At 47.0% G+C, this 70,728-nt stretch overlaps 2 protein-coding genes and 1 pseudogene across 2 annotated transcripts in view; all 3 read left to right on the plus strand.

The window, feature by feature from the left end:
* The first annotated feature begins 16,490 nt into the window (after positions 1–16,490).
* On the plus strand, positions 16,491–26,634 carry LOC116871387 (annotated as a pseudogene).
* A 2,306-nt stretch (positions 26,635–28,940) lies between these two features.
* On the plus strand, positions 28,941–33,408 carry RPL11 (ribosomal protein L11). The gene is made up of 6 exons (XM_032863724.1): positions 28,941–28,964; positions 29,738–29,888; positions 31,137–31,243; positions 31,644–31,775; positions 32,783–32,893; positions 33,330–33,408. The coding sequence occupies exons 1-6, from the start codon at positions 28,959–28,961 to the stop codon at positions 33,357–33,359; spliced, it is 537 nt and encodes a 178-aa protein (XP_032719615.1). The 5' UTR covers positions 28,941–28,958; the 3' UTR covers positions 33,360–33,408.
* Positions 33,409–66,362: 32,954 nt separating this feature from the next.
* Positions 66,363–70,728, plus strand: part of ELOA (elongin A) — a 14,259-nt gene continuing 9,893 nt past the window's right edge. The window contains exon 1 of the mRNA XM_032863725.1: positions 66,363–66,545. Within this exon, the coding sequence (XP_032719616.1) occupies positions 66,393–66,545 (153 nt within the window). The 5' untranslated portion in view covers positions 66,363–66,392. The remainder of the gene's footprint in view (positions 66,546–70,728) is intronic.

Below are 70,728 nucleotides of genomic sequence, written 5' to 3' on the forward strand. Positions count from 1 at the left end.
AGATGCAACAGTCATACATTCCACATTCATTTGTTGAGCATCTATTATGTGTCAGCTATTGTGCTAGGTTCTAAAATTCAAAAAGTTGGATCAAAATAAGATCGTCTCTGGAGAGATGAAAATAAATAACTTAAATACACAATTCCCCTAAGAGTAAAAGTATTGGTGAGGATGTTGTAATTGGAGAGTCTGTTGCCTTATCCATTGTAAATGGGCACAACCTTTGTGGATGGCTTGTCCTTCTGCTACTGAATCTCTGGTCTAGGAATTTACCTTCAGAATGTTACCACCCAAAGACACAAAGACACAGGGATTGTCACTGAACTTTTTTTTCCCCATGATCGTGAAAAATTGGAAACACCAATACCCCATCATAGGAGGTTGGTTATGAAAAGAATGATAGATTCATCTAACTGATACTAAGGGACCATTAAACATGATTCTGTGCAAGGATATTTAGTGAAACTTGGAAAGATATTTGCAATATATGATCATTATAAGTGAAAAACTTTAAAAAACCAGATTGCAGAACAACATGTAAAGTGTGACGTCATTCTTATATATACACATTTGTATCTGTTTAGATCACAAAGAAGTTCAGAAATAGGCCCCCCACATGTTTAAAATGTGGTGGTTTCAATTGCTGAATTGAGGTGATGGGTGTATGGGTGTTTACATGCTACTCTTTCAACCTTTCTGTCTGTTCAAAAAACAATCTTACAATATAAAGTTGAAAAAAATGTGATTATTTTTGAGTAGAGTAATTTGGGGAGGGTTTTAAAAAAAATTTCTTTGTACTTTATGTATTTAATTTAAATTCCTATAATGAGCCTCTACCACTTTTTTTTTTTTTTAAGTAGGCTCTATGCCCAGCACGAAGCCCATTGTGGGGCTTGAACCCACAACCCTGAGATCAAGGCCTGAGTTGAGATCAAGAGTCAGATGCCTAGCTGACAGAGCCAGGCACCCTAACAACCACTTTTACAAAAATAATTAAGTGATTTCAAAATAAAATAGAGCACTTGTTACACAAAATGTTTAAATCAGTTTTGTTGGGGCTCCTGGGTGGCTCAGTCATTAAGTGTCTGCCTTCGGCTCAGGTCATGGTCCTGGGGTCCTGGGAATAGAGTTCCGCATCGGACTCCCTGCTCAGTGGGGCACCTGCTTCTCCCTCTCCCTCTCACCCTACTCCTGTTCTCTCTCTCTCTCTCCCTCTCTCAAATAAAATAAATAAAATCTTAAAAAAAAAAAAAGAATAGTTGCCCTGATAGATTCTAAAAAAGGGCAGGGGGAGGAAGGCAATGCAGACACCTGGGAATAGAGAATTGGGTAAATTAATTGTGGTAGTCATACAAATACTGTGCTACTGTTTAAAAAGGTGTTACAGAAGAGGTATTTGTAGTACTTTGATAAGTTAAAAAACAGGCCATAAACAGTTTATACAGTATTAACCTGTTTTTGAAAAAAAAAAAAACCAGCATATAATTCCCGCCCCTAGAAAAAACTGGAAACATCCATGCCAAAATGTCAGCAGTGGTTTTCTTTGGGAAATGGCATTGCAGGTGGTTTCCCCCTTCCTTTTGCTTATTTATATGTCATAATCAGTTATGTCCGATAGAATGTTCCGCAGTGATGGAAATGATCTGTATCTGTTCTGTCTAGTAGGGCAGCGCCTAGCCACGTGTGGCTCCTGAGCACTTTCAATGTGGATAGTGTGTGAAGAGTGGAGTCTGAAGAGTGGAATTTTACATTTTACTTAATTGTGTTTATTTATTTATTTTTAAACAATTTCTTTTTTTTTAAGATTTTATTTATTTATTTGACAGAGGGAGAGAGATCACAAGTAGGCAGAGAGGCAGGCAGAGAGAAAGGGGGAAGCAGGCTCCCCGCTGAGCAGAGTGGGGCGGGGGGGGGGGGGCCCATGTGGGGCTCGATCCCAGGACCCTGAGATCATGACCTGAGCCGAAGACAGAGGCTTAACTGACTGAGCCACCCAGGTGCCCCAATCATGTTTAATATAAATGTGAATGGCCGTGTGTACAAAGTAGTTACTTACTGCATTGAGCATTGAGGTTCTGAATTGTTTACAGAGAACACACAGTGGCTTTGCAAAGAGGGGAAAAAAGAGCTTTTCTTTCTTTTTTCTTGTTTGTTTATTTATTCTGCTACTTGTAGAACTCCTTGGAGATCTCCATAAGAGGCGCGGAGTGTCAGGGCTTTGCAAACTGTGAAGTGCTGTACTCAGGAGTGCTGCCATCTGTGACTCTTCTTATCCAGCCCCTTTTTCGCCCTTCCCTCCTGGGCTCTGAGATGGAGCCCCGGCTAGAGACAGCATCTCCGGGTGGTCTCTGGAAACGGGGAGGGTGTCTTGGGATCTGTCCCCCACCCCCCCACCCCCACCCACACATTCATTCATTCAACAGTCATTGTGAGCCCTCCCTCTCCTGGCCAGGCACTGCTCTAGCACAGGGGATAGTGGGACAATGACACATCTATCTGCTCCTGTTGGAGATGGCGTGGGACAGGCCGTGAGATACGTGAGATAGAAAGTCACAGGGCTGGGACGTGGAGTCCTGCCTGGCTTTGTGCCCCGGCTCAGCCTCCTCGGGGCACAGCACTTAATCTCCCTAAGCCTTCACTTTCTCTTCTATAAAAGCCAGAAAAGAGGGACACTGCCCTGCGGAAGCACAGTGTTGAATAGAGCTGGGAAAGCGCTACAAAGGCTTGCAGAGATGTTCATCGCCAGAGAATGTGCTTTCCTGGGGAAACAACTGGGTAATGAGACCCAGTCCGATGCCTACCACAGATATTATTTTGGATTCTTTAAGCATAGTTAATGTATCAACCTTAGGGGCGCCTGGGTGGCTCATTTGGTTAAGTGTCTGCCTTTGGCTCAGGTTGTCATCCCAGGGTCCTGGGATCGAGTCTCGCATTGGGATCCCTTGCTCAGCAGGGAGCCTGCTTCTGCCTCTGCCTCCTGCTCCCCCTGCTCATGCTCTCTCTCTCTCTCTGACAAATAAATAAAATCTTAAAAAAAAAATAGGGGCGCCTGGGTTTCTCAGTGGGTTAAAGCCTCTGCCTTTGGCTTGGGTCATGATCTCAGGGTCCTGGGATCGAGCCCCGCATCGGGCTCTCTGCTCAGCTGGGACCCTGCCTCCCCTCTCTCTGTGCCTGCCTCTCAGTCTGTGTGTGATCTCTCTCTGTCAAATAAATAAATAAAATCTTAAAAAAAAAAAAAAAGATATCAACCTTAGGAAGACCAGAAGAAGATGTAGTCATCCACCCATGAGACGTCTGCTTCAGGTTAAGGGGGAATCGGGGTTCTGTCTGGAAATACAGACCTGGATTACCATCCTCCCCTTAGGATCTTGGCAAGAGAGCAGAGGGGACACACAGGCAAACTCCACTTGGCCGTCCCACTGGTATATGCTGGGTCACTAGGGACACAATGGAACAAGACAGCCTCTGCTCTCAGGAAGCTTCCAAAGGAAGCCAGGAGGCAGCTGTTCTTCAAATAGCCGCTCAAATATATAATTACAAACTGTGATAAGGGTTACGGGGAGGAAGCAGAGCGCTATGAAGACATGTCATGGGACATCTTGATTTAATGGGAGTAGGAGGGTCAGAGATGTCTCTGAGGAGAGCAGGCTCTGAAGGGGCTTCATAGGGGGTGATGGGGTGGGGGCAGAGGGCTTGGGTGGGAGGCAGATGAGCGCTCCTGAGGCCAGTGTGGCTGGAACCCGTAGGCAGAAGGAATGGGGTCTGCCACACTGCTGGGGCAGGGGCCCAGCCTGCTGGGTCCGCCAGACCAAGCTCGGACCGATGAACCGTGGCAGGGGAGGGGCGGGGAGCACAGTTGTTCATTCTGGGATGAATGCTGAAGGGGCAGGATGGAGGTAGGGAGGGCACAATGCTGCTGAGGTAAGGGGGTGGCAGCGGGAGGCAGAGACGGGGAGAGATTTGGGAGCTGTTTGGAGACTTGACATTGGATTTGCCCCGGAGACGTGGCAGGAGGGGTCCCAGTGTGGTGAGTTCTGTGAAGGAGGTCCGATTAAAACTGACTTGAGGGGTGCATCTGGGCGGGGCTGTGCAAGGGGCTGCAGCGCCCCCGGTGGAGACAAAGGGGAAAGACAGTCTCCGCGGTCAGTCTCCGCAAAGACCATCCTCTGTGTGCCTGGGGAGCTCCCAGAGAAATGAAACCGAGGTTTGTTGAGCCCTGGCTGTGTGCCAGGCCCTATTCCAAGGGCTGCACCTTCATCGCCTGATTTAATCCCCACAACAATCCTAGGACATCGGTGCTATTACAACTCCCATTTTACAGAGGAGGAAACTGAGGGTCAAAGAGGCATTGAGTCTGTGAGGCGAATCCCAGCCAGGCTGAGCCCGGTCCCGCCTTTTCGCGGTGGTGTCATACTGCTCTTGTGGTTTGCGGTGACAAGAGCCTGGAGGAGCTGGAAAAGGTGGGAGGGGTGGGGCGGAAGCTGGAGAGATGGTTTCCCCCAACACTGATGGATGGGCTGCCCTCGTCAGGTTAGGGGGTCTGGACTTGGCTATGGCAGAATGGGTAGCACATTCTTTGGGAGGAGGTGATGAGGTCAGATAGGCTTTTTTGGAGAACTCACTCTGGGACCAGGGAGAACAGATGGGGGGATGGAATTCCAGAGGGGATGAGACTGAGGCAGGGCATGGGGGCGCCCAGGGAAGGGGCCACGGCAACAGTGAGGGGCAGGCTCTGAGACGAGCAGCGGGGCTTCGGGCAGCAGGGATGGACTCCAGACAGACAGGGTGGCTGACCAGCAGGATTTGAGGGATGAAGATTCAAACTTGGGTGACAGGAAGATGCTGTGTATTTTATTCATGCATAGAGCAAACTTTTACCGAGCACCTACTAAGCGCCAGGTTCAGAGCAAAGTACTGAGAACCCAGAGAAAAAAGATGAAATTGGTAGGAAGCCAAGAAGGGAGGGGGGAAATGCAAGAAGAGAAGAAGGGAGGGGGGGAGACAATGATGAGTTTAGTTGGGGAGGTACTGAGTTGGAGGGGTGGGGGACAGCTATGGGACAACATCCAAGGGGCATTGGGTAAGGGGTCTGGGCCTCGGGAGAGAGGTGCATTTGAGATACAGGACTTAGAAAATCAAGTCTTGAGGACAACTTGTTAAATTTACTGAACATGATTGATCTGTACACTTAAAATGAGCTGATTTTTATGACATGAATTATATCCCAATTAAGTTCAAAAATGCGACTAGGAAAAAACCCTAACAAGTCTCAAAAAGTCATGAAAACAGGGAGGGGGTGAACATTCCAGAGGGAAGGCAGAGGGCAGGAGTGAAGGCCTGGGGACAGGATGGGGCGGGGGTGGGGTGAGGGGTGTAACATGGTGTGACTGAATTTGGGCAGCTGTGAAGGAAGTGCCTTGCTCACAGGCTACTGAGCACTGGCCCCCTGCAGGTGGTGCGGGAGCCTTTGCTTCCTAGACTGAATCAATCTTCCGGACAACCCCAGAAACATGATGCCATCCTCATTTTACAGTTGGGGAAACTAAGGTTCAGAGAGGTTAAGCAAGTTACCCAAAGTCACATTGCCTTCATTAAAGGAGTAGAATCAGTTCAGTCCAGGTCTGTTGGTTCCGAAGTTTGGGCTTTTAATTAACTCTGGACCAAGTTTTGCCACATAGAACAAATGCCCCATCCGAGAAGAGGCAGGTAGTGGGGCTGGATCCTGGGAGCCCACTGCCAAGAGACCTGGGGCCGAGACACAGGCGCTACAATGGCGCCATCTGCTGGTCCAGGTGTGGAGCTTGGCCGGCGATGGGCAGTGCTCATTCCCCAACTTGGCACAATTCTCTTTTTCTTCCCCTCTCAACATTGCTTCCTCCCACTAGGCCTTAGAGCTAGTAGACAGGGATTATTGTCTGGCCTCAATTTACCAATGAGGACACCAAAGCTTAGAGAGGAGAAGATGACTAGAGAAGTAGAGGAGGACCCAGGATTCAAGTCCATGTCCATGAGATGCTCTCCACATCCTATGGAGATTCCCATAGTGTCCCCGAGGGCATCCAGGGGCATCTAGGTCAAGTCCCACTCTTCCTGCTTTACTTATGGGAAGACAGCTTCAGGCAGTTGTCTGACCTATCAAGGTGTGTCTCTGTGTGGGGTGTGGTTTACAGAGGTTACTTCTGTATCGACAGGCAGTGTCCTGGGTTCTCAGGCTGGGCAGAAGCCCTGTCCCCTCTTTCCACTGGGGAACCTAAGCCAGGCAGTATCGCTCTTTGGAGAAATGACTGCCCTTTCTCCTTCCATAACCCCTCAGGTATTGTGAGTCTCAGGTTCAAGAAGGAGGGGGGGGAGGGGAAAAAAAAGAGGCCCAGGGAGAAGGGAGGACAATGAGCTGGGAGACAGAGAGGCAGGACCCCTGCAAAAGGGAGAGAGTGGGGCCAGAGCAAGGCCAAGATGAGTGATAAGGACAGACACGATCCTAAGCTGAGCCACCACCACTGAGGGACAGGCACTGAGGCACGTACTTCACAGGGCTAAAACCCTTAACCCTCTCAATGACTCCGACAGACAGGAAGGATTATTACCCTCATTTACAGTTGAGGAGCAATATGAGGGAGTTTGAATAATGTGCTCAAGGTCACATGCAAGTAGATATGAAACTGGCATCTAAACCCAGGAAGCAAGACTCCCAGGAGAGAGGGAATGATGGAAAGCAGAAAGAAAGGGGCGACAAGGTATTAGAACAGAGATCAGGCAGGGTGAGGGGCTGGAGCAAAGGGGTCCTGCTGCTGGGGGGGTGGGTCTTGTCCTTGAGTGTATGAAAAAAAAATATATATATATATGTCATGGGGAGGGAGAGGGTCTGAGAGTCTCTTGTTATGTCTTGGTAACAGCCATGGTGAATTGCTGGGCTGTGGCTGAGCAGACCAGTGTTGGTGAGGGGCCTTTCTTGTGCCCCACATTTCTGGGTTGACTCATAGTCATCCTTCCTGACTCGGCTGAGAAGTCACCTCCCCAGGGAAGCTGCCCAGGGGATGGTTCAGGCCTGCCTCTCTGTCCCTCAGTGGCTCTGGCTCAGCCAGGAATCAGGTAAGTCTGGCTTTCTGACCCCTTCTCCTGGATCTCCTGGGAGGTGGGCACTGAGCCCAGACCGAGGGGACAGGAAGGAAGAAGACAGGAAGCGTGTCCCCCCCACCTCCCCCAACTGCTGTCCCACGTGGCTGGGCTCCTCTTGTCTCACCCTCTCCTTCTCTAGGAGCCAAGAGGGTTAAGTAAACCATCCCAGGACAGCCAGGCCAGACCACCCCACCAGGCACCTGGCTAGGCACTGCCAATGGACACCCCTCTCAACACCATCACCCTCAGCATCCCTGGGAACAGGGCTAACAGAAATAGGAAACACCCCCACAGCCCCTCTACCCCCATCCGCAGGCCTCATCCAGAAGCAGGGCTTGGAAATAGTGACACAGGGGAAGAGGGCATGGGAGAGCCTCAGAAGGACTCTGCTACTTACCCGGCAGAGATATGTGAGGCTCAGCATCCTCATACAGAAAGGGGGTAATACTAGTAGCTATTCCAGAATTTTCCGTAAAAGTTACACAAAGTTCTGGAACGTAGTTGAGCGTCTAGGAAATGGTAGATGCCACCACTACCAATACAAAACAGTGAAGAGTACGCCTTCATATTTCATCCCTCGATAACATCTATACTGCATGTTTACTGAGCACTTACTATACACCAGATAGCGTTCGTAGCCCTTCACCTGCACCAAGTCATTTAAGCCCTACTACCCTCTTGTGCCTGTTTGAGAACAAAGATAGGGGGTCTCAGGCACGGTGGGGTGCACAGCTGGGAAGGGGTGGAGCTGGGGTTTGACTCAGACTGTCTGGCTCTGGAGTCGGTGTTCCTCGCCACTCTGCCACATACTTGTATTGTCGGGCTGTCAGCAGTTCTCATGTGACTCTGTCATTGGGAATGATCATCATTCTCATCTCGTTGCTATTTGTCCGGTTCAGCATTGGCTGATCACTCACTGGGGCCAGACCCTGCGGTGGGATAGAGAAGGAGGCAACAGAGAGCTCCCTGTCTGGTTCTGGCAGAGGATAGACACTTTAAGAAAACCCACCCTAGCAAGTGATTGGTTCTATGGTAGGGCCTCCATGAGGCACAGAAGAGGGAGAGATAAACCCTAGAATGCATGACCAAAAGCAGAAGGATCAGCTGAAAGAGAATGAATGTTTGCAAGCTGAGCAGAGTCTTGAAAGATGAATAGGAGTTTGACAGGCAAAGAGGGAGAAAGAGCATTCCAGAGGGAAGAAGCAGCAGGTGCTTCTCCCTCTGTCTGCCACTCCCCTTGCTTGCTCTCTCTCTCTCTGTCTCCCAAATAATTTTTTAAAACATCTTTTTAAAAAAGTTATTAATAACTTCAGGACAGTGACAACAAGACATTAAATAGGTACTGAGCCCTTCTGAGTATGAAATGGGGCAGGTCACATGCCCAGAAAGCTCACCCTACAACCACCCATTATCCACACTGGAAACCTGACTGCCGTCTTTGCCTCTTCTTCCCCCCTACCCCATACATTGAGTCCTGTGGATTCAAACTCATTAAATGGCTGCCCCTTCTTCACCCCAAATGCCGTGCCTCTGATCTAGGCAGCACTTCTCACCCCCGGACAACAGCTGATCCAGCTTCCCAGACTTGCCTGCTCTCGCCCATCCTCCCCTTTGCAGCCAGACAGAGCTTCCTACAGGCCAACCCGACCCTAGCACCTCCCAGCCACCTCCCAATGGCACCTGCAATGGATTGAACTGTGTTTCTCCCCAAATTCACAGGGTAAAGCCCTAAGCCCCAATGTGACTGTATTTGGAAATAGGGCCTTGAAGAGGTAATTGAGATTAAATGAGGTCACAGGGTGGGGTCCTGATCTGATTGGACTTGTGTCCTTATAGGAAGAGAAAACAGTGACCTGGCCCCGCCCTCTGCCCAGCACAGGCACAGAGGAAACAATGCGTGCAAGGACCCAGGACAAAGGTGGCCATCTACAGGCCAGGAAGAAACCATCACCAGAAACTGAATCTGTTGCCACCTTGACCTTGGGCTTTTGGCCTCCAGAACTCTAAGAAAATTAATTGCTGTTCTTTAAGCTATGGAACTGGTGGTATTTTGTTATAGCAGCCTGAGCGGACCAATATTGTTCCCCACTCCCTGAGCTCTGTCTCTGGTCCTTGTGGCCCTGTGTGGTTGGGACCTACCTCTCTGGGTATTGCCAGAACATCTTTCCTGTCTCTGGAAAGCTCTCTCTCCCTTGGCTCTTCCACACGTCTCCTGCCTGGGGACTGTCCTCTCCACCTCTTCAACTGGCCAACTCCAGTCCCCAGCCTGGAAATGAAACCTCCCTGACATTCCCCATGCCTGCACAATCAAGGTAGGGCCCCTCTTCCCTGCCCTCACAGCCCCTCCAGGCTCCCTCTCTTGTCTGTTGCACTTGTTACTCGGGTCACTGCATATTTTGGGCTTCTCTTACCTGTTGTTCAGGAGCTCCTTGAGGACAGGGGCCGTATTCCCCAGCAACTGCTGTTCCCACAGCTTCTTGTCCCTGGCAGCCCTTCCAGAATACTTGAGGCCAAAGAACAGGGCCAAAGGAGCAGGGCCGAGGGTGCCAGGAGAGAGTTCGGTTAACTTTGCATTCTCCCTCTTCCCGGGGAGAATTTCAACTGTGTCTTTTTGGACTGGGTCATTCATTTACTCACTCAACAAACAACCATTGCTCTCCCAGGTAGGGCGGGGCCCTGGGTGGGGTGCTGGATGCTGCAGAGTAGATGCCTGGGTCCCCACCAGGAGACACACAGACACAGATATCACACTATACTGAAAGAGGGTCTCCCTGGCAAGTCAGGAGAAAGAGGGGACTCTGATCAGACAATCCTGTAGTTGCATCCAGGCTTCGGTCTTCATTAGTCGGCGACCCTGGGCAATCCACATGCCCCACTTTTTTTACCTTGAAAATGACCCTGACATTCACCTGTATGGATGAGCCATTCTCAGACTTCCTGAGACTCCTGTACACTGTTAAGCATTATTGAAGCCCCTACAGATCTTTTCCTTATGTGTGTTATTTCTTTCAGTATTTACCATACTGGAAATGAGAACTAAGACATGCTAAAAACCTGAGTACAAACATACATTCCATTTCCCATCAGAGTAATGACATAATCTTGCCCCAGGACCTATGCTCAACCAGAAGAGTGAGAAACAAAATCCTAGATCCCAGCTCCAACTTTATGAAGAAGCAGAAACAACCTTAAAAAAAAAAATTAGAGGGGTGCCTGGGAGGGTGTCATTTGAGTGTCTAACTCTTGATTTCAGCTCAGGTCACGGTCTCAGAGGCCTGAGATGGAGCCCTGAGTAGGCCTCTGAGCTCAGCATGGAGTCTGCCTGTCCCTCTCCCTCTGCTCCTCCTCCCACTTGTGCTCTTTCTCCCTCTCTCTCTCAAATAAATAAGTCAAATCTTTAAAAAATATTGTTTTAGGGGCACCTGGCTGGCTCAGTCAGTAGAGCCCGCGTCTCTCTTTTTTAAAAAATTTTGTTTTACTTAAATTTATTTTACTTAAATGTAAATTTTACTTTACTTAAATTAACATATAGTATATTATTAGTTTCAGAGGTAGAATTCAGTGACTCATCAGGTGTATATAACAGCCAGTGCTCATTACCGCACATGCCCTCCTTAGTGCCAGTCACCCAGTTACCTCACCACCCCCACACCCCTCCATCAACCCTTGAGCCTGTGAATCTTGACCTTAGGGTTGTAACTCAAGCCCCACAGCAGGCAAAGAGACTATTTAATTTTTTTTTTTTTTTAATCAGCATTACAGGGGCGCCTGGGTGGCTCAGTGGGTTAAAGCCTCTGCCTTCGGCTCATATCATGATCCCAGGGTCCTGGGAGGGAGCCCCGCATCGGGCTCCCTGCTCAGTGGGGAGCTTGCCTCCCTTCCTCTCTCTCTGCCTGCCTCTCTGCCTGCCTCTCTGCCTGCTTGTGATCTCTGTCTGTCAAATAAATAAATAAGATCTTTAAAAAAAAAAAAAGAAGAATGCATGTTCTAAGGTTTTAGATTCAGATTTTCAAAATGCCCTGTAGAAAGTATATGTTGACTGAAACTCCCAGCAACGAAGTATGAAAGTGGCCATTTTTCCATGTCTTCTCCAACAATGTTCTTTTTTTTTTTTTTTGTAGTGTTTGTTGTTGTTGTTTTTGCTCAAAAACCTGAAAGGTAAAAAATGGTACATTGCTTCAATGTGCTTCTCTTTCATTCCTCAAAATGCTGAGTATTCTTTCTTGGTTTATCGGTTATTTGCCTATTTGTGCGTTGGTAGGGGCTCTTTTTACTGTTTAATAACAGATCTTTGAATATGAAGGTGATGGAAATGCAAAGTAAACATTTGGATTCCAGAAGGGGTCTGGGGACTGTTTTTCCCTCTCCTACTCCCTTTAATGCTTTCCACGGAGTTAAGAGAGGAATGATTTTTACTCATTCTGGAAAGGCTTTTTATAAGAGAAATCTTAAGATGGACAACAAAAGATACTGAGATTACAAGGGCTTTTTATTAGAGGATTTTCCTCTCCAATCTACCGTTCCCCACTCCGAGCTGTAGAAAGGTTGCTGTGTTCTTTGTAGCCAGAAAAACTGAGTCATACCTCATGTGATCTTTCTGGCTTGCTTTACTCTCTGGGCCAAGTGGGTCCCCACCCAGTAAACCTCCTCACTCACAAGCTGTGCTTCTGCAGAGAAGACCCCACTTATTGTCATCTCACCAAACCCTGATGTGCCATGTCTCTGCCACTCACCAGCTGTGTATCCTTGCATGAGTCCCCTAACCTCTCTGTGCCTCAACTCCCTCTGAAATGGGGAAAGCATTACCTCTCAAGCGTTTTTGTGAAGATTAGATAATCTCTATAAGGCATTGGCCACAGTATAGGTGCTCAAGAAGCATCTGTCACACTAATAACTGATGATTGTTTTCTTTTCAATTTGTTATTGGTGTCTATGTGTGAGGGGTGTCCTTGTTTAGCTTTCTCTTTCTTTCAGCTGAAAACTCACTCAACTTTTCAGAACAACAATAAACCAAGCCCTTTTGCCTTAACCCACATGGGTTTTAAGCCTTTGGTGACAAGCAATAGAAATTAACTAGAGCCTCGGCACCTGGGTGTCTCAGTCGTTGGGCGTCTGCCTTCAACATGGTCCTGGGATTGGGCCCGCACTGGGATCCCTGCTTGGCAGGGGGTCTGCTTCTCTCTCTCCCACTCTCCCTGCTTGTGTTTTTTCTCTCACTGTGTCTCTCTCTGTCAATTAATAAATAAAATATTGAAAAATAAGAAAAAAAAAGGAATTAACTAGAGCTTAACAGAAAAGAAGGAGGGGCACCTGGGTGGCTCAGTCATTAAGTGTCTACCTTCAGCTCAGGTCATGACCCCAGCGTCCTGGGATCAAGCCCCACACGAGGCTCCCCACTGATCAGTGAGCCTGCTTTTCCCTCTTTTCCCTCTGCTACTACCCCTGCTAGTGCTCTCTCTCTGTCAAATAAATAGAATTAAAAAAAAACACACAAAAAATCAGAAAAGAAGGAAGTGGGGAGAATTTCTTATAAAGACTCAGTGGTGTCTCAAGGATTCCAAGAGTTGAAATGGGGATTTTTCTCCCTGTTTCTCCCTGAAGGTCTGATGTGTTTCCCTCTCCTTGTCTCCCTGTCTTGCTCTAGACTGGCTTTCTCCCCCACTATAGCCATCACCAAATGCTTCTCTCCGTTACAGTCTCTACCGCATGTAGAGACCCACTAACTGACCCTAGATGCTCAAACCAGGATCTGGTTAGAAAGATTTTGATTGGCCCAGATTTGGCCACATCCAATCAGATGCTGTCCCTTAAGAAATACATAGTAAGTAACTGCCAGAGGGCCAATGAGTTCACCAAAGTTCCTCTTTATAGCAGAGCCAGCTGAGAAGCTTAAGCTTTGAGAGGGATTAGGGGAGAGGTGACCAGAAATTGAATCCAGAGCTCCCAGAATTGTCCCCAGAAGGTCAGACCTTAAAAGACCTTCATGCATTACCTTGTTTAACCTCTGCCCACATTTTATAGAGAAGGAATGAGGCCCAGAGGTATGTGTTTTTCTGAGGCAGTCCAGCCAATCAGTGACTGAGCTGGAACCAGAGCTCCTGGCACTATGGCCCCATCTCTAGGTTTCAGAAGACCAGACTTGATTTCTCCAAGAGCAGTGCTGTCTGGTAGAAATTTCTGTGATGACAGAAATGTTTCATGTCCATGCTGTTCAAAATGGCCGCTCTTGAGTGCTTCACCTGTGGACATTGAAATTGAGGAACTGAATTTTAAGTTTTATTTAATTTTAATTAATTTAGATTTAAACCACCACATGTGGGTAGTGACTCCTGTATTGGAGAGGATAGTCCTACAACCTGAAGTCTTCTGATCTCTCAGGAAAGGAGTAGACATCAAATCCCCACTAGTTGAAGAATCAAAAGATAACAACAGAGAATTCATGCGAGAAGATACATGGAGAAAACTATTACTTCGTAAAAGTATTTAGTAATTATGGAAATCTAAAACGAAATTGCCTTAAGCTCTCTCCTTTTTGCCTGTCAAATTGGTGAAAATAATTAACAGCTGTAAATTATACCATTTAATCTCCCAACAACCTTGTGAAATAATAATTTTGAGTGTTCTCAGAATGCCTGGGCCAATCATGCCTCCGTCCTTTATGACCTGTGTGTTCCCAAATAAACAACTTAGCCTTCATTTCCTTGTCTGTTATTAATATGACTATCTACATGAGAGGGTGTTTTCTAGGGGCAAATGGAAAATGCATGCAGAGGGCTCAGCACAGTACCTGGCACGCGATACGTGCTCAGTACATGTGAGCAGGGATTGTTATCTCCATTTTACATGTGGCTCAGGGAGGGCAACCAGCTTGCTCCAAATTGCCCACCTGTTAAGGGTTGAGGCCAGGATTCACACTGAGGGGTTTCTGTCTCCAAAGCCTTCCTCTGGGCTGTCTCTTTACATGGCTCAGGATCCATTAGCACTCTCCCTTCTGCCCCCCACTCACCCCTTCCTTATTCCCCTGCCTCTAGAACTCTGGTGACTCTGTGGGGTCTCTAGATTTTGGTTGTCCCTCAGACCCAGCTCCCGAGCGCCCCTCCATGCATTGGGAACCTCCTGGACTATACACACTGGGGAGGGGGCGGCTGCTGCAGACCTGCTGGTGTGGGGAGGAAGCTCCCTCCTTCCGTACTGCAAGAAGAGGCTGGCCTGGTGAGAATGAAGAGGAGGTGAAAGCAAGAGGAACGAGTGAGCGGGAGGCGCCTGGGTGGCTCAGTGGGTTAAAGCCTCTGCCTTTGGCTCAGGTCATGATCCCAGGGTCCTGGGATCGAGCCCCGAATCAGGGTCTCTGCTCGGCGGGGAGCCTGTTTCCTCCTCTCTCTCTGCCTGCCTCTCTGCCTACTTGTGATCTCTGTCTGTCAAATAAATAAATAAAAATCTTAAAAAAAAAAGAGGAACGATCCATGAACTGGCAGAGCTGACGCTCCGGGTCTTTGGATCCCGAGACCAGTTTCCTTCCCAACGCTCCACAGATACTCCGAATCAGAAGCTGAACGTCCATGGATGGTGATAAACACAATGATCCCAAGGGCCTCACTTTACCTCTAATGAACTTGTGGGACTTAGAGCTAAGGAACTGTCGACACACCCAGATGCCAAATAATGAGTGACAAACAAACCTTAGATGAAGGTGAAATTAGCTTCAGGATCCCACCACTTCACAGATCATTTCTCTGCCACCACCTATGTTGGAAGAGGGAGGGCCAGGGTGGGGCGGTAGGATCAGCTCAGTGCTGTGCTAATACCCCCCAGCTGCCCCCAGGTGCCACCTAACTGTTGCCCAGGTTCTAAGAGCACTGTGGTTTGTGGTTAGAGCGCCCCCGTGTGTTTCCACTGTGTCATAAGTTCTTGAAAGGAGCCTTTATCAGCATCATCAAGATTTATGAGTGAGGGGCTTATCTCCTTGAATCACCACCACAACAAGAAGCTGGTGGACATCCACACCAGGAGGGGCTAAAGGACCACTGAGTGAGAGCGGCGTAGCCAGGACTCCGATCCGATTGTGTCAGCCTTCTCAGAAGCCTGTTCTTTCCGCCACTGTCCCCTTCATCGAACTGGTCTCCAGGCATAGGGCCTGGTCATCAAGAACTGAGTGTGGATGGTTCCAGAACCTCTGGAGGCTGCCAGGACTGTACTGGCCTCAGTCCAGTAGCTTGTCCTCAATTCTGGGGCCAGCCCTTCCCTGTGGGAGACTGCCCCGCCCCCTGGTCCCTGCTCATCTTCTTCCCAGGTCCTACCCTAAACATTCATTTAGCAAGCCAGGGCTGGAGGCTGGGACCATGGAAATGAGTAGGGTCAGACTTACAGCCTTCCTTCAGGCATGAGTTCACTGAGAGGCAGCGCTGGGCTCTGGAGGAGACTCTGGGTCAGACAACTTGAGTCCTGCTACTTTCTCCCCAGCGGACCTGCTCCAGACCCTCAACTTCCTCATCGCTCAGGTGGAGTAAGCGGTCGCATAAAGGTGACAGTACGTACAGGAGTTGGGCCCTGAAGGTGGTAGCAGTTATTCTGCATAATTCACCAAACTCAGGGTTTGCCATGGGTCAGGCCGTATGCAGGCGGCTGGAGACAGGGATAAATCCATGTGGTTTGTGATGCCCAGGCAGGACCAAGAGGCACCTATGTGAAAGACTAGAGCTCTGACCCCCTTGCTCCTCTTCTCCCCACCCTTTCCAAGATGCCTCCCTCCCACAAACACACAGGCCTGATACCCCGGGACAGCAAGTCTGGGGACCACCTCCCACCCCAGGCCCGTCTTTGACCCTTGGGCCACTTCCTAATGCCCAGCCTGGTACTAGGGGTGGTGGGTGGGGGTATCAATTAGCATCTGAAAGCCCAAAGGAGCTTTATTTCGGTGGGCAGCAGGCTCACCCTCATCCCAGCCTGGAGGGGGAGAGGCCACCCACTGTGAGATGGGTGCTGGGTTCTTCCCACGCATCCCAGGGCCAGTGGGCCAACAGGAACAAGGGACCTAAGGGGCGGGCTGGAGAACTTGTCTGTAAAAGGGGATGGGGTACAGTGCCCTGCTGGTCTGTTCTAGGAGACCAGCAGGGCAAAGGAGGTACAGAGGGGCTTCTCCTGGCTCTGAAAGTAGGCACATCCACCTTGGGGCTGTTGGAGGGACCAGAGCATCCGCAGGTGTGAGGTGTTGAAGAGACCCTCCCCCCCTCTCTGCCCTCCTGGCCACCTGTTTTCTTCTCTTGCCTCACCCTCTGCTGGTTGGGCTGACCCAGTCCCAAGGAAGAGAAGCTCGGGACAGGAGTGGGCAATTCATGCCCCAAGCATGCCTGTCCTCTCTCTGAGCAACTCCCAGCATGGGCAAAGAGAAGACCCACATCAACATTGTGGTCACTGGCCACGTAGATTTGGGCAAGTCCACCACGACAGGGCCTCTCATCTACAAATGTGGTGGCATTGACAAGTTGACAGGTTTGAGAAGGAGACTTCAGAGGTGAGGCTGCTCTGCCTGCGCCTCCCCACCCCTCCGTCCTAGCCTTGGATTCCCTAGGAGGGACTCCTCCTTGTGAGGGAGGCGAACGCTCACCTCTGCTGAGCACCTGCTGGGCTGGTAGGTGCTTTCCCTCTCAATCATGCCAGGAAGGTGCTGTGGCTGCCATTTTCCAGGTGAGACAAATGAGGCTCAGAAGGGTTAAATAGCTTACCTGAGGATGGTGCCAAGATTTAAATCTCAGTGTGACACAGATGCCATGCCATATCTCAGGAGCTAAAGCTGCCATTTAGAAGCAGGGAAAGGATTTATTTTCCATGCATCTACCATGGACCTTAGGGTAGCCCCCATGGATACAGTGGTAAGGGCAAGCAAGCCTTGTCCCCCAGAAACTTCTGGCCACGCACCCTTCCATCACACAATAAGCTCCATAAAAACATGGGTGTTGTAGGAGCCCAGGTCGGACAATGAACATGTCCTGAGAAACCTTGAAGGACTCCCAAAGGAAGGGATCTCCTCTGGGCCTTGGGGAAATGGGATAGGTGTCTGTGACCACAAGGAGATTGGAACAGCAGGTGTAGACCATCTGAGATGGAGAGTCATTGCCTGGTAGGACAGGAGACATGGGCCCTGAGTGTCCTGCCAAAGAGCCTGGTCCCTTTCCCTGCAGCAACTAAAGGATTTCAGGCATGGGAGTGATGGGAATCAGGCAAGATCTTTTTAGGAAGAGCACACTGCTGCAGCATGGGGAGAACAGGCTATAGGGCCCAATGCTCGGGGCTGAGAAGCAAGTCGGGAGGTTGTTGCCGTCGACCACGGGAGTGAGGACGGTGGCCTGGGCTCAGGCAGCAGCAGTGGGGATGGAGAGTAATGGGTGGAACCCAAGGATGTGGAGGTGGGGAATCCACAGAACTTAGGAGTTAGCTGTAGAGAAGGGGGTAAGGGAGGAAGAAGAGTTGAGGGTGGCCCCCAAGTTTCCAGCTTTGGCAATTGGAAGGTCAGTGACTACCAGCGGCAGAGCTGACTGGAGTCCGAACTGGTCTGCTCTAGACGTGGGAAATCTGAGGTGTCCACGGGGCTTTCTGTGCGCACATCCAGGAGGGCAGCTGAATATTGAAGTCTGGAGCTCAAGACGGAAACCCAGGCTAGAGACTAAACCATGGGAGTGAGGCTGGAAAGGGTGACGGACAGAGCCTTGGGATGGGCGGAGCAAGACTCCATGCAGGGGAAGGAGAAGGGAGAGCCAGGGATCTTAGAGTTGGTGAAGCATCAGACAAGACTGGAGTAGTCTGTAGAACCAGCTGCTGCAGAGACAGAAATAGGATGGAGGAGAAAAAGCAACAGGTCATAAATCAGTGCCATCAGCTATTCTCATCTTGGCTTCCTCGGGTACAGTCAGAATTGTGGGGGTGCTTATGTGGCAGGGGCTGCCAAGGAAATCCTTAGAACCGTGAGAAAGAGACTGGTCCATAGCAATATGGTAGAAGCCTAGCCATTTGCTATGGAAAAACAAATGAACTGATGTGGTTCTCAAGCTTTCTGGTCTCAGGAACCCTCTGCATTCTTAAAGGCACCCCAGTGAGTTTGTTTATGTAAATTAGATCTATATATTTATGATATTCAAAATTAAAACTGAGGTTTAAAAATGCTTCATTCACTTAAAAATAGTAGTAATAAACTCTTCTTATATTAATGTAAATATGACACTTTTTTATGTATGAAAAATAACTGTTTTTCAAAACAAAGAATCTTGGGAGGGTGACATTTTTGCTGATATCTTTAATGTCTGGCTTAATAGAAGACAGTTGGATTCTCATCTGTTTCTGCAATCAACCTGTTGTGATTTCACTTGTCATGTAGCCTCTAGAAAACACCACTGCACAATGATGAGAAAATGAGAGAGGGAAAAGGCAAATAATGTCTTAGCATTGTTAAAACAGTTTTGACCATACAAACGCTAAAAGGTTTCGGCGTCCCCGACCACTCTTGGATAGCTGCTTATCTAATGAGTATTCTAAACTCTAATGAACTTCATAAAATAGAAGTTCCTACAGTAGCGAAAGGACACATGGGTTCTATTTCTATCTTTCAAACTAATTAGTTTTCTTGAGGAAGCCACCTGGTCTCCAGTCTTTCCTTTTCTCCACTCTTCCCTCTAATTAGAGCCAAAATGAACAGATGCTCAGGACCCCGGAGCTGGCAAGTGGTAGAGTATACCCAAGACCAGCATGTTAACTTGAATATGCTACCAGAAGCTGGGAGGGCTGAAAGCAGCTCAACTTCCCCAGGCTGCCATGGTTAATTATCAGTCATAGATACCACTTAACTAACATAGGGTAGGGGTTAAGATTTTGAACTTGAGTCTGATGCTTTGTGGTTCAAATCCTGATGCCATTGTTTATTAATCCTATGATCTTGGGCGAGTCCGTTAATTTCTCTGTTACTTTGTCTGCAAGATAAGGGTAATACTTCACTAAGTTGTTGTGAGATTAAATGAACTAACCCACGTTAAGTGCTTAAAACAGCTCCAAGTTCAGGGTCAGCATTACTTACGTGTTTGCGATTACTGATGTGAAGGCTTGCTGACCTTGTGCCAGGTCCACATGCCTGCCTAGGCACTTTATCATTTGGCCCTGGGTCACTGTGACTCTCAAACCAGCTCTGAAAGAGAAACTTAATTATACAAGTAATAAATTCTATTGTTTGAAAAATTCAAAGGTCTCTCCATACACTGCCCTGTTCCCATCCCTTTGACTCTCAACTCATTTTGGAACGTCCTTCTTGGTTGATGGGGCAGCTTTGGATATAGGGGTGACCCTGGGCCTTTCCCTCTTATTCCAGGCCCAGGTGGGAAAGGCTCTTTCAAGTATGCCTGGGTGCTGGACAAGCTGAAGGCAGAGTGGGAACGTGGCATCACCATTGACATCTCCCGTGGAAGTTTGAGACCAGAAAATACTACATCACCATCATCAATGCCCCAGGTCACCGTGACTTCAACAAGAACACGATCACAGGCACCTCTGTCATCTTGGCTCTGAGTCGTCTTGGCTCTGTTTCAGGGATAGGCAGTGTCTCTTGGCTCTGCTTTGGGGGTGGGCAGTGTGTGTCCCACCAGAGTTGTCTTGCCTTTGCTTCGGGGGTGGGCAGTGGGTGTCCCTGGCCAAGTCTGAGTTGGGCCTTCTCCCCTCTGTCACTTGGGCCAGGCAGACTGCGCTGTGCTGATTGTGGCAAGCAGTGTAGATGAATTTGAGTCTGACATTTCCAAGAATGGGCAGACCTATGAGCATGCACTCCTGGCTTACATGCTGGGTGTGAAGAAGCTCATTGTGGCAGTCGATAAGATGGACATCATGGAGCCTCCTTACAGTAGCACATGCTTTAAGGAGATCAGCAAGGAGGTGAAGGCCTATATCAAGAAGATTGGTTACAACTCTGAAGCTGTCGCCTTTATGCCCATCTGAGGCTGGTATGGGGACAACATGATAGAACCCAGCACCAAGGTGAGAACTGGGTTGGGATTAATTAAATGCAATCTTCCCACTCAAATCTTTGAGTGTCTTTGAGAATATAATACCCAGAATTTATAGCATGCTAATGGGCCAATCACTGTGAATGATCCCCATTTTACAGATGAACAGAGGTTACTCAAGACTACACAACTAGTAAGCATAGAGCTGCATTGTGCAATGTAGCATTTAGTTACATGGGGTTACTAAGTTTATTTTTTTTTAAGATTTTATTTATTTATTTGAGAGTGAGTGAGAGAACACAAGTGGGGGAGGGGAGGGATGGAGGAGAGGGAGAAGCAGACTCCCCACTGAGCAGGGAGCCTGATGCAAGGCTTGATCCCAGGACCTTGGAATTATGACCTGAGCTGAAGGCAGACAATTAACTGAGCCACCCAGGTATTAACTTTAATAATTTAAATCGCACAAAATCATTTCAGTTCTTTAGTTGTATTAGCTATATTTCAAGGACCGCACAACCACATGTGGCTGCCATATTGGACAGTGAGGTTACAAAATATTTCCATCATTGCAGAAAGTTCTGTTGAGCAGTCCTGGCAAAGTATGGAATTCTAGTCCATGCTCAGAGCATCTACTTCTCTAGGCAAGTTAGGAAGTATCAGGGCAATATAAGTGTGCCTAAGATAGAGTTACTGTGCTCATGGATCCCAGATTCTAGCAGTGTTTAAAATTATTAAATGAGTGTCTCCCTACAAAGGAAGTCTATCTCTGGCATCAGACCTGGGGTCAAACCCCAGCTTTCTCCCTTGCCCACAATAAGGAATTAATATTCTTAATATTAATTCCTAATTCCTAATGGACTCACTTCATGGGACTGTGAGAATTAAATGAGATCAGCTCATGCATACAGTTAGTGCTCAAATACTAGCTGCTATCCCTTACTACTTTATTGCCTAAAGCCTACCTTTTCCACAACTGTCTTGAGGGTTCTTAGCTTTTTCTTCCACGTTTACATAGCATAATCTTTTTCTGAAGATAAAAGTAATGTCTAACATTTTTACAATGACCCTTTCATGCAGATATGAAGCATAAACTTCATGGCTTATAGATAACCTAGTTTTCATGCAGTTCTTTCTAGATATCCACAGCTGGACTAAAACTGTATGTAATTTTCTATAAAACTCCTTATTTTTAAAATTTCCTTTGCCATTTAAACATGTTGAATACTTAGTGGGTGTTTTATGTTGTAGATCACAGAGGTGCATTAGACTGTGGGGTCATACCCTTTATTAAGGGAAAATGGTGTTGAGAGATTACTATGTGCCACACACCAGACTAAACACTTTACATGTACACAACCCTGTAAAGAAGGCATTTTATTCCCATGTAAAATAGGAGAACTTGGACACAGTGTAGTTAACTAATAAATAGCCCAAGGTCACCAGCTTCTAAGAATATTGTTTCTAGTTTTATTAAAAACTGCCATAAGCATCTTCATAAATAAATCCTTGCATGTGTCCTCAACTTAATTAGAATAAGTTTCTAGTGAAACAAAGGGTAGGCATTATCTTCGACTCTTCTGACACATACTGCCCAATTGTCCTTAGGAGAGATTAGAGTTATCACTGGGCAGTGTGTTCCTTTGGGTGGTACGTTGATATTTGCATACTGGCCACTGTCCTTGGTGCTGAAGGTGTGGTAGCAAACAAGATGACACGGTGCTGGGACACTAATGGTCTTCTGGGGATGGTGGTAATATAGTGGATGATGACAAGTGCTAAGAAAAAGGTAAGTGTGAGGGAGGCATGGTATGATCTGTTCCTCTATATTGGGTGGTGAAGGGGGAGGTGGGGGGCTCTTCTAAGCAACAGTAGAACAGAAACTTGAAGCTCTGATGCCCATTTCCTCATTTCCCAAGTATTACCACATAGTTCAGCTAGTGAAATAGGGGATTTCATTCTTTGTACCTTTGGGTATTTATTAGGCATCTAGTATGTTCTAAAGGATTTTATTTATTCATCTGACAGAGAGAGACAGAGTGTGTACGTGCTTAGGCAGGGGGAGAAGCAGAGGGAGAAGGAGAAGTAGGCTCCCCCTTGAACAGGAAGCCTGATGTGGGGCTTGAGCCCAGGGTCATGACTGAACTGAAGGCAGATACTCAACCGACTGAGCCACCCAGGTGCCATATCTAGTATGTTCTAGATGCTAAAAGAACAAAACATGCAGTCAGTGGACTGGATAGTAGATTTAGGGTTTAGCCTCCACTTTCAAGAAATACCTGTGACATCAGAGACCTCAGTTTCCCCATTTTTAAGATGGGGATAATGCTGACCTCATAGGCTTAGTTAGGCCTCTGAGTTGGCATAGAGCCAAGTTAGTTGCTAAGTTCATCAAACTAACAGAAGAGCTTATCTTCATCAATGAGGCTGGTGTTTGAGCGGGAAGTTGGCCCATAGAAAGGCGTCAACTGGAATCCCAGTTAACTGATCCATATCTGAAGGCAAAGATGATATCTCTGGTGAGCTTTGGCCAAGGTTTTTAGAGAAGCAAATATGGTATCTGTTTAAAAGGCCTGTATACAATGCATTGTCATCCTTAAGGTCATATCCTTCTAGAAGGCCTTATGCTCAATAATGCTGCCCTTGCCTAAGATGTTGGGGAACAACTAGTCTTTAGAAGGTATAAATGTTACAGTATTTGAGTCTTGTTTGCATTCTCATTCCTGAATCATACTTAACTGTACTGCATGTTTTCTCTGCTCCTCCTGTATAATGAGCAGATGAAATGAGACCCAAGGGCTAATCAGATTCAAGGAATCTCTGCTTCCTAAAAATATTGGCTCAAGTGAGGAGCAACACCTGCAAGATTTAGAGTAACAGCCACCATTTAGTGGGTGTATAGTACATGTCGAACATTGTGCTTGGTGGATTGTGTGTGGTTTTTTGTGCCTTTACTTGAGCCTGCAAGGTAGGTGGTGATATCTGTTTCATAGATGAGGAAGCTGAGGCTCAGAATGTATTAAAAAATTGGGACACCTGGGTGGCTCAGTCAGTTAAGCGTCTGCCTTCAGCTCAGGTCATGATCCCAGTGTCCTGGGATCGAGTCCCACATTGGGCTCCTTGCTCGGCAGGGAGCCTGCTTCTCTCTCTCTCTCTCTCTCTCTCTGCCTGCCACTCTGTCTGCCTATGCTCATGCGTGCTCTCTCTCTTGCTCTCTCTGACAAATAAATAAATAAAATCTTTAAAAAAAATTGCTTGAGGTCCCATGTTCAATACACATTGGCACCTGGGACAGGCTCCCTCAAGCTAAGCAAGCTGCACATTTGGTGGCTTTTTCAGATGTCCTGGTTTAAAGGCTGGAAGATCATCAGGAAGGAAGGAAACATGGTGGGCATGACACTGCTAGAAGCACTGGACTCCATCATGCCCCCTGCCCGGCCTACGGATAAGCCCCTGTGGCTGCCTCTGTAGGATGTATACAAGATTGGGGGTGAGTATATGTTATATTTGGGTTCTTGGGGTTGGGAGCTCACTGAAGTCTGGCTGCTGACAGCTCTGGTTGCTTTGTCCCCCCAGGCATCAGCACCTTGCCCATGGTGTGGGTGGAAACAGGCTTCCTCAAGCCAGGCATGGTGGGGACCTTTGCCCTCTGCAACATCACCACAGAGGTCAAGTGTGTAGAGATGCACCATGAGGCCCTGGCTGAGGTCCTGCCTGGAGATAATGTGGGCTTCAATGTGAGGAATGTGTCAGTGAAGGACATCGTGCGGGGCTATGTTGTGGGAGACAGTAAGAATGACCCACCCTCGGAAGTAGCGAGGTTCATCTCCCAGGTGAGGAGGCCCATTTAAGGGGTGTCACCTGAGACAGCCATGCTGTCATATGAGCAGAATGATTCACTGGGTCATCCAGGAGGTGGGCACTGACCAGCAGTGTAGGTAGAGTCAGACTGTCCAGGTTAGAATCCTGACTATAACTTCTTTGTCACTTTGCCCTTAAACAAAACAATGCAATTCAATGGTCTTGTTCATTTCCACAGTATGGTCTTAAAGACTTAAAGTAGTCAGTTTCAAATCAGGTGGATTAGAATCACCTGGGATGCATCTCAAAAATGCAGATTTCTAACATTTTCCCCAGTGGTTCCAGGGAGTGATTTGGTAGATATGGGTGGAAACTGGGAATCTGTATGTTAGAGCTCTCAGGTGTTTCTTTGGCCCAGAGTTAGAATGTGGAGGCTGTTCTGACTGCAACGCCTGGCACATTCTTGCTTCTGAAGATGGAGGCTGGCACTATCTCGAAGTGAGTTTGGGAGCATTACACGAGGTAATGATAGGTAAAACAGCTGACCTCGGGCCAGAAGGTCACCTAACAAGTTAGTTAGTTGCTACTGTAATGCATTTTTCTAAATGGCCGGGAAAGGTAGTACATAAATAACATGTATGTGTGTGGGTTTTAGTATCACTCATCCCCAGCTCCGCCACTTCCTGCTATTTCATCATGGGTAAATCATCCAGGCCCAGTGCTATGCCAATTAAATTAGAATGCATGAGACATGCTTAGCACAGAACTTGGTATACTCTACAAATGTTCAAACGCTCACTGTAATTTAAAGTGTGTCCAAGAAGGGACACCTGGGTGGCTCAGTCAGTTGAGCATCTGCCTTCAGCTCAGGTCATGATCCCAAGGGTCCTGGGGTCTAGAGTCCCATGTCAGCAGGAAGCCTGCTTCTCCCTCTGCCTCTCTCTTCTCCTGCTGGTACACTTGTTCACTTTCTCATAGATACATACATACATACATACATAGTGTTCAAGGTGCCTGACCCCTTAGCTGGTTAGGACTACCTCGCCTGGAGGATGCTGGGCTGACACCCTCCTGGCTCCCATCCCACCCTGGGTTCCAGATGATCACTCTCAACCACCCTGGCAGCATGGCAGCTGGCTGCTCACCAGTTCTGGACTGCCACATGGCTCACATTTGCAGACCTCAGGGAGAAGACTGACTGGTGCTCGGGCAAGAAGCTGAAGACAATCCCAAAGCCCTGAAGTCTGGCGACTCGGCCATCATTCAGGTGATTCCAGGAAAGCCCATGTGCGTGGAAAGCTTCTCAGAGTACCTGCCCCTTGGTAAGCACCTTGGACAGCACTTGGGTCCTAGGAGCTGCCTCTTCCTCCTGGAGCCGGGGAGCCAACCTGTCACTCCCAAGCCAGGTTGCAAAACCTGGTCAGAAGGACCAGAGTTCCAGATTAGAAGGGGTGGGGGGAGAAAGAAAAAAAAGGAAAGTGGCTTGCCTAGGGTGACACAGCAAGGCAGGGCCACTTTAGAGCCTTGTTACTCAAAGTGTGGTCGATGGACCAGCAGCGCAGGCATCCCCTGGATGAGGTGGAGAACCTCAGGCACCATCCAGACCTGCTGAATTCAAATCTTCAGCTTCACAAGATCCCCAGGTAACTGGGATGCACTTCAATTTGAGAAACCCTGATTTAGAGGAAGTGAATAAAGCAGAGATTAGTAAGGATTTTTCTTTTTCCTTCTTATTCAGTGTAGTGGTTTTCAAACCTGGTGGATAATCAGAACCACTGATGGACCCTATTAAACCCAGAGGCTGAGACCCTGAGAGATTCACCTGGTCAAGGCTGCAGCCTAGGAGTCTGTTTCAAGTATATTATGCATGGCTAGGTTTGAACAATTAACTTAGAATGTTCTGAATTCAAATATATAGGGAGTAGGCAATTTTACATCGTGCCTGCTCTGTGCTAGATGATATTTGTAAACAAACAAGTCCTTGCCATCAGGGCCTCCCAGTTAATGGGGAAGGGGGTGAATTTCAAAAGGCTAATTTTAGAGGCAGGCCACAGAAGGTGCCACATGAATCTTGCAAAGCTGGTTTAGTTCTTTCTACTTCTGCCAAAAATACTATGAGGTTGAATCCAGATGCCAAAGCCTTGCCCTCCATAACTTGAAATCAGAGGAGCATTCAGGAACCTCTAGGAGAAGCAATTGCCAGGTTCACAGCTGAATGTATATGAGATCCATCATATGGGTGGTTGTGATGGGCACAGAGAAGGAGCTAGCTGCTTGGAGGAGGCTGGGAGTATTAGTATTAGCATGTGGTGGGTGCACTAAAAGCAAAGTTTTCCCTGTGACCTTTACTTAGGGAAGTAGGACAGTCCAGTGGCTAAAAATGTAAGTGCTGGTGTGAGACTTTCTGGGTTTTCAACCATCACAGCAAAGTGACCTTCTACTTCTTTGCCCCAGTTTCCCCAACTGTAAAATAGATATAATGAGATCTACTATGAGTTGCTGAAGTTAATGCACTCCTATGTATAATTCAGAGTATCACTCACTTGACCTCTTGTGCCAGTGTCCTATAGCTCGTGCGCTGGTAGCATTTGCCACCTGTTTCTTCATGCCCTGTGTCCTAGGTCGCTTCCCTGTGCGTGACATGAGGCAAACAGTGGCTGTTGGGGTCATCAAGGCTGTGGAGAAAAAAGCAGCGACTGGTGGCAAAGTCACCAAGTCTGCCAGGAAAGCGGCCAGGAAGTGAGCAGTGAGCCACAGCTGGAAAAGAACAGCTCAAGGAGAAGCCTTAGACTTACTCTTCTCTTGCCTGAATGGTTTTAAATCTGCCCTGCTAATGCACTTTTCTTTTTGCTGATGAGTTTGAGGCATGGGAATAAAGCACAGCAAGACTTTTTGTCTCTGCCTCTGCTGACCCTGATGTTGTAAGCAAGGAGGAAGCAGGTGGGGTGCTCAGTCTAATGCTACCCCTCATCTTCCTTCTGGTGCCTGACTGGTGCAAGAACCAGAGAGCTAGGGTCACAGGAAGGAACAGGTCTAAAGGGGAAAGTCTAGGGCAGCTTTTGGCCCAGGCCAAGTTCATCAGTTCCTAGATGAACACCAAGACTCTGGTGTTAAACTGCCTAATTTAAATAGTGTCTAAAAAGTTACTGATCCTTCTGTGTGCTATGCTCATCTGTAAAACAGGAAAACAACAGTATCTTCCTCCACAGGGATGCTGAAGTTTGAGTGAACTGGCACCTGCTGCGCATGGTAATCAGCTACTCTCATTCACATGGTGTGGACACTGGAGGCAAGTGAGCACTATTACAGGGAAGTTCTGCTGCAGAAAAGTTGAGAGGAAGGGAATGAGCCTGAGATTTGTAGGATGAGCTGTTTTATATTTCCTAGGTATATATTTCCCTCAGGTTACTTTAACTTCAGTTTAACAATTTGAGTCACAAAGTTGCAAGAGGCCATTTCACCCAGATTCCCCGAATCTTATTTGCCACTTTTTCCCTGATTTGAAAGTAAGCTGAAGACATGATGGCCATTTACAACAAACACTGTAAATCCAACAATATTCTCTGATATAACCTAGGTCAAGTAATCAGAATGAAGATACTAAATTAACATGGGTACCCCTCTGAAATCTGCAGACTTGATTCAGACTTTGTCAATTATTCCAAAAACATGCTTTATAGCAAAAGAAAATCCAGGATCATGTGTTGTATTCAGCAGTCTTGTCTCTTTCTTCCAAGTTTTGGAGCAGCCTCTCCCTTGGCTCTGCTCCTCCCAGAGGTTTGTTTGAGGCCTGGGATCTCGATCCTGGCTAGCTACTGGCTGCCTGATGGAGGAAGCTCAAAGGTGCCTGTTGTGAGGAGGGGGTATCTCTTTGCTCTCCTCCATCAGCCCAGCTTTCCAGAAGTCCCTTGCATCCCTACCTAATGAAACCAGAAGAGCCTGGGGGCTTTTACCTCCCCTGTAACAGTGGGAGAAGGGAATTATGGCAGAATTAAGAGGCTTGCCTCCCTTTCCACCAAAGACCTTTGCCCATTTATTCCTGTTAGAGAAACTGGCAGATTCAATACCAAGTTCTCCCCAGGATGTGGGTCCTGCTGCTGAGGATTAGCGTAAACCAGAAAGCCCTATTACTGTTTGCCACTGGAGCCTGTCAGAGACTAATCTGCAAGCCATTTTTGTGCGTGCAGGATGACTGTTGATTATAAGCCATATCTAACACTTTTTGGCGGGGTGGAGGGTAAAGGGTTGCTTGGATATAGTGAGTTTATATTTAGAGTAACCCTTCTTGTGGGCGCCTGGGTGGCTCAGTGGGTTAAAGCCTCTGCCTTCGGCTCAGGTCATGATCTCAGGGTCCTGGGATCCAGCCCACATCTGGCTCTCTGCTCAGCAGGGAGTCTGCCTCCCTCTCTCTCTGCCTGCCCCTCTGCCTAGTTGGGATTTCTTTGTCAAATAAATAAATAGAATCTTAAAAAAAAAAAAAAAGTAACCCTTCTTGCGAGCTTAACTTTGTGCTCTACACAATTTTCACCACAATCTTCTATAATATAGGTACCCATATTAAAGCTGAGAGAAACCGAGGCTGAACGAGGTCTAATTAGTAATCTGCTCTGGGTCGTGGAGCCAAGACCAGAGCAAACTGTCTCCACAGCTCAGGCCTCTTAAGCCATCCCTGTTCTCACTGTATAAATTCCATTTATTTACAATGTTACCGAATAAATTATATGCATTACAGTTTGCACAACTGACTTCACGTAGTCCTGGAAGTCTCATCACTCCAAGAACCACCAGGTCCGGAGACTGTGGGAAGGAAGGGCGCCCACGAGACCGGAAGTTCAAGGAAAAGCCGGTTCAGGGAGCTTTAAAAGAGAATTTTTGGAAAGCCCGGTAGTCCGCGAGGGTGGCTCGTGGTGGTGGACGGCTGCCGCCAGACCGAGTCCTACGTTACGCCGCGCCGCTCCCGCCCCTCTTACTCCGCCGCAGCTCTCCGGGTATCCGGAGGAAAGAACCCGCCTCCCGACCCATAAGGCCCTGGGCCGGAAGCTTCACTTTCTCTTCCTGTTCTCCACCATGGCGGTGAGTAGCTGAGGCCCGGGTTTGCTTCCTTTCATCCGCCTTCATCCGCGGCGGGCCGAGGCCGCGGGAAGTGCCATGTCCGCGGCCTGAGAAGAAGGGAGCCAGTAGGGCTGGCCGTGCCGAAACTGGCAGAGTCGTGCGGGCCGAGGGCGCGGAGCTGAACCCTGTGGTCTCCTCTCCCGCCGTCTTAGGAGCGGGCTCAGGGCAGCCACCGGGAGGGCTCAGAAGCTCGGCCCGTCAGCTGCAGGAAGGGCGAGGGGAGCGAACGAAGTGGCTGGCACACGGTGTGCAGACCTGTTAACCGACCCGGGAACTTGAGACTTGGCGGGTGCTAGGGAGCCTCAGCCTGTTGCTGCGCTTGGGGAAGGCGCTAGCCTCCTGTCGCGGCCAGCGGGCTGCTTCGGCATGGAATGGGGGACGTCGCACAACCACGTGTTTCCTGTTTCCCCAGCGTTTAAATTCTGTTTGCTCCGCGGTCGGCCGGATAGTGCGGACGCGCTCCGACACCCTACACGCTGAGCTCCTTGGGGTTCCTCTTCTCCCTGTAACTTGAACTCCCGATACGTGTCCTAAGTTTCTGTTAACCCGTTCCGTGCATGGAGGAGGGAAGCCAGTCCCGAGCTGTCTTCTGCCTTGGTACCTCCCACACGGACACCGTGATACTTTCTAAACCCTTAGGGCTTTAGAAGTAGTTATGCGGTGTCTACGGATGCTGGGCTCGCGGCCGTCTGGGGCCGGGTTGTGTGTTGACTGCCCCGCTTCCCTTGTTGCAGCAGGATCAAGGTGAGAAGGAGAACCCCATGCGGGAACTTCGCATCCGCAAGCTCTGCCTCAACATCTGTGTGGGGGAGAGTGGAGACAGACTGACCCGGGCAGCCAAGGTGCTGGAGCAGCTCACAGGCCAGACCCCCGTGTTCTCCAAAGGTGAGTGGTGACAGGTGGGGGGAGAGGACCGGAGGCTCGGTATGCCTGCATGTTTACTGATTGACCTGGCGTCCAGCCTCTCTACTGCCCATGTTGAAAGTGACAGTTGGTGTCCCTTAAAAGCATGACTTTCCTGAGCTACCCAAGAGGTATCTAACTTTCAAGATTGGGTTTGTTGTTGGAATACCAGGTTCTTAAGTTAGCAGAGATTAAGGTAGGACGAGTCCCAAGTAGAGATTTTCCCAGGGAAAGTTGGAAAAGTTAGAAATGTTGGGAATGTCGTACATTCCAGTTGTTGTCGTACAATTCCAAATGTTGACACACATTTGGAGTTTATAGGCTCCATTAAGGTCAGAGCTGTGTACCTGGACGGGCTGCGTTCAGATCCCGGCTCCGTCATTTGCTGGTCTGACTTTGGCCTTTCTGGGTCTTAGCTTCCTTATTTATCTAAAGGGGATGATAACACGTAATAAGATTGTGAAGGGTCAAAGGGATTCTTTGAAGTGCCTGCCATATGCAAACTCAGTGTAGACGTTAGCGTTTTGTTGCTTTTTTTTGTTTTTGAAGTTCCATTGCTTTATGGTAGTGGAATACCGCAGGTTCTTGGGTTCAGATCCTGTCTTTTATTACCGACTGTGATTTGGGGCAAGTTAACCTCCCAGAATTTCATCTGTAATATGAGGACAACCTTACAGTAACGCTTTAGAGAATCTTAGGTGCTTTCATTAATGTTTTATTTTCTTTCGAACACAGTCATCCTATTTCTTTCTAGAGGCCTATTCTGGCTGTGAACTTGGCCCATCCTGAGACTTAGGCATTATGACTTCGAGCGTTTTTTGGTTTTTTGTTTTTTTAAGGTTTTATTTATTTATTTGACAGAGCACAAGCAGGGAGAGTGCAGGGAGAGGGAGAAGCAGGCTCCCCGCCGGGCAGGGAGCCCGAAGCGGGGCTCTATCCCAGGACCCTGGGATCATGACCTGAGGCAAAGGTAGATGCTTGACTGACAGGCACCCAAGTGTCCCCTTCGAGCTCTTAATTGCCTAAGTATGACTGAGGACTTGGGAGTTGAAAAATATGTTTTCTGTGTTATGGAAGAAATGAGATGTAGGTGACACTGGTTGGAATGCCATCACTTGGGATGTGGGTAGGTATTTAATGTTTCTTGGGAATTATGGAGATGATGTTCTGGGGAAGAGGTGAGTGCAGTGGGAGTGTGATACCTGATTCCTTGTTTCCCCCTGCCTGCAGCTAGATACACAGTTAGATCCTTTGGTATCAGGAGAAATGAAAAGATTGCTGTCCATTGCACAGTCCGTGGGGCCAAGGCAGAAGAAATCCTGGAGAAAGGTCTAAAGGTGAGGCTGATCCCATCCTGGGATAATAATAGAGTGCCGACTTAACAAGTAGATAGTTGTGGTGGTGGTGGTTATACTTCATGTACTGTCTTTGGTGCCTTGGCTTTTTAATTTTTATTTTATTATTTTTTAATCTCTAAAGGGTGTTTCCTGCACTCAGCAAGGTTTAAACTGTTCTTCATGATTTCTCTGGGTTTTTCCATGCCTTTTAGATGTTTGGAAAGTTCTATGACATCCATGGTTGGGATGTGATTTGGTGTCTTGGGGAAATGATGAGATTCTGTTTAGGATCACATTATATTGAATTGCATCTCTGGGATCCTGAGTGTTGAGGTCTAAGCTAGTAATGTGGGGTGATTTGAGTTGACAATGAGTGTGATTGCTGCATTTTTCTCCTTAGGTTCGAGAGTATGAGTTAAGGAAAAATAACTTCTCTGATACTGGAAACTTCGGCTTTGGGATCCAGGAGCACATTGATCTTGGTATCAAGTATGACCCAAGCATTGGGATCTACGGCCTGGACTTCTATGTGGTACGAATATTTAGTCTTCTCTACTCCTGATCTGTGAGGAGAGTGGGATCTGCTACTCCTTTATTTTGTGCGTGCTGCCTTGATGTTGGATCGAAGCGGGGAGTGTTGTCTGCCTTTGTGTTCTGCCCCTTGGGAAGATGTCCCTTGTTTGTGGCAGGTGGCAGGATGCAGCACTGAGTAGATAGGCAAGATCCTGCTATCGCGAAGCTTATGTCTAGGATCTAGCAAGCACCAGTGTGACTAATAGGTGGAAGGAAGAACTGTTCCACCCACTGAATTGAAAATGGAGAGTTTGGTGCTGTATGTGGTGTGTGCGTTGGCTGTACGGAGGCTGCTCCTATCCCAGCTCCTTCCCTTAGACCGTGGGGATAGCGTGTGTTCCATCCAGAGGACGTAGATGTGAGTTGGGTGAGGTGTCTGTTTGCTCAGTCAGGATAGGGATTTCAATGTAGAAATGACCATTTGTGTTACCGCATCATGTTTGCCCAGTCGTAAAACCACACAGCAAAAACCGGAAGTCCTGGCTAGTGTGGAACCGAGTCATGGCAGCACCCTCACATAGGGTTTGAGAACAGCAAGCCTTTAAGAAGCACTTTTGAGCTGAAGCAGAAGAGAAGAATAACTATTTCTTTGTGCTTCTCAGAATCTTAAGTTTTCTGTAATACACATATTTACAGTAAGCTTCCCCCCCCCTTTTTTTTAATGTCACTTTTAAAATGTGCTTTGGAGACTGGGGAGCAGTGATGGAGAATCCTTAGCTACTGTTGGAAGTTGGGCAGGGAAGTGGGGGGTACTGCAAGTTCCAGCCTCCAAAGCAGACCTCTAGTGTCGTATGTTGTCCAGGATGCTGGTAACTGGTTTATTAGACCCTGAGATCATGGGTCTCTTGTTCCGGAAATCATTGGGCCACCAGGTGACTCTTGAAGATCAGTCTCCAATGTGTGAGTCTTGTCCATCTACTCTTGACTGTGAGCTGGCTAGGTGACTGTTGGTTATTCCTGGGACAGGTGCTGGGTAGGCCAGGTTTCAGCATCGCAGACAAGAAGCGCAGGACAGGCTGCATTGGGGCCAAACACAGAATCAGCAAAGAGGAGGCCATGCGCTGGTTCCAGCAGAAGGTAAAGCTGATTTATCTCAGGTGAACTGGTGGAATGTGGTGTTGGTGAATGGAGTTGGGATTTGGGGGTGCAAAATCCAGCACCATTTGGTGGGTAGTTTCTTTAAAGATAGAGTATTTGGGCACCTTGACAAATCTGGGCTTCCAGGGTTGGTGGTTTGGACACCCAAAATCAGGGTTTCTCCCCACCCCCACATACACAGGTAGCTGGAAGGGGAGGAATAGGTCTTTAATAGGAGCCCCCTTTCCTCAAGGTGTGGTGCAGTTTAGCACAGTGTAGCAGTTGTTAAAACTGGCCAGTTTCCTGCTTAGTTCAGAAGGGATGTGGGGTTCAGAGCTGAATTTATGTATCAGATGTGAGTTCTCAAATGTTAGCCATTGATGCCATCTTTGCTGTTGCCTCCTGTTGTGAAAAAATAAAATCTCTTCTCTTTCAGTATGATGGGATCATCCTTCCTGGCAAATAAATTCCCGTTTCTATCCAAAAGGCCAATAAAAACTTTTCAGTGAAATGTATATTACTGTTGTGTGTTCTGTGAAAGGAGCCTGGCCATATTCAAGTCCCTGGACCTCCAGCCACTTAAAGCTTCGTTGGGAATAGCTGGTAACGACCCTGTCGTCCTCTGGATGCCAGTGTTTCCTGGCAGATCGAAGCGTGAGCTTCACAGCATTGCCTGTGCTCCCCACACTCTTGTCGTTAGGCTGTGGCAGTGCGGCAGTCACATGGAAACTGTAGAGGGGAGGGTATGAATATAGCGCTGGGGTTTGAATGTAGCACTTTGGTTAAAGGTGGGGTACAGTGTTCCCACGTTGCAGGAGGCTCCCTTCTATTTAGTAATTCTGTTCTTCACTAGAGATTATACCAGCACCTGTGTCTGAGAAAGGGTATTTTACAGGCTTCGGTGTGTCATGTTTGGGATTAAATTTTGATTTAACTGTTCAGATTCAATTTTCCTTTAAAATGAGAAGGTATAGGATTGTTGAAGCAAAAATAAGCCTAGAAGACCATGTTGTTTGAGGCAGATTTCCTGGATTTGATTCCCTGTCCTCCTTTTTATCTGCTGTACTACCTTAAGCAAGTTCTTCTCTGCCCCAGTTTTTCTCATCTGTATCATGGAGGCAAGTGGTAGCCCTCAGAAGGTTAAATAGTTTAATACTTAGAGAATTCTTAGACCTGTGCCAGGCATGTAGGGCTCAAAAGGGGCTATTTCTGTGTTTTGGTATATGAGAAATGTTACCCTTATCAGTTAGCTCTTCCTCTGGTGTGAAAGTAAAACTTCTTGTCTTTTCCTTGTCACTGAACCAGTGACATTCAGAAGTCACCATTTCTCTGGCCGTTGGACACAGTGCTTGGCCGATGGTTCATAGTTTTCCATTTAGGGTTTACATTTTGAGCACATGTTAATTCAGTTCAATAATTTACTCACTTGTGACTAATGAGTTCAGTTTTTCTCAGGTGGCCTTTTCACTGCCATTAAATGGTTCTCTAATTTGTTACCTGCCTTTGTAGTTATTTTAAAACCCAGGAATCTCTTTGGTGTGCCTTCATTGTTATGGAAATATGACATTTCTGTCTTTGTGATAATGAAGTCTTACCCAGAGAGGTCAGATACAGTTGGTTAAAGGGGAGAATTATAAAATGTATTACCATATACTTTGTGTTTCACTTAAAATACTCCCATGCATTCACTTTCCAGTCTGACTCTAGGGCCAGGACTATCACATTATAAACAGAGTGAAACTTGTGTGGGAGTAGTGATTCTTGTGGTTCAGTTTCATGGTGGGAGGGGGGACTTGACTTGTCTTAACCTCTGTAATTACAGTAACAACTACAACTGGAATATACACGTGAGAACAAATTGTTGGTGAATATATATAACTTCTGGCAGGTGCTAGCTGCCTTGGGGAGTCAGTATATTGTACAGAGCAGAGAGCATTATGCTTATTTTGTTTAAAGCATTTCAGAAATAAGTGTAGAAAGTGAATGGCTCTTTAATACTACTACAGCCATTTGTTGTTATCTGTATGTTTTCATGTTTAGGTTCCTATTTAATATGAACCTCCCTGCCCTTCATTTGGTCCTGCCATGTCATGTATTCAGTTGAGTTGACTCCCCCCCCCACCCCTTTTAAAAAATATTTTATTTATTTATTTGACAGAGACAGCGAGAACAAGAGCACAAGCAGGGTGAGTGGGAGGGGGAAAGCAGGCTTCCCACGGAGCAGGGAGCCCAATGTGTGGCTCAATCCCAGGACCCTGGGATCATGACCTGAGCTGAAGGCAGATGCTTAAAGACTGAGCCACCCAGGTGCCCCTGACTCCCCATTTTTAAAATTAAACTCCGTGGGCTCCTGGCCTAGTAGAAAAAGGACTCTTGGGAGTTTGGTGATCTGACTGGGTTTCAGCCCTACCTCTCAGTGATAGTCTGGGTGAGTCCTGAAACATGTTGGAGCCTGGAGCAAATGGGAAGACTTCCCTAACCACTTTAGAGGGGTCAGGGCCAGGAAAGCTTGCCTCCTGTCCTGGTTAGAAGCATGACTTCCAAACATTTCACATTGGTTTCTAAAGTACATGCATTTTGAGTACATCCATTCACTTGCTACTAAGTGGATACAGTCACCTGGGGTTTGGTTAAAACTCTTGGGCCTCACCTCATGTCTACTGAATTAGAATCTGCCTTTCTAATGAGATCCATAGGTAATTCGTGTGCACACACTAATGCCTAAAAACTACCTACATACTAGTGCCAAAACAGGGAGGGAAGACCTAATACCCACGGAGATTTCTTTAATAAATTTAGTTTTGTGAAGTTATTGCTGTGTGGCTGTTTTTCTCATTACTTCAGCGTTATCCATGAAAAAACTTAGATCAGTGTTAGGTCACCCTCTGCTCCCATGTCACATGGTTGTCTTCAGAATACAGTAGTGCTCTAGCAGGCATCTGTATTCCAGTACCAGGCCCGGAAAATACTGGATGCTACTTTGCTGACTGAATGTTCTAGTTCCTCAACTATCCTCTATGACAGTGTTCTCAGTCTGGGGCAATAATCTGTCCCCATCCTGGGGACAAAAAAAAATTTTTTTGTGATGTCTTTCAATTTTTTCTTTAACTAGGGCTGCTGTTCGTATTAGTGCCTGTAGGTCAGGGGTGTCAAACATTCTACGACTCAGGATAATGACGCAAGTAGTTGCTGTGTACATGGGTACAGGATGGTCACTGATACTCGAGCAGGTAATGAGATGGGGCCAGCTAGCTGTGCAAAGGCTTGGAGGGAACCAGTCTGGTTGACAAATGGCCAGATTATAACTAGAGAGCAAGGGTGGAAGTCCGGAGTAGATCAGATCGGGCTAGTGAGAGGCCACATCACAACCTACCATTACTGCCACTGCAGTAAGATAGATTTTTAAAGGAAATGGGGAAACCGCTTAAGTTGTACCAGAGTGCTTGGCTTTTTCACCCGCAGAGGATGGGCAAAGGGGAGATCAATCCAGGTAAGAGTAGTCTAGGGTTCTTTTTAAAGATGGGATCAAATACTTTTCAGAATAGTGTGTGTACATGGATATGTTACTATTTTGAGCTGGTTGGTAGGAAATACCAATCCATAGGACTGTGTGCCCAGTAACTAAGATACGTGATGATCCAGGTCTAGGAACAGTAGGTGCTCCTCCTCTATTAGAAACACTAGTTAGCAAACAGAGCTGTACTTTGTAGGCTTTTTTTTTTTTTTTAAAGATTTTATTTATTTATTTATTTGACAGAGTACAAGTAGGCAGAAAGGCAGGTAGAGAGAGAGGAAGGGAAGCAAACTCCCTGCTGAGCAGAGAGTCTGATGTGGTACTTGATCCCAGGACCCTGGGATCATGACTTGAGCTGAGAAGGCAGACGCTTTAACCCACTGAGCCACCCAGGTGCCCTGGCTTTCTCTTTAACATAATTAAGAAACAAGATACAATTTTCTTTATTTTTTGAAGTTTGTTGTTGTGGTTGTTGTTTTTTAAGGTTTTTTTTATTCATTTGACAGGCAGAGATCACAAGTAGGCAGAGGCAGGCAGAGAGAGAGAGGAAGAAGCAGGCTCCCTGCAGAGCAGAGAGCCCAATGTAGGATCCCAGGACCCTGGGATCATGACCTGAGCCGAAGGCAGAGGCTTTAACCCACTGAGCCACCCAGGCGCCCCCAAGATATAATTTTAATTTGTGTTTTTTTCCTCTTAAATATATTCTCATGTCATTATGGTGGCTTTAGAATACACCATCTTCTAGAGGTATGGGATATACTGCGTTATATATGTGGCCAGCACTGAATATTCGAGTGTTAGTTTTGTGGGACTGCCCCATGCCCCAGTACAGGCTCTCTTGTTTTGGCCCTCTGTAGTATCTGTGAGGTCCTTGCATAGTATCTTCAAGTTATCTGATGGTGTGGTGGTGTTGAAAGAACACTAAGCTGGAGAGACGTCATCTGTGTTCTGTTTTCTGCTTTGCTTGCCCTGTTAGCATCATGACCCAAAGACAAGAACAAAGCAAGTTGCAAGCCATCTGGCCCTCCAGAGCAGACTGACCTGCTAGATTTTGTCTAAGACTCTATGAACTTTTTATCTTCTGATTTTGTGCTTTTGCCTTTTTGTGCAGTTTAACCACCTGCTAGGCACAATCTATTAAAGTCCACATGTCGGTTGAGGTGCCAGCTGTTGGGTAAGGACAACAGTGAGTAGTAGGCTGCCAGTGGCTGAGTCCTAAAGGGTTAAGGCCCAGGCTTTCCAGGTGAGTGGCCAGGTCAGGGCCCAGGAACCACCCACATATAGTTTAAGCTGCCATTCACTAGGGACCTAACTGGTGCCTGGGGGTACAGAACCACTTGCAAGCAACTTGTTATGGAAACCACAGTGTATGGTTGTCAGGGGGGAATCCAGAGTAACGCACCCGGGACACCACCACCAGGAGGACAGAACTTCACTCTGCTCCAGGTGCAGGAAGGCTCAGGAAACAGATGCAGAGGTTTGTGTTTTCACAAATCTGAACAAAAATGTGGAGTTGTGATTGTATCAGTCGAGGACCTTATATAATTTGATTTTAAGGTGTTACATAATTGTATGTATCACTATTAGTTTAATTTGCTTTTAGATAAATTATGTCCACAGTTAACCTGTGGTGTGAAAGTAGCTTGGAAGGCAAAGGCATACAAAGTGCTGTTCTAGACCCCCCTCAGTTACCCTGCTGAATGTGCTTTGTTTGTAAGACTTTTAGCCCTTTAATACCATGGTGACTGCCTCTGAAAGTGTTTTCCTATAGTGTATTTCTGTTTTTTTGCTTTTAGAGATTGGTTCTGCTTAAACATGTGGTATATCATGGTGTGTAAGAGCACAGAATTTGGAATTAAAGCATCTCAGCTGTTAGTTGTTTTTGTTTTTGTTTTTAGATTTGTATTTATTTGAGAGAGAGAGTGAGTAAGCACAAGTGGGTGGAGGGGCAGAGGGAGAAGCAGACTCCCTCCTGGAATCATGACCCGAGCCACAGGCAGACGCTTAATGAACTGATCCACCCAGGTTCCCCTAAGCATCTCCGGATACCGTGTAGGTCCCTGACAGAGAGCGTTAGGCTTCTTTCCCATAAGAGCCCCACTAGCTGCCAGCCGGCGCCTCCTCTGCCTCTACTGATAGCAGATAGTTTACACAATGGTTGTTGGGCCCAGAGTGGTCATGGAGGCAAACTCCAGGGGAGGGTTCTACTTTCTTGGATGTCCGTCAGGATTCTTTTCTGACAGGCACCGATCAACTTATTTCATTTTCATGGCACTGTGAGGTGCTAACAGTGATTAAGACTCAGAGAAAGGCACAGAGGAGGAAATGAATTGTCCAGTCACAGTGGTGGTAATGGAGCCATTCTTCAAAGGCAGGGCTGTGGGTTCAAGCCCCATGTAGGGTGTAGAGATTACTTAAAAAGAAAAATTTTAAAAAAGGAGAACTGGGTTTTGGGAGTGATAGCAACTTGGAGAGGGACCACTTACAGCTTCCTGTCTGCTCAGTTCAGGATTTCTGTCTCTTGACGTTCATTCAACATGTGCTTGAGTGCTTACCTAAAAAAGCACAGCCTTGAACCAAACAGATACAGTCTGCTGCTCAGTGGACAAAAAGTCCCATGTCCCTCCTACCTCCCCCCACTTTTCAGGTAGAAAAGAAATCCACTGCCCTGTTATAAATAGCAAAATAGGATTCCTGCCCAGTGTAACAGAGTGATACTAACTGTGCTTTTCCAGGTCATCCCCTATTGCCACCACAAAAAGGAGGGGTTGGATTTGTTCCTCCTGAAGGCATTCCATACTGTACCCTAGCCCCCAGTATTGAAAAGCCCTGGGTGAGTTGGGTCCTGGGGACAGGTTTGAGTTCACAGAACACAGTAGTCCACATGTGGTCTAGAGCCATCTGCATCAGTTACCTGTTAAAAATACATATTCCTGAACTCCACTCAGAAACTTGAACTTAGTGGGGCTCAGAAATTTCACATTTTTACTACATAGAAAGTTAAGGTTCATTTTTCTCTCAACAGCAATGGCTTGCAAATATTTTTTAACCACAGTCCCCTTAAGAACTAAATGTATTTTGTGTTACCACTGTACATACACTCACCATTGAAAAAATGGTTTAAGGAATGATAACCCTTACTGTACGCCATGCATCCACATTTTATAGTCTATATGTAATTTTTTCCTAATGCTGGTTCTAACCCATTAAATCTGCAGTCTGCAAAGCATTTTTCTACAGTGTAGTCAGTCCTGTCTCAATAACAAAGCTAGAACTTCTTAGTTAGGAGAGCCCTCAGAGGGGCATCTGGGTGGCTCAGTGGGTTAAGCCTCTGCCTTCTGCTCAGGTCATGATCTCAGGGTCCTGGGATCAAGCCCCCCCATTGGGCTCTCTGCTCAGTGGGGAGCCTGCTTCCCCCTCTCTCTCTGCTCGTCTCTCTGCCTACTTGTGATCTCTCTCTCTTTGTCAAATAAATAAATAAAATATTGGGGAAAAAAAAAAAAGCCCTCAAGTCATCATCAGATCACTAGTAGTCCCTAAGACTTAATCCTTCCCTGATACTGGACTGTGAAGATCACCTGAGACGTTCATTTAAAGTATAGAGTCTGGGCCCCAACCCCAGAAAGCTTAGAGAACACAAGAATCTATTTTTAGCAAGTTTCCTAGATGATTTGTATGCACAGCCAGATTTGAAGATTCTAGGATACAATTCTTGTTCTCGAAGTCCCTCTGGTGTGGCAAAGGATTTGAATTTGCCTGTCTGTGCTGTATAGAGGGCAAATTTGCCTGTCTCTGCTGTATACAGTATCTTCAGGTTACTTAGGAAATCCTCTTATTTGGGACTCCTGGGTGGCTCCGGACCAGTTAAGGCTCAGGTTGGTTAATAAAGAGTCTGCCTTCGGCTCAGGTCATGATCCAGGGTCTGGGATCAAGTCCCGGGTCAGGCTCCCTGCTCAGCGGAGAGTTGGCTGCTCCCTCTGCCCCTCCCAGGCCACCTCCCCAACTTGTTCATGCTCTCTCTCTCTCTCTCTCTCTGTCTAATAAAATCATTTTTTTTAAAAGGAAATACTATTTAATACAGGTCCTGAAAGAACCTGTTGCTACTGAACTTACAGGCTTGCATGCTTATTATATTACTTTCTAGTGTGCTAAAATAAATCTGTAACTGTCTTAAAAAACGTGTCCTGCTAAAGTCATTTATTTCTTTTTTTTTTTTTAAAGATTTTATTTATTTACTTGACAGAGATCACAAGTAGGCAGAGAGAGAGGAGGAAGCAGGCTCCCTGCTGAGCGGAGAGCCCGACGTGGGGCTCGATCCCAGGACTGGGATCATGACAGAAGGCAGAGACTTTAACCTACTGAGCCACCCAGGCGCCCCTAAAGTCATTTATTGAATAATTTTTTGAGTGCCTCCTCTATGCTCAGCACGTTAAAGGTTCTTAGGATACATCAATGAACAGAGACAAAGATCCCTGCCTTCGTGCTTACATTCTAAAGGAGAGATGGACAATAAACAAGGCATGAGTAAATTGTCAAGTACATCATCAAGATGATGTGTGCTGTGGAGAAAAGAAGGAGCAGAGTAAGGGCTGGTCATGGTAGTCGCTGAGAAAGTGAGATTTGAGATGACTTGAGGGAGGTAAGGGTTGGCCAAATGGATCCGTGAGGAAGAGCTTTCCAGAGGGGGATCAGCTACTAGTGAAAAGGCCCTCCGCCAGCTGGAGGAACATGCGGGCCAGAGACCAGTATGGTTAGAGTGAGAGGGGATGAGGTCAGAGAGGTAAGAGGGGGACGAGGAGCTGTGTGTGTAGGGCTTTGTAGGCCATTATAAAGACCCTCGCCTTTATGAGATGAATCACCCTTCACAGAATTTTGAGCAGAGGCTCAAAACATGATCTGACTTCCATTTAAAACTAACTCTGGGGGCTCCTGGGTCACTCATTCGGTTGAGCGTCAGCCTTCAGCTCGGGTCATGATCCTAGGGTCATGATCCTAGGGTCCTGGGATAGAGCCCGAGTTGGGCTCCTTGCTTGGCAGGGAGCCTGCTTCTCCCTTTCCCTCTGCCTACTGCTCCCCCTGCTTGTGCGCAGTCTCTCTCTCTCAAATGGATAGATAAAATGTTTAAATAAAACTAACTCTGCTATGTTGCAACTGAAATTTGGGGGACCTGGGTAGAAGCAGGAAAACCTCTTAAAAAGTCCTGTAGTAATCCAGGCAGTCTTACTGACAGGGTGACAGCATTGGAAGTAGTGAGAAATGGTCACATAATGCCTATGTTTTAAAGGTAAACCATTAGGATGTCTCTGAATGAATTGTTGAGGACTTAGGAGAGAAAGAAAAGTCAAGAATGACTACAATTTCTAGCCTAAGCATTAGGAAATTCAGAGTTGCTGTTAATTCAGATAAGGCAGTAGGTAAAGCAGATTTGACAGACAACTAGGAATTCCCATTTTGAACATGTTTAAGATCGCTGATAATCATCTCAAGGGAGATGCTTTGTAGGCAGCCTGGAGTCTGGAGTTCGGGCTACAAATACATGTTCGGGAGCTACCCATATTTAAAATCTCGAGACTGGGCACCTGGGTGGCTCGGTTGGTTGAGCGACTGCCTTCGGCTCAGGTCATGATCTTGGAGTCCTAGGATCAAATCCCACATTGGGCCCTCTGCTCAGCAGGGAGTCGGCTTCTCCCTCTGCCCCTTGTCCCTCTCATGCTCTCTATCTCAAATAAATAGAATCTTTAAAAAAATAAAAAATAAAATAAAATCTCGAGACTGGGTGGAATCTTAAGAGTGAGCATGATGAAGAGGCCTGGGACTGAACATCTGGGTATTATATAGCATGAGGACAGCTGGGAAAAGAAAAGGAATTGGCAAAGGAGACCAGGGAGGAGGGACCGGGAAAGTAGGAGAAAAGGTAAGCAGTTGGTCTCCTGGGAGTCAGGTGAGCATGTGTGGTGGAGGAGGGCATAATAATCCAGGGGTGCTGCTGATGCAGTAGGTAAAACAAGGCCTGAGAATCAGCCATTGGTTTTCCCTAGTGACCCAGACGAGTGGTGTTGGAGGGTGACAGGCATGAAGGCCCGAGCGGGCTGAGGGAGGGCGGGAGGACAGCTCATAGAAACAACTCTTAGGAGAAGTTCTGCCAAAGGGGACAAAGATGGGAGAAACAAGTGTTTCTGGTGATTGGGAAAATCCACTAGAGAGAATCGATGTGAGAGGGGGGACACTTGTAGCAACATCCTTGAATAAGTGGGAGGGCTTAGATTTGTACGGCAGTGTGCCTGGGGTGTGGTAGTAAGCTGAGGCTGAATCTCTGGGTATAGATGTTACTGGGTGTGATGGAGATCTGTGAAAGTTCTCTTCTGATTTTCACAGTCAAGTGGGAGAGAAGGACGGAGGAAGAGGTGTTAGCGATTAGAGAAGGAGGGTAAGGCCATGTGGGAGAGTCCACCAGGTATGGGGGACACTACCGAAGGGCAGGAGCCTCACAGTGGAGCACCCACAGGTGAAGAAACAGGTTGGAGAGGTAAAGGGCTGTGTTCAAGATCACACAGCTGGTAATGGCAGAACCAAGCCTAACCCAAATTGCCTAGTTTCCTGGCTTGGTACTTGATAGATCCACATGGAACTAATCTCTTTTCCAAGATAGGATTCTCTTGGCTCTTCCCTAGTAGCATCTCAACCTATGGGACTGTTCTGATAAGAGAGAGAGAGAGAGGTGCCCTTTGAGCAGCTTTCTCTCATTTCTGCTCTTAGTCTCTAATTCTGTCTTGGTTGTCTCTAGTCCTGCTCCGTATCCTTGTCCTCTGGATCAGTGATGATCAAACTTAAGAGTGCATCAGAGTCTCCCATAAGATTTGTAAAACCTACACTGCTGGGACCTCACCCTCAGTCATTCAGTACATCTGGGTGATGTCTGAGAATTTGCCTCTTTTTAAAGATTTTATTTATTTATTTGAGAGGGGGAGAGAGAGCGAGCACACGAGCAGTGGGGAGGGAGAAGCAGACTCCCCACCAAGCAGGGAGCCTGACATGGGGCTGAAACCCGGGACCCTGAGATCATAACCCAAGCTGAAGGCAGACGCCCAACCAACTGAGCCATCCAGGCGCCTCTGAGAATTTGCATTTCTAACAAATTCCCAAGTGATGCTGAAGCCACTGATTCAAGAGCCATTCTTTGAGAACCACAACTGGACGGTGTGCTTCTCCGTGGGGTTTAAGTTTGTGAGCCTGGAAGGCATCTGTCCTCTGTTGTGTGTTAGGAATACCTCCCACTGGCCGTGCGCACCGCAGGGGTCGAACCTAGGCGGCCTAGCTCCAGAGGCCGTGTTCTCAAGCACCGCCTGTCACTACCACCACACTGCAGCTTCCGGCTTGTAGTCCGGGATTGAGAGAGCATTGGAGTGACGTCCTCACCTTGTGATTCAGTGTTAATTAACAGTATGTCCATGTGCCATCTGAAATATGCCACCAGAGAGCCCACCCCACACTTGCAGATACAGCAGGTCAGAAGACTGATGTGTGGTGGGCCAGAGGTTTGCTTAGGCTGTTCTGTGAACAAAGGATGCAAGACAAAGGACGCTGTTACTTGGCATGTCTGGAGCTGAGAGACGTGTTGCGGGCATGACAGGAAGGCTTTGGGAAGACAGCTGTAATGAGGGGGACATGGGCTCTGGGCCCACAGAGATCTGGCTCTTAATAATCTAGTCTTCGTGGGTTTCTTAATTTCCCTGAATTCAGTTTCTTCTTTGTCTGATAAATGGGGATGATTATTCCTATCTGACTTGGTTACTATGAGGAATAAAAATAATATAAGAAGTTATTATGCCATGGGGTGCCTGGGAGGTTCAGTCACTTAAGCATCTGCCTTCAGCTCAGATCATGATCCTGGGGTCCTGGGTTCCAGCCCCATCAGACTCCCTGCTCAGCAGGAAGTTTGCTTCTCCCTCTCCCTCTGCTGCTCCTTCTGCTTGTGCACTCGCGCTCTCTCTCTCTGTTCAACAAATACGTAAATCTTTTTTTAAAAAAGTTATGATGGCATGAATGGTCATTATATGTTATCTCTGTGTTTAGAATCTCATGCTGGCAGCATTGTACTGGGTGCATTGAAACTGGGCAGAAGCAGGGGCTCCCAGGTGGCTCAGTCGGTTAGGTGTCTGACTTCAGCCCAGGTCATGTTCCTGGGTTCCTGATATCAAACCCCGTGTCGAGCTCCCTGCTCAGCAGGAAGTTTCCTTCTCCATCTCCCTCTGCCGCCTCCCGCTGCTTGTGCTTTTTTGCTCTCTGTCAAATAAATAAAATCTTAAAAAACAAAAAGAGACTGGGCAGAAGCAGAGTATTTTGTCACACTGCTGATGGAAGACGGTGAAGCCTGAATTGCAGTTGGAGTGGAGATGGTAAGTGGGGACTGCTGAGTGATACGTGGTGTCAGCAAATTTTAGTCACAATTACTGCTGTTTGCAAGTAACCCTGAAAGTCCACAGCAAATTCTAATTTGTCATTTTGCTGAAATCTCCTACGGGGTGTTTTTCATTAAAGTCATTTGCTGGTGAGGGTGATGGAGGTGAACAGAAAATGCTGCGGTCTCAGGAAAATGGTTTCTTTTCTTTTCTTTTTTTTTTTTTTTTTAAGATTTTATTTATTTATTTGACAGATCACAAGTAGGCAGAGAGGCAGGCGGGGGGAGGCAGGCTCCCTGCTTAGCAGAGAGCCTGACGCGGGGCTCGATCCCAGTACCCTGAGATCATGACCTGAGCCGAAGGCAGAGGCTTTAACCCACTGAGCCACCCAGGCGCCCCAGGAAAATGGTTTCTGACACAGAAACCAACTGGTGATGAAGAGTGAAGGTCAGATTCAGCAGAGCTGGGTTGCGATGTGGCTCAGCCTCTGTGTAGGCAGCGCTGTGTACCCTGCAGCAAAGAGGGAAAGCCATTTGTATTCAAGATTTTCATCCAGGGGCTCCTGGGTGCCTCAGTGGGTTAAAGCCTCTGCCTTCGGCTCAGGTCATGATCCCAGAGTCCTGGGATCAAGCCCCACATCGGGCTCTCTGCTCAGCAGGGAGCCTGCTTTCTCATCTCTCTCTGCCTGCCTCTCTGCCTACTTGTGATCTCTGTCCGTCAAATAAATAAAATCTTAAAAAAAAAAAAACCTCAAAAAAAAAAAAAAAGATTTTCATCCAGTGTAGGGGTGCCTGGGTGGCTCCATTTTAAGCAGCTGCCTTTGGCTCAGGTCATGATCCCAGGGTCCTGGGATTGAGCCCTGCATGGGGCTTCCTGCTCTGCAGGAAGCCTACCTCTCCCTCTCCCACTCCCTCTGCTTGTGTTCCCTCTCTCTCTGTGTCTCTTGCTGTCAAATAAATAAATAAAATCTTAAAAGAAAAAAAATTTTTCATTCATTGTAAAAATCACACATCTGAGGAGATGGAACACGTCAAGCGAAAGTTGGAGAGTTTCATAGCTTTACAAAGCACCGTAGCCCTGGATTTACATGATCAGCAGTTATCTGATGGTCCTTTTTCCCAGTACGCTTTATTTCATGTTTTGGAGGCAGTTACATGGAAGTATACATTTGGAGAATTCTCAAAAGTCTTCTATCCCTCCAGAATATCAGGAGTTCTCTATAGATATGATAGGCTTTGGTCTATAATTTTTAAGGCTATATTTTTCTCATGTTATCAAAGTGGCAACAACAAATGAAGTCATCGAGTATAGTTCTGAAAAGCAGTTACAGGCCAGGGAGCTTAGCTTGAGACACATTAACCTAGTACCCTGATCCAGTCTTTCAAAGCATTTGCCACTGATTAGAGAATATTTGGAGGACGAGTCAGTTTGAGGGTTTATATTTTAGGGGAGAAGTTGACATATTAGAGTAAGATCCAAGGAGGGTCTCCAGGTAAAAAGTATAAAAGGTGTCTAGACCATCTGAAATCTTAAATATGCCTCATCCATCTAAACTAGAGACACGTAATTGTACAGACTGGTGGCTTCTGCCAAGACTGACTCCTACTGGGCTGTAATAGCAGTTAGAACTAAGATAAAGGGACCTTAAATTCAGACCTGCCATGTACTGTTGAACTTGAGCTTACGCATCGACCTCTTTGAGCTTCAGTTTCCTTGTCCAAAAAATGGAGAAAATACTGTTGCACAAGATCATTGAGAACTAAATAAGACCATTCCTGTATAGTGTCTGCCATATAGTAGGTCCACAACAAGTATCAGCAACTTTTTTTTTAAGGTAAACATTTTTTAAAAGATTTTATGTATGTATGTGTGTATGTATGTATGTATTTGAGAGAACAGGCACACACGAATAAAGGGGAGGGGTAGAGGGGAGAGGGAGAAGCAGACTCCCTGCTGAGCAAGGAGCCTTATGCAGGGCTCCATCCCAGAACCCCCAGATCATGACCTGAGCCAAAGGCAGACAGTTAACAGACTGAGCCACCCAGGCACCCTGCATCAGCAACTTCTAAACAGCCTTTGTTTAGAATCAAACTCAGTCAAATAGAACGGAGCAGAGAGCATCAGTCTCGTTACTCGTCTCACAAATGTTTGTCAAAGGCTGCTATGTTTCAGGCACTGTTTAATCTCTGGGTGTACATACTCTTGTGGAGCTTACATTTAGTAAACAAATGTGTAACATCAAACAACAACGAAGTGGTATGAAATGTAACTCGGTAGAGAATGATGCAAGGTGTTTGGAAGTTAGGGGAGTTACATTCCAGCGGAAGAAGGACGTGAAGGAGGCAGCCTTGTGACTATCCAAGGGCAGTGCTAATCCCGATTGGGTAACTAACAGAGATTGCGACCTGAGAAAGCACTTGGCTGCTTTGAGAAACAGCAAGAAGGCCAATATGCTAAGCACAACAAGAGAGTGAGAGAAAGGAAGGAAAAGAGGCTGTGGTTGAAAAGACTTCAGAGTGCACTGGGGTGACTCGGTCACTTAAGCGTCTGCCTTCAGCTCAGGTCATGATGCCGGGATCCTGGGATTGAGCACTATGTCAGGCTCCCTGCTCAGCAGGGAACCCACTTCTCCCTCTGCCTCTGCCTGCCGCTCCTCCTGCTTGTGCTGCCTGTCAAGTAAATAAATAAAATCTTAAAAAAAAAAAAAAAAGAAAAAGAAAAGACAGGACTTTGGATTTGTTGTGTGGTGGAAGGGTGGCAGAGAGTGGGTCTGGAAAGGGGATTGAAGAAGTCTGATGTAGGTACCTCTGCTGTGGCGTTTCTTCAGCTACCATTTTTCTTTAACTTTTTATTATTGTTTTAAGTTTATTTATTTTAGCAAGCTCTTCCCCCAAGGGGGACCTTGAACTCACAATCCGAGACCAAGAGCTGTGTTCTCCTTTGTCTGAGTCTGCCAGACACCCCTTTAACTTTTTATTTTGGAATAATTTTAGACTTACAGAGTTGCAAAAAGTAGAAGTCATACACATACAAATAAGTTCGACAGAAATGAGGAAGATGTATCAATGTTAGAATCCTGATGTGATGTAATACTATAATTTTGCAAACCATTACCACTGGGGAAAGCTGGGCAAAATATACATTTTCTTATGACCGTGTGTGAGTCTGCAATTATCTCTATAAAATTTTCGGTTAAAAAATAGTAGAGGGGCGCCTGGGTGGCTCAATGGGTTAAGTCTCTGCCTTCGGCTCAGGTCATGATCTCAGGGTCCTGGGATGGAGCCCTGCTTCGGGCTCTCTGCTCAGCAGGGAGCCTGCTTCCCCCACTCTCTCTGCCTGCCTCTCTGCCCACTTGTGATCTCTCTCTCTGTCAAATTAAAAAAAAAAAAAAGTAGAGAGCAGTGCTACTGGGTGATTGAGTTGGTTAAGCGTCCGACTCTAGATTTCGGCTCAGGTCAGGATCTCAGGGTCTCTAGATTGAGCCAACATCGTCGTGCATGTTTTTCCAAGATTAGCAGTGAGGACCGCAGGCTCTGAGGGCAGAGGATGGATTGGAGACCCTTCAGCGAGTGTGAGTGACTTCAGCTCGGTAGGGTGCAGCTGTGGAGAACAGGGAAGGATTCTAGATGTTTCATTCTGCATCTACCTGAAGATAATTGACAGGATTTGTTGATGAATCAGATTGGATAAAGGGACCCTGGAGAGAGGATGACATCAAGATTGGCACCTAGGTTCTTGGTTTAAACCGTTGGGTGACTGCCGAGCCGGTTCCCAGTGGAGAAGGCCTACAAAAGGAGCAGGTGCAAAGAGAGAAATCAAGAGTTTGGTTTTAGACACATTATATTTGAGATGTCTATATGAAGATGTCAGGTAAGCAGTTACAAGTGGAGGAAGTTAGTATAAAGTTGGGAGATACAAAATGAATTCATTTACGCCTTGTGCATAGCAAAGCGCTTCTCACACCATTAGCAGGCTTACAAATTTCCTAGAGCTTATGAAAACATGGATCCCAGACCTCACAAGGTTTCTGATTCAGTAGATTTGCGGTGGTGTTGAGAATCTGCATTTCACAGGTGATGCTCATGCTACTGGTCTTCCAAACATACTCTGAGTAGAACTTGCTGTCCTTTCCCACTGTGTATTCAGTTTTTCCTTCCTGTCTCTCAAAGAAGCAAAATACCATGCGTTGTAGGACAAATGACTGAAAGTCATATGCCTCAGTAATGATCATTTCTGAGCTGGGTCTCATTTACTTGATCTTGCCTAAAATCACAGCATGAATGAAGGACAGAGTCGGAATTTGAACCCAGATCTTTTGAATGCTTTTCATTATACCCCACTGCCATATGCAGCCTTTGTAACCTGAGACAACTCCTCCAGCTCCCCATCTGTTTCCTGCCAGGCTTGAAAGAGAGAACCTATGAGGAAGTGCCATGCTAAGTCCAGCATGGCGCATCCTGGAGAGGTGTTCTCGGCGTCATCGTTTCAGATGTGTTCAGTGTTTGTCAACGTGCCTAACATTTAAACTGACCTGAGGATAGTAAGGACCTGTTCACCTCTAATTGTGGGCTCAGCCTCCGTGGAGAGAACGCATGGTGTATAATGAGCTCCTCTGTGCCAGAATACGTTCCTTTGGTCTCTGTTTTAGAAGTTACCTCATGGTGATCAAAACCATAAAGGCTTTCAAATAGGGCTTATCATGCCAGCCAGCTGAGCACACACGGTGTGTGTAGTGGCCCGTAGAAAAGGAGATAAGGGAGAACCAGCATTGACAGCACCTCCTTTGTTCCAGGCCGTTTACATATTTGAGATAATCTTTAAAATTGCACTATGAATTGTGTAATATTCCCATTTTACAGATGACGAAAGACAGGCTCAGAGTCACTACCAGGAAGTGGGGGAGCTTGAATTCTAACCTCATTCCTCTGACTCAAAAAACAGCTTTCACATTATGCCCTGTTGCCTCAAGAAGAAAAGAGAGGCAAAGATACTTGAACTCCCTTTTATATGATTCCTTCTAAAAGCTTTAAGTATAAGACCAGAGGGAGGGTGAGCCCCACAAAAAGGCACTTTAAAAAAAAAAAAAACTGGAACAAAACGGACCCCCTTGTGGGCACCGTCTTTGGTGTGGCGCCGTCTGGGACAGAAAACCTGTCAGGGACCGCTGCCCCTTATCTTCTGTTTCCATCTGCTTCAGGCTTCCCCTGCCCCCAAATCAGCTAAGTTGCCTTTTGTTCATTCACTGAACAAACTCTGATTGAAGCACCGGCTCATGCTGGTCCCAGAAGACAGACATGGTTCCTCCCCTCACGGGGCTAAAGGCTGTGCCAGAGGAAGGGAGCCAGGAGACTAGAAGAACAGATAAAAAACAACCTATATTAATCATAGAATTACCATTTGATCCAGCAATTCCACTTCCAGACATAGACACAGAAAAATTGAAAGCAAGGGAACAGAACTCTTCATGCCCATGTTCGTGGCAGAGCTATCCGCAATCGTTAACAGGTGGTAGCAGCCCAAGTACCCATTGACGGATCAGTATATAAACACATGTCGCACATCCACAGCGAAAGAACAGTATTCAGCCTTAAGAGGGAGTGAGAAAATAAGATAAAGCAAAATTGTGACACGTTACAAGTTGGAGGAACGTTGAAGGCATTGTGCCAAGTGAAATAAGCTGGTGACAAAAGGACAAGTATTGTATGATTCCACGTATATGAGGTCCTTAGTCAGATTCACAGAAACAGTAGGAAGTGGTCCCCAGGAACTGAGGGGAGGAGACAATGGGGAATCTAATGGGTGTTGAGTTTCAGTTTGGGATGGTGGAAAAGTCCTGGAGATGGCTAGAGGTGCTGGTCCCTTGACCATGAATGTACTTAATGCCACTGAACTGGACCCTTAAAAATGGCGAAAATGGTTAATTTTATGTTGTGTCTATTTTGCCACAGTAAAAAAAAGGTAATACATTTGGGACTCTGTCTTGAAAAAAATGAAAAGTTACAAAAATAGATTCATCTTCTATTAACCACAAAAAGTCACCCAGGTGGTCATACGATGGTCATCATGGTAAGGGCCAGAGAGGGCTCCCTGGACCTGGAAGAGAAGATAGCAGGTAAAGCTGCTCTAGTTAGTGGGGTGGGGGAAACAGAAGGGCTTCCTCAGGAGAATGGTATTTAAACTAAGCCCTAAAAGAGATTGGTGGTAGAGGGGTGGGTATGTGTGGAGGACACAACCTTGCAGACAGAAGGAACAGCAAGGGAAGGCCAGGCAGGAGCAGGGAAGGCCCTTGGTGCAGTTGGGGACTCCCAAGGTCTGTGCAGAGGAGCACAGGAGGTGGCAGAGTGGGGAGGACACATTGGGTTTGCAGGGCCTTGCAAAGGATTTTAGGTTCCTCCCAGGAGCAGATGACGTCCCCCGAAAAGCTTGAGCATGGGGTTTCTATTTCTAATTTGCAAGCCCACTGACTCCGTTGAGATTAAACAGGAAGGGAAGCAAATTAATGTTATCAAGGAATTCCTCCGTATCGGCTAGCTGCTTTACCTACCATTCAGCTGTCACTAAGCATAACACGTGGCACAGAGGAGGTACTCAGTAATGATCTGAATGGTTGGCTTTACAGATGAGGCTTGGGGAGGCAAAGCCATTTGACCCATGACAGTGCTGTGTGTGAGATCTTGGGCTCTGTGCATTACAGGGTCTTTCCCTGGACCCCCTTTAGGAGCTGTGTACCTTCCTACAGGGTGAGAAAGCCAAGTGGCCCAGAAATTTTGCCAACCCAGAGCCCATACCTCTTCCAGACCATACTCTAAGTGCCAAAACCCCACCTTTCCTTGCTCAAACAGCCTCAGCCCTCTTCCAGAGTCTCTTCTGTGTGTCTTTCCTCCCAAGAGCACTAGTATGTGTAGCCCCGGGCCCAAGGGGTATCAAAGGGGCGGTTGTTTGGGGGAGTGTGACTTTGGTTTTGTGGCTGAAATGGCCCCACAGGTGAGCCTGAGGCCCTCGTGCAGTGCAGAGCCTCGGGCAGTGTACTAGTCTCCCAGTGTTACTGTAAAAAATTATCACAGACGTATCCACATTTCTGGGGGTCAGAAGTCTGAAGTGGGGCTCAGTGAGCTGTCATCCAGGTGCTGGCAGAGCTCTGCCCCTTCCCGGAGGCTCTATGGAAGAGTCCATTTACTTGCCTTTTCCAGTGTCTAGAGGCCACCTCTGTGTTTTGGCTCGTGGCCCTTTTCCTCAAAGTCCGTAGTAATCTCATCACTCCAGCCTCTGCCTATGTATCACATCTTCACTGATTTCTTTTGCCTCAGCTCTCTCCCTTGTTAGGATCCTTGTGATGGCATTGGGCCCACCCAGATAACCCAGGATCATCTCCCTATCTCCAGGTTGGGTGATTAGCAATCTTAATTCCCCTTTGCTGTGTGAAATAACAAATTCATAGTCCTCGGGGCTTTGGCTGTGGATACCTTGGGCAAAGGGGACGTTATCCTGCCTACCACGGGTGGGAAGAGAAGTGGCTAGGTTAGGGACTAATTTTCTTTGTGCCATCATAATCCCAACAACTCTGAGAAGTCCAAATTTAAACCTAGCCTTCTAGGTCATTATGAAGGTAAATTTATTAAAGTAGGAGAGTAGAATAGAAGCTATACGTAATGGTTTGTTAGTTTATAATTTTTAGCTCTTTGGACATATGGAGTATGGGCCTCCGTTTGTACTCCTGCCACCAGCCCTGCATATAGTAGGGAAGACCTAACTCAAAGTCACATGATAAGTGTACGAGTTAGAACACAGACTTCACCACGCAAGAAGGAAGGCAACAGGTTGCTACCACTACTCTACTCTGTTGTTGTTTTAGCAATTTATTTATTTGAGAGAGAGAGCCCAAGCAAGGGGAGTGGGAGAGGGAGAAGCAGACTCCCCACTGAGCAGGGAGCTCTCAATTCCAGGACCCTGGAATCATGATCTGAGCCAAAGGCAGATGCTTAACCGACTGAGCCACCCAGGTGCGCCTGTTTTTCATAGTTGTAATACTGTGTTTATCTCTCTGCCTCCCTGGTGGTCACAGGGCTGCCTGTTTTTGAAACTCCCATTCCGAATTTGGCTTCACGAAGCTTCTGAGGCTGCAGTTCTCCTCTAACTCATTTCCATTCTGCTCATCCCTTGTTCATACCATTTATTGCCCCCGTGTGAGTACCTCTTCTACAGGCCCAAGAGTTGGCACCTCCATGGGGGATGGGGAGATGGTTTAGTCACTCTCCCTGTCCCCAAGGAGTTCTCAGGCTAGTGAGGGCACCAGACAACGAAATGGACAATGATGACAGTAGCTACAGTGGCAAGTGTGATGATCATCAGGGCAGATCCAGGGCTGGGGTTAGGTCAAGCCTTTTCAGAGAAAGTGGTTCTCAAGCTGAGTCTTAACTAGGCCAGGAGGCTGAGGGGTGGAATTTGGCTTGAGACAATGGCATGTTCATAGGCCGCATAAGGGCGAGTTTCAGGTCATGATCATAGAACAGAGTGAGAGGTAAGAGGAGGCAGAAGTAAGGCTCAGAATACTAAGAGCTGGATTGCCCCTGATAAACCATAGGCCTAAGTGTTACTCTTCGCTTAGCGTCTGTGCTGACAGATTCTCTGGTACATGGCAGGTGCTTAATAAATATTTACTGAGGGCTGCCTGGGCGGCTCAGTCAGTTAAGTGTCTGCTTTTGGCTCAGGTCATGATCCCAGAGTCTGATCGAGTCCCGCATGGGGCTCCTTGCTCCGGGCGGGGGGGGAGGGAGTCCGCTTCTCCCTCTGCCTGCCACTCCCTCTGTTTCTGCGCTCTCTGACAAATAAATAAATAAAATATTTTTTATGTATATATTTATTTATTTGAGAGAGTGAGCGAGAGCGCACAAGCAGGGGAAGCAGCACAGGAGGAGGGAGAAGCAGGCTCCCCACCAACCAGGGAGACAGATATGGGGCTCAGTTCCCAGACCCTGGGATCATGACCTGAGCCAAAGGCAGATGCTTAACCGACTGAGCCATCCAGATGCCCTATAAATAAAATCTTTTTTTTTTTTTAATACATATTTGCTGAAAGATTGAGTGACATGGAGTCCCTGCAAACCATGGGAAGGAAGCTGTGATCTATACCATGGATCCCAGTGGTTCTCAACCCTGGCTGCATGTTAGAATCACCTGAGGGGAGGTTTTAAAAACTAAAAATCTGGGCCCACCCCAAAGCAGTTTAGTCTGAGTCTCAGCATAGGGGGACTTGGTTCCTTGGGATCATCTGAAAAACTCCCTAGGTGATTATAATGTGTAGCCAGGACCGAGAATCAGGGCTGCAGGCCACAGGAGGCCGTGGGAAGAGTTTTACCCAAAATCAGATTTGCATGTTAGAAATGCTCTGAAATGACAGCTCTATGGGAAATGAATGGGGCTGGGGGCCAAGGTGGTGGTTGTTGAGAGGTTATTTTGGTGATCCAGGTGAGAGAGGATAAGAGCCTCAACTCAAGGAGATGGGAGAAGCAAGTGGATTTGGAGAGAGTCTAGGAAGATAGAGTCAGCACGATCTGGTGGCTGGGGGTGGTTGGGTAAGAATCTAGGACAGGCCACTGACATCAGGCTTGGGCAATTTAGGTGAATAATGTTAAGTGTGACTTAACATTGAGTGACTGTTAAGCTCTAGGCTTTTCCTAATCTCTTTCCTCTTGCCTCAGGCCCTGAGTATAGCTCCAGCCACTTCCTTTTCTTCTTCACCACTGTCACTACCCAGTCTGTCCACTTGAGGCGAGGGGATGACACTTCTTCCACAAAATCCTGCTCACAGGTAGCAGTCCCTAGCTCCTCTCCTCCATGCCATCCCTAAGACACACTCTGGGCCTCTTTTCTTTAAAAACATAATAGGGGGGAAGCAAGGGAAAAGTTTTCCCCCTATTGTCATCTAAGCAACCCTCATGTAAGAACATTTGGAAAATACTGGGGAAAAAAGTCTAATCCGTTCAGACCCATGTAATCCAGTCGCGGCCCTTGTTCTGGTGTGTTTCCTGCACCCCTCCCCCGTTTCACTACACATAGATGATTCTGTTTTGCTCCTTTTATAGTTGTAATCATACTGGTGAAACTGAACTGATTACAAAAATGACAAGGCAGCTGTAGGGAGGCAGCTTGAGTGTGGTGCAGAGAAGGCAACGGAGAGCTATACCCAGTGGAGACAAGAGCGTGGGAAGCAGGCTCTCATACGTTGTTGGTGGGAATGAACGTACGTCAAGAGCCTTTCTGGAGGGAAACTTGACAACATCTACCAAAATCTTATATAGGCATGACCTTGACCCCATAATTCTACTTGGAATTATCCTACAGAAATAAATGTTCAAGTGTACACAAATTCAGGTGAACAGGGTGTTTACTATATCATTTAATAAAATAAGAAGAAACGGGAGACAACCTAAGTGCTTATAAGGAGCTAAGTTAAGTAATTTACCATATTTCTATTGAGGTGGACCGATGCCGATATGGAAAGCGCTCCGTGGTGTGTTGTTATGGCAAACAGCCCGCTGCAGGTTGGTATGCGGTGTCCCCTTTTAGTATTAAAGGCAAACACGAAGTGTTTCTGTCTTGAAAGGCAGGCACTGACCTGTGAGCAGTGGTGATCCCGAAGACTGAGCTGGTGAGACTTGGGAGGCAGGGACATGATTCCCTGAAGCTCCAAAAACCTGCTCATGTACCCCTGAGATTTGGGCTCTACAGGGAGGCCTTGTGGCTCAGCCCCATTCTTCTTACTAGCTATGTGACCTTTGACAAGTCATTGCCCTTCTGTGGCTTCATTTTTCTCTTAAGTCAAATGAAGATCATGATTGTCCCCATCTTACAGAGTTGAAGTGAGAATTAAATGATGTAATTCTTGCACAACTCCTCTAACAGTGTTTAAAGCCTAAATCAGATTCCTGAGTTTGCATCCCAGCTTTGCAATTCATTGAGCAATTTTTTCACTTCTCTGAGCCTTGGTTTCCCGCAAGGTTGTAAGGATTTGGGATAATAGTAAGTAAATATCTCGCTGAAGAAGTTGTCTCTGGCTCCAATTCCTGGCCCTGTTGCAGAATTGCAACATTGTTGCAGAATCCCAATCTCTGCATTCTGTCCCCGAGAGTGGATCCCATTAAATCTCCAGTCAAGGGGGAGCACACTTCGGTGCTTTCAGAGCTCAAAGTAACTGAAGTGGGCCCAGCAGCCCCAGTGCCAGAGGCTGGGGGACTAGTGGGGATGCAGTGAGAAGGCAGACTTCTGCCGCTACTCAGCTCCGGCACATGTCCGGTGGAGACTGGCCCAAGACCTGCCAGATCTTACCATTTTTGGAGAGAAGTTGTGAAATTCTCTGATTTTTCCTCTTGGCAAATGTTGATGTTGTAAACTCAGTGAGGGCAAACAAAACATGGCGGCCAGTTGTACGTAGCTCTCGAGCTTCCTGTTTGCCGTCTCCACTCTAGCTTTCCTGTGTTGGGGTTGGCAAAATATTGACCGAGTGCCTGCTCTCCCTGTGCTCCTTCGGTGCCTGCTCACGTTCACCGTCCCGTCACCTCAGGTCTGCCAGCCTACCATTCCCATCAGGTACTGACCCCGCTGGGCTCGAAATGGCATTTCACTGTGGCTTTAATTTGCATTTCCTGGATTACTGCTACGATCGATCATCTTTTTTATGTATCTGTAGGTATTTCTTCGTCCTCAATAGAATTTTGTTTCGAGTCGTTGGCTCGTCCTCTAGCTGCTGATAGATTCAGAGCTTCCCTCATGGAATTTTTCTTTTGAACAACATCACACCCGCTAGATGGGACTCCTTGTGTAGGTTGGGGTCTGTCTGCCCATCTTAGGACGCCCAGCACCAAACACAGTGCCTGCGGCAGAGTAGGGGCTCACTAAAGAGTTGAATCAAGTGCTATTTCTTTTTTTGTTTGTTTGTTTGTTTGTTTTTAAGATTTTATTTATTTGTCAGGGAGAGAGTGAGAGAGCACAAGCAGGAGCGGCAGAGGCAGAGGGAGAAGCAGGCTCCCTGCTGAGCAAGGAGCCTGATGCAGGCACTTGATCCTAGGACCCTGGGATCATGACCTGAGCCAAAGGCAGCTGCCTAATGGACTAACCCACCCAGGCGCCCTCAAGGGCTATTTCAAGAGCATAATATTTATTTATTTATTTTGCTGTTCTTGACACAAGTATTATTGATTTAGCTGTCAACTTATTCGACAAGTATAACTCCCCTGCTTTGAGGAGAAAACAGACTGAGAAAGACTTATCTGTATCTTGCCCCATTAAGACCGGAAAGTAAAAAAGAGGAACTGGCTGGCATTAGTGCATTAGTGCTCTGATTCTTTTAGGTGATTAGGGAAGTATCTTTTGAAAGCAGTATTGGCGCTTGAGAGAGGCCGAGATTGGATCTCTGATAATCATCAGCATAGAAACTATCCTAACAGGAGCCTGAGGATAATAAGGCTGAGAGGTGAGTGCTCCCTCAGGAGTTGGTGTATCCCATTAACGCCCGGGATTGAATGTGCCCCTTTCCCCACCATACAGAGGGTCCTCCCTCCTTCATTGCTCAGGCACAGAGTGAAGCCTTTTCTGTGGTGAAGTAGAAAAGACATTGTTTTCACAGCCAGAGACCTGGGTTCCATTGCTAGTGGTTTCTGCTAACTCACCAAGCCTCAGTTTCTTTTTCTGTAAAATGGGGACAATAATAACCTGACTCATGAGGCTGTCCTTTGAGAAAACAAAACAACAGCAACAAAAGAGAAAGCATATAAAGCATTCACTTATGTTAATAATACTATGTCTCGGGGCGCCTGGGTGGCTCAGTGGGTTTAAAGCCTCTGCCTTCAGCTCAGGTCACGATCCCAGGGTCCTGGGATCAAGCCTCGCATCGGGCTCTCTGCTCACTGGGGAGCCTGCTTCCACCTCTCTCTGCCTGCCTCTCTGCCTACTTGTGATCTCTGTCAAATAAATAAATAAATAAATAAATCTTTTAAAAAATAATAATAATACTATGTCTCCCGTTTGATTTTTGCCGTTGTTGTTACCGTAACTAACGTTCCCTCATTCCAGGTCAGGGGGACCTCTTACCTCGCAGGGAGGAATCTAGGCCCATGGGTGACTCTGAATCAGCCAACCTGTCTTAGGCATCTCTGTTCCCCTGAGTGGTCTTCCAATATTTGATTTGCTGATCAAGCCTGGTCTCTGTGGTGGCAGTTTCTCTGATTCTTGGTTACACACACAACAACTTCTCTAGAGAGTATGTTCCTTGAGGGCTGCAGGGCGGTCATGCTTGTTTGAACACAGTGGTTCTGTATGGCTGGAGGTCATGCTGGTTTGAACATGGTGGTTCTGTGTTCTGTGTGGCTGGTTTTGCACCTGTGCTCAGATGACCTGCTTTCTGTTTCTAAGGTAGAAGAATAGACCCACTCACGATACCACTGGAAGTAGCCATGGATGTGTTTATCAATTTCAGGGTGTCTTGGCCAAGATTGAGGCAAAGAGGAAGTACCCTGTGAGCACTGCTTTTTCCCTTGGCTCTCCTTCATTTACCCGCCACTCAAGCCATGCTTCCGTTTCCTCCACTACTGCAGATTCTGTCAGAACCCCAGTGCCTTTATACCTGCTGCTGTCTCTCCGGGAGTGTTCTTTCACTCACTTCTCCCCCTGGCAAATTCCTTCCATCTCATCCTTCCAGAGCTAGATTAAATGGTCCCTCTCTGAAGCCTCTTTTGGCCCTCCAGTGCAGTTAGCCCTCTCTTCCTGGTCCATATTCATTCATTCCCTTACTCAGTTAACTACAGCTTAGTCGAGGATCTATTGTGTGCCAGGGAGAGGCTATTGGACTCACTAAAAAACAAACAAACAAAAACAGAAACCCCAGTTCTTGCCCCAAAGAAGTTCACAGGCCAGCAGGAGAGACTGATGCAAACATGGGGACAGAGAAGCTGACTGTGTTAGGGAAGGACTGACGAGGAGCACCACACCAGCCTTGGGGGACAGATGGCAGGGAGGTTTCCTGAAGGTGGTGGCCTGAGTCTTAAGAGTGTGTGGGTGTACAAGTGGAGGGACTGGCTCAGGCAAAGGCACAGAGAAAAGAAATAGTGTGGTGTGAACAGAACAAAGGTAAGCAGAGTCCTGGGATTGAGCCCCACATCGGGCTCCCTGCTCAGTGGGGAGTCTGCTTCTCCCTCTTCCTCCCCCTGCTCATCCTCTCTCTCTCAAATAAATAAATAAAAGCTTCAAAAAGAAAAAAAGGAAACTTTATGTCAAGATGGAAAAAGATGTAAATCATTTGACAGAAAAAGAAGCTCTGAAAACAAAACTCTTGCTAGATCCTCTTGCCCTCCGTGCTCTACCTAAAAATTGTCCCCCCAAGAGAGGTCTCTACAATTGTTAGAGAAGTTTGCTGCTGGAAAGTCTGAGAGAATGGACATCGTTTAAGAGCCCAAGAAAGATCATGGCAGGGATTTTGAGGAGAGTATGGAATCGAGAAATATTTGGGAATGAAAATCACCGTGTTTAATGAGATGTAGTAGGAGAGAAAAGGGTAATCAAGAATGGCTTTCAGGGGCACCTGGGTGACTCAGTGGGTTACAGCCTCTGCCTTCAGCTCAGGTCATGATTTCAGGGTCCTGGGATCGAGCCCCGCATCAGCCTCTCTGCTCAGCGGGGAACCTGCTTCCCTTCCTCTCTCTCTGCCTGCCTCTCTGCCTACTTGTGATCTCTCTCTGTCAAATAAATAAATAAAATATTTTTTAAAAAATGGCTTTCAAATGTCTAGCCTGGAAGACTGAGGGTAGATGGTGGTTCCAGCTATAGATGTGGTGAAACACAAATTTAGAAGGGGGGGGGTTGTGGATAAGGTCACTTCTGCACATCTTGCAGTTGAGATACCCAACAAACAGCAGGGTGAGGTTTTGGAACAGAGCTATTGGGTGTAGACAGTCCTGGAAGCTGACTGTGTAAGCCCTCTGGTAGAGTAGCTAGGGTGGCTGTGCTTTGCTACAAATCCTCCCAGCCTGAGAACAGGTCTCTGCCCTCCCCTGCAGAGGAGTGTTGGAGTTTCCAGGGGGCAATGGTGCTCTTAGTCATCTCTGCCTCAAGAGCTCTTAGGAGGAGAAGGGTGAGGAGGGGAGGTTTAAGGAGAAGATGGCAATTTCCATCTGAGTCATAGGGCCATGGGGGTTGCAGGGGGGACATCCAGGAGGAAATGCCCATCCCAACAAATTCACAAATCCATCTGGCACTCTAAAGTTTGAGACTAAACCTATAGATTTGAGAGTGACCAGCCTATAGAGAGTGGTGGAAACCATGAGAGAGGTTGAGAACACCTGGACTGTAGTATGAAAAATGTAGCAGGCCCAGTACTACACCCAGAGGAACTACATCATTTAAGGGACAGAAGTGGTGGGAAAGGAGACCATTAAGGAGACAGAGAAGAACAGAATCAGGAGAGAGAAGTGTCCTGGGAGCCCATAGCGTGGAGTTTCCCAGAGAGGAGAAATCCCTGATGTCAGCTGTATGTAGCAGAGAGGTCTGCCACCATAAAAACAGCTTGCAACTGGGATTTTACTGGTGACCTTAGAAAAGTTGTTTCCAGTAGAGTGGTGAGAATAGAAACCAGCATTCATACAGCATTGAGGAGAGGAACAAGCCTGGACAAATGTAGACTGTATTTTAGGGGAGGTATAATGTACCTTTCTTACTTATTCATTCAATATTTATTGACTGCTGTGTGCCAGGCACTATTCTAGGTGGTAATGAGTAAAGCGGTGAACACAAGTCCCTGCTTTTATGGAACTTATATTCTAACAGTAGAGAAAGAGAGACACTATATACAAGTATACCAGGTGTATGTAAGTTTTTTGAAAATAGTGACAGACGTGTGTGTGCATCTGCACGTACGCTATTTTATATAGGGTGATTAGATAAGGTTCTTGATTGAGGGGCTTTTTTTCCCCCTAAAGATTTTATTTATTTATTTATTTGGCAGAGAGAGAGAGACCACAAGCAGGGAGAACAGCAGGCAAAGGGAGAGGGAGAAGCAGATTCCTCGCTGAACAGGGAGCCTGATGTGGGGCTCGATCTTGATCTTAGGACCCAGGGATCATGACCTGAGCCAAAGGCAGATACTTAGCCAACTGAGCCACCCCGGTTCCCCAATCGAGTGACTTTATTTTTTTGAGTGACTTTAAAAAAAAAATATTTTATTTATTTATTTGACAAACAGAGATCACAAGTAGGCAGAGAAGCAGGCGGGGGGGGGGCAGGAAGTAGGCTCCCTGCTGAGCAGAGAGCCCAATGCGATGCGGGGCTCCATCCCAGGACTCCAGGACCATGACCCGAGCCAAAAGCAGAGGCCTTTACCCACTGAGCCACCCAAGGGCCCCTTGAGTGACTTTTAAAAGGGATTGATGAGTTTGTTTTAAAGGACAATATCAGATTAATTGTAGTCCTTAACTCTTGGCACATTGTCTACAGTGTTAAAATACTTAATTTATAGGTTTTAACACTCCTACCTCGAATCCATGAAAGGTTACAGTAAAATACAAATTCCTTGCCATGGCCTCTAAGACCCTTCTTAATCTGCCTTCCTCATCAAAATGCATCTTCTCCTTCCCATTCCACTCCAGCATACTTACCAAATCTAAATTCATTGATTGAATGAATGATGGTTTGAATGAATGAAGTGTGTCAGTTGGATGGTGTCTTCCCAGGTGGCTTCTCTCGAAACGGGCAGTGAGGTCAAAGAGCTTGAGCCTTGTTGCTGGACAAACATGGCTTTGACGCCTGACAGTGCTGCTTACACGTTCTGTGACCTTTTGTAGGTCTAAATCCTTAGTTTTCTCATCTGTGAAATGGAGAGTGCATGAGATCTGTTGTAGGAATAAGGATAAAGTTGATAGTTCGTGCAAATTGTTTAGCATAATGCCTGGCATTTCGCAAGTGCCAAGAATTTGTATTTTTATCATCATCATTGCTGTCGCTTTGATCAGCTCTCCTCAGTTAACTGATAAGGAACCAGGGCTGGCCAGGGGCAGGGAGTGAGTCAGGGATGGAGGAGAGGTGACCAGCATTAGGTATTCAGACACGTGGGCAGGCCAGGGTAGGCTTTGGAGCTAAGCAGAGCCCATTTGGGATTTGTCATTTACCACGTTCGAGCTTGTTGCTCAACCTCTTGGAGCCTTGCCTTCTCCCTCCTGAAAAAGCCTCACAAGATTGCTGGCGGGTGGCGAGATGACAGGTGTAAGAGTGACACAGAGCTGGGCCCACCCAACTAGAAGGCATGGAGCATCTCCCAGCCCCACCCTGCCGTGGCGGCTGCCTTCTTAATCTCTGCTTAACCCAGTGGGTTTTATTTATTTATAATGTAATCAATCCAGACTTAATCCAGTCAGTGTTCCTCCTTCCTCACCGCCTGCCCTCCTCCCCTTTCTCTCTGTAGTGTCTGGCCCTGGCAGTTCCAGGCCCACTGCCTTTGGTGTACATGTTTTTGAACAACTTCCTTCCAAGGGCATTTTCAGCAAGGACTGCAACCACATTCTGAGTTCCCGGAGCAAGGGCACAGGTGCACTTACATTTCCTAAGCACCGGTGTCCTCATCTATGAAGTGTATCGTGAGGATTAATAAAGATGACATTATCGGTTGATAGTTCTCTGCCAGGTATGTTCATATACAATCTCACTTAATCTACAAGACGGTGGTGCTGGGAGGTGGAGCTGGCATGCCGCTCTGTCAGTATTCACTGAGTGCCTACTGTGCTGTAAGTACTGTTTCAGCCACAGCAATGCCTCATGGAATTTACACAACGGGAAGAGATTATAAAAACATGAAGCCCTAAATTAGGTAATTTCAAATTGCCATAAATGCTCTAACAAAAATCAAGACTTAAGAAGTGGCATTTAGGCTACTACCTAGATACAGTTTATATAAATTCATACTGTATAAAAATATCAAAGTATATACATGTTACTTTAAAATTTTTAGGGTAGTTTCTTTTCCTGGGAAATCCAGAGTCTCCGTGGACTGCTCTCCAAGGCCATTACAGAATGCTGCTCAGCCCTCGGTAGACAGAGGGCCTCCCTTACATTGTTAGTGGAGGGTTTAATCCACCTTCAAGGCAGTCTGTGAGAGGTGTGGGTTTCGAATCTTAGACTGTTTCCTGGAGGGGGCCCTCTCCGCTTGCATTGCTGTATTTGAGGAAGGCAAATCCAGCCTGTGAAACCAAGAAAGATGCCATCCCGACACAGATAACCAACTGAGCATGTTCGAAGGATGTGGAACAAAGATGAATGTAGTCAATTCAGAAAAAAATGAGCCATTGGGGAAGAAAACAGTGGCTACAGCTGTGCAGAATGAAACTGCCCAGATGGAGGGTTTTATATTCTCCTTTACAGCAGAATGCAATATTCTCTTCACCAAAGCAGTGAATTTCCCCCAATAATTGCTCCTTTAAAAAAAAAGGGGGGGAACCCTACTGTTTACCAGTTGCTTAACATAACATATTAATAAGCTTCACACGAAATATATAAAGTAGGAGGAAACAGTGTCAGCCAGTGTAGGGAACCTGACCAGGAGCCACTGTTAGCACTTCTAGAGTTGGGGACTGGTTGTCACCGAGAGTCAACCCTCCATCCTTTACACTCACCATCCAAGCAACCTCAGATGCTGCTTCCCTGATAAGATGGAGTGGCAGGACCCAAACCAGGAGAGGTGCAAGCGGGAGGCCCTCCATCCATCAGTCGTCCTCCCTCAACACGCAGTTCAGCCCACGAACCTCCCCTAACCGTTCCATGAAACGGCAAGGACTCCTCTCCGCTGTTGAGGACAGGATATTTGGGTGTTTTTGTTTGTGTGTTTGTTTTTCAGTGTTTTAAGTGACTCTAGTACCAGTCAGCCCAAAATTGCTCTTTTCCAAAATTAAAATACCTTTAAGTTATTTTCATGATAGGGGCACCTGGCTGGCTCAGTTGGTAGAGCATATGACTCTCGATATTGGGGTTGTAAGTTCGAGCCCCACACTGAGTGTACAGATGACTTAAAAATAATAAAATCTTTTTTAAAAAATCTATTTTCATTATAAAAGCAGACCCTACTTGTTGCAAAAACTCAAAGTGTGCCTAGCAGAAGATTCCCATCTTTCTCCCACAGTATAGCCTTAAATTGCCTTCTGGGCAGAATAAGATGGGTCTTTTAATTCCTCTCACGGGGGATCTATAGTGTAGGTAAGAGAGCTAGGGAGCCCCCCCAAAAGTTTTCAGATAATAATCTGGGCTGGCCTTAGTTTAATAATAATTAGTTCAGTTTTCAACAAACCTTCATGGAATGTCACCTGTGTGTTGGGTGTTGCTGATCTAAGATGGACAAAATAGCCTCTGACTTTAGGGAACTCATTCTGGTGTGTTTTGTTTTGTTTTTTTAAGATTTTATTTATTTATTTGACAGAGATCACAAGTAGGCAGAGAGGCAGGCAGAGAGAGAGGAGGAAGCAAACTCCCCGCTGAGTGGAGAGCTTGATCCCAGGACCCTGGGATCAGGACACAAGCCGAAGGCAGAGGCTTTAACCCACTGAGCCACCCAGGTGCCCCTCATTCTGGTGTTCAACACCCTGTGTAAACCAAGGATTGCAATGGTAATCCCTAGTGAACATATGCAGAATGCCATTTTTAGGACAGGTTCAAAACTTTTTCTTTAATCAGAATGACACATAATTTACTAACCAGAGAAGTATTCATATATTCAAGCATAAGAGTTCTTTACTTTGCAGGTAAGCCTGGCCTGGGCTGACACAGACGGAGCAGAGGAGTGGGGTGCACCCTCCCCAGTCATCCCTAGCAGCATGCATTGTTTCTTTTCAGTCTGGTTGTTGGGATCTCCCTAGGTAACATGTGCAAAATGTTCCATGTGCTCCGAGTATATGCCAGGTCGGTTAGTCAGCAATTCTGCTTCAAGAATCGGCCTGTTTTCCGTTACACCAATGGTACATTTTCAAAATGGAAGGAATTTAAAATGTAAAAGCATTTGCTGTGGAGAAGAGGGAGACTCGAGGACCAGGACCAGAATCCAAGTCTCCTCACACCCAATTTGATGTCTTTTCTGTTACACCCCACGATTGAGTCTTAGGGCACCAAGTGGGTGGTCATTAATCTTGTATGGACTTTTTATCCAGTATTGATTATATCATCTCTGTTGTGCTGTGCAGCAGATTTAATACTGAACAGGTTGTTCACTGCACTTGAGAAACAGAAGAATCAGTTGATTCTGAAAGGGGTCAGTTGCAGAGGGAGGGATGCCAGGCTGAGGGGTGGGAGCGCAGCTGGGAGGGCTTCTTGGCATAGTGAGTGAATGAAAGCTCATTCGAAGAAACTATATATGTTTATATATAGAGAGAGTGCCTACCATATATATATATATGTATATACATATATATACATATATATATATACATATATATATACACACACACACATATATATACATATATATATATATTTCCCCCCTCCTTTGCCCATAACTGGGATCTGGAAGAATCTCTGGGCTTTTTCCCTCATTGGGCTAGAGGGTGAGAGGTCAGGCTAAGTACATTGCCAAGTTGCTGCTAGAGATTGGATTAGGATCTAATCTGATCTAATCAACCCAGATGTAATCAATGCTGACATTTTTAGTTTTCAACTGTTTCCTTGTTCTTTACTAGTAATTATAGTATTATTTAGTGCTTCTAGGATGATGTCTTGGGCTGGTGTGATTTGGGCCCTGGTGCTTCCGAGGAAACAGTCATTCATCCATTCACTCAAGATGTTTTTATTTGGCACCCATGTACCGACACTATTCTGGGGGAAAGTGAGACACATAGACACAGGCTCACTATTATCTCACGCAGCTAGGCTGTTTGACTTTTGACAAATCCCTTTCTCCTTCTGGCCCTCAATATCAGAGATGGGCCTATTCAGAGATGGGCCCTCACAGTGGACCTAAACCATTTAGATTCAAATTCCAAGTTCATCTCTTTCCCGTTGGGTGACCACATACAGGTTAATTTGGGCTCCCGAGCCTGTTTCCTCATCTGCAAAACAGGGACAACAGAACTCATCTCATCGGGCTGCGCTCAGGGTGAAATAAAGACAGCCCAGCCACTGGCACTCCGTGCGCTCAGCCCGGGTGGTCGCTGCGGTTCCCCTCGGCCCACTCCCTGCGGGCGGGCGGACCCCAGACCCGCTGACAGGTGGGAGGCAGGCCGTGGCGGGGGTAGGACTGATAAAGCCAATGTCCGGCACGGGGGCCGCATTCGGTCTTGACTGGACCGCGGCGAGGTCCGCTCGGCGTGAGCTCCGAGCGCCGAGGGCCGAAGCTGCGCGGCCCGGCGGCGGCTAGCGCGGAGCCCGCGCGCCCGCACCACGCGTCCCAGCTCCTCGCGAGCGGCGGCCGAGAACCCGGCCCCCCACCCTCCGACACCCTCCTCCCCCGGCCCTGGGGGCGGGGCCTGCAGCCGGCCGCCCCCTCCCTCCTCCCGCTCCCCGCGCCCCCCGCCCCGCCCCGCCGCCGCCGCCGAGGCCCGGAAGGGGCCAGTCGCTTCCGTCTCCGCCGGGGATGCACGGAGGGCGGAGCTGCGGCCCGAGGACGCGACGCGAGCCCAGTTCCGGCGAGGAGGCCGCGCCAGTGACAGCGATGGCGGCGGAGTCGGCGCTCCAAGTTGTGGAGAAGCTGCAGGCGCGCCTGGCCGCGAACCCGGACCCGAAGAAGGTGAGAGAGTGCGCAGCGCGGAGCGGGACGGGCGTTGGCCGCGGCGCGGCTCCGTAACGGTCGCGGGCCCGGGCGCGGCCCCTTCCCGACCGGCCGGGGCCGCGGGGGCTCGGACCCGGAGCCAGGCCCCGCCGGGCTGCGGCCTGGGTCGGCAAGTTCGCGGCCATGGGCCGCTGCCCGCGCGGGGCGGGGGGCGGGGGGGCTCCCGGCGGGCCCGGGATGGGGGCGCCCGCGGGCTCCCGGCGGCTGGGGCGCGCTCTGTGCGGACGCGGCGGGCCTCCCGGGCCCCCGGAGCCGCTCCCTCGGTGTCCCGGGCCAGCTGCTTCCCGCGGGCGAGCCCGCTGGAGCTGGTCCTCGCCCTGCGAGACGCGCCTGCTGGCTTGGTGTCTTCGGATGTTCGTCCGAGGGAGAGGGAGCCGGTTCTGCTGTGCTCCGGTGGAGTCTAGGCTCGGTGTGCGGTCCTGCGTCTGGGAGAGACGTTTTTAGGGCTTTCCGACTTGATCGCAGAACGTGGACCTTTTCGCTTTCTCAGTAGATCCCTTTCAGAACAAAACAGAATACACCTCACGTCCCCTAGCTGTACGTACACCTAAAAACTTGGGTTGCAGTCGGAACAGCCAAAACAAAAAAGGTTAGAAGTTGCAGTTCGATTTCCTTTCAGCCTTGATAGAAAGGTAAGAGCTACCTTTTCTCTTGCTGCGAGTGATGGGCAACCATATTTAATTGTACTCCGCTTTTTTTTTTTTAAACTCTTTTTGTTAAGTTGAACGCATTCTTCTCCCCTCCCGACTTTGTTTTATCCAGCTTCTCGGTATCTGGGAAAGTGTCTGGATGTTAAGAATTTTTTCTTTTACCGAAATACACTGATGAAAACACTTAGGTGTTAGACGTTCTCTGGGAGCACTCTGGCTCAGTGTGCACTTGGGAGAGTTGGATCTCTGAGCCCCAGCGTGCCTTCTGAAGAGGAAGTAATGGAGGGAGCCAGACGAGGTGAAGTGGCGGTGAGATTTGAGTTCTCATCCATTTTCCAGACATGGACGTTTTTTGCTCCATCTGTTTAAACAGCTCACTCGCCTCTTTCTAGAACCTAAGTCAGAGGGAGAAGGCCAGGCTTATAGGAGGTGCTCCGTTGATATTAATCACCAATCTTTACAAGGTTTTTGTTTGTTTGTTTGTTTGTTTCCTGAAGGGCTCCTTTCTCTTTTCACCTTGTTCCCAGCCTGTCATAGATCAGGTTTTCCCCTCTACTTCTAAAGGCTGTGCAAAAGCGTCTCACCATCAGGCCACTTTTTAACTCTTCTCGTGTATAACTAGAGCCACTTCTTCAGGAAGCCATTTTAGTTTTAAATCTGAAAACTTAAATACTTTTCATTCTTTGTTATATATTTCATTGCAGCTCCAGTACCTAGTGGCCAGACGCATTTACAAGTTTCTTTTTACAATAACCCTTTGTGGAATCTAATAAATGGTCATTATTTTTTTTTCTAAAAGATTTTATTTATCAGAAAGTGAGAGAGAGAGAGAGCGCCTGCACAAGCAGGGGGAACAGCAGGCAGAGCAGGCAGAGGAAGAAGCAGGCTCCCTGGAGAGTGAGGAGCCCAATTCAGGACTTCATCCCAGGACCCTAGGATCATGACCTAAGCTGAAGGCAGTCGCTTAAATGACTGAGCCACCCAGCATCCCAGTGGTCATTATTTTTGAGCATTGGTTGGTTTTCCTTAACACTGTAGCTTTGTGACTGATTTTTAAATCCTTAAAGCAGTATTATGTTCTACTCCCTTCCCTACCAGTCTGGTCTTTAATACTATAAGGTTAAAAAAAAAAAAAAAGGATCAGGTAGTATCTGTAGTCATTTTCCCATTACAGTTTAAATTTTGAAGTAGTCTTTCTAGTAATTGATGTGCATGAAATTTCAAATTAGGAAAAGGTATGTTGGGATTTCATCCTACTTGAATTATTAGTGATCATTATGACTGCTTGGGCTTTCACTTGCCAGGTAGCAAATCATCCTCAACTTCTGGTTTTGCATTATGAAGATGAGAAAATGTTGGGAGATCGTTTTTGCAAAGAGCACAGTAGTTGACATTCACAAGTGAGCTAACTGCAGAGGGAAAACTGCAAGCTGGCAGACCGGCTTTCTTCTCAGCCTTGTTTTAACCCAACAAGCTCCCACAGGTTGTTCTTGAAATTACAAGGTGATTATATGGCAGTAATGAATTTGCAACTAACTCATGATTTCAAACCATTATTAGCCAAAGGGCTGATTCCAGACCTATGTTCATGGATTTCCTTGCATTAAGTGTCGGCATTTAACTGTGACTTTTAGCGCGAAGTCCATCGGTGATCTGGACTTACTTGGGGAAAAGGTATCAGACACCAGGGTCACTTGGCTCCTACTATTTAATTGGAAACCAGTTTTTATGGGTGGTAGAGTTACTTGCCCTGTGTTATATTTTGAATGTGAAAACTACCAGGAACACAGTTTGATAGCAAGTGGGGAACAAGGGGTCAACATTATGAACATCTTTTGCTCTTTGGGTTGAAGGAGTGCAAAGGACAACTGAGATTCCTGAGCATGTACCATGCAAATGTTTGGCATTTCTCAGTGAGCTGTTACCAGTTCTTGCAAACTCTGCAGTTGGTCCCTTGGTTTGATAACAGCAAGTTCCCACCTACCTGAAGATGCCCACAGTGCTTTTACCTTGTTAGTGCTTTGTAGTTTCTTGAACCTCTTTGAAAATAGAGGGGCTCTGAAGCCCTTTTTCTCTTATGTTGTGCTAAGTCACTTTGAAATCTCCAGGGTTTTAGTTTTGTCTGCTTTCAAGTCCCCCTCACTAACCCAAAGCAAAGCAGAAAGGCAGCATTTATATTTCCAATTAGTGTTGGGCTTTGAGATGAACACTTCCTCCATGACGTCTGGCCCCTCCTTATGTGCTGGCTTTGTAGAGGTCCTGGGACTCTCTGTCCCATGGTGACCTCCTTTACTCTGTGGACTCTAAACCATCCAGGAGTGTAATACTGAGGAAGAGCTCCTCTGCTTTGTTTCCAGGCACATGAGCTCCTGTTCTATTTTCTTTTCCTGTTTTCTAAGGATAGTGTTGTGCTGGATGGTTCTCCCGTCTTTGTAGTTCATGCTGTTGTGGACACACCTACCTGACTTACTAACTCATTCATCAAGTTACCTAACCTTACTGGGCTTTTTCAATATCTGAAGTGGGGAGAAAAATATCCACTTTATCGAGTTGGCTAATGAGGATGACATAAGGTAACGCATGCAAGAACTTAGCGTAGTCACAGACACACAGTAGGTGGTCTATAAATGCCTTCCAGGGAATGGCATTAGTGGAATCAGCCATTTTTAACCTTTACAATGATCCTAAATTTTCCTCTAAGAAAAGGAATTAGCGTTCATTTTTGCACCCATAGCTTGAGTGACAAGAAACACATACATTTTATCCTGAGTTGGTTGGTGGTGGTGATCACATTTGAAGTGGAGGATAATTTTCATTCAACTATGAAGGTGAAACTCCCTGGATATACTACTTGGCTTCTCATTTGTTCCCAGCCAAACGAGACTATCACTTGTGATCCAGTTGCTCTGCCTGGAGATGAAGTTCAGTAATTATTGAAGTAGAATGACCAGAAAAACATATTTGCTACTCCACCTAATAGCAATATGGCATACTAATTATAGCCCATGCTGCACATGGAAAAAGAACAGATCTTGTTATCTGGTCCTTTAAATGTGAAAGTAGTCACAGTTAATCTGTTTTGAACTATTTGTACTTTGTACCACTCCTTGAATGGTAAGTATGTTTCCATACATGTAAACATTTCCTGAAAAGAGGCATCGCCAGTCAGGACTTTGGGTAGGAGTGGAGTAAGTAGGAGTTAGCTGGGGACTGTCTGGGTGATGATCAAGGGTAGACCTTTGAAGAGCTCACAGTTGATGACCACTGGGATAATCGTGTATTTTAAAAAAACAACTTTAGTGAGCTTTTCTAGTGTTCCAGGCACTATGGCCAAGGACTGCACGTGGTTTGTCTGAATCCTCACAGCTTGTAAAGTTGTAAAGGGACAGGATCAGTTCCTGTTTTGCAGACGAAGTAACTGAGGTTCAAGCTGGTTAGTGACTTGCCCAAGATCAGTAGCAGGGAGACGACAGGACCAAACGGAAGCCTGC

The sequence above is a fragment of the Lontra canadensis genome, unplaced genomic scaffold (genome assembly GCF_010015895.1).
Source record: "Lontra canadensis isolate GAN:19392208 unplaced genomic scaffold, GSC_riverotter_1.0 scaffold25, whole genome shotgun sequence".
Taxonomy (NCBI): Eukaryota; Metazoa; Chordata; class Mammalia; order Carnivora; family Mustelidae; genus Lontra; species Lontra canadensis.

What these genes read in the sequence shown, in the direction of transcription:
- RPL11 (XM_032863724.1), top strand. An exon ending in TCCTGGAGAAAGGTCTAAAG is followed by an intron (nt 31,244 to 31,643) that starts GTGAGGCTGATC and finishes TTTTCTCCTTAG; the next exon opens with GTTCGAGAGTATGAGTTAAG. An exon ending in ACGGCCTGGACTTCTATGTG is followed by an intron (nt 31,776 to 32,782) that starts GTACGAATATTT and finishes TTCCTGGGACAG; the next exon opens with GTGCTGGGTAGGCCAGGTTT.